Raw genomic sequence first — 70,806 nt, 5'->3', positions numbered from 1 at the left:
GCACCTAAGCCCCTCAACATACTGGGCCTCACATTGAAATGGTCTTTTTGGTGGGCAGGGGTACTGGGGTCTCACTGAGTTGCCTAGCACCTCGCTGTTACTGAGGCTGACTTTGAACTCGTGATCCTCCTGCCTCAGCCTCCCGAGCTGCTGGCTTGTGCCACTGCCCTGGCTGAAATGGTCTTCTGACTCCCCTGTGCCCTATACTTCTTAGAGCACAGGGTGAGTTCATTCCCACCTGTGCTGGGAGTTTGGGGCTCCAGGGCCACACTGTCATCTCTGGTGTTCATTTCCCGAGCAACTAACAACTCCTGAGCCTGAATTTCTTAGGATTAATTTCTGAATTTTATATCTTGAACATCAGAGTCAGAAAGGATCTCTTGCTGACAACACACAACTCTGAAGGATCTTTTTATAAACTTACAAAAAAAGTCCTTCACTTTGTGTGAAGGTTGATATATTATCAAAAGCCTCTCACGACCAAGAGAGATTTCATGGTTTATAAAAGGCAACACATTTCATAAATACTTAATCGGAAATATAAAAACCCTTAGAGGAAATTAATTTTTAAATTTTTAAATGGGCCCGGGATTTTAGTTCAGTGATAGAGCGCTTGTCTTGCATGTGTGAGGCCCTGGGTTCCATCCTCAGCATCACATAAAAATAAATAAATAAAGTAAAGGTATTGTGTTCATCTACAACTAAAAAAAAATTGTTAAAAAAGATAAATTTCTTTAAAAAAATGCCAAAAAGTGGCCCAAAAAAGCATATAATATGTAGAGCATATATTTATATAGGCTGCCTCTATATTATATATTATACACGCACACACACACACACACACACACACACACACACACACACGAGACAGCTGAATGAATGCAAAAAACATTTAAAGAGGTCTGAATTTGAAGGAAACTGTTCACTGTGCAAATTGGCCAATAACCGAACTGATCAGGGCTAGGGATATAGCTCAGTTGGTAGAGTACTTGCCTTGTATGCACAAGGTTCTGGGTTCTAGTCCCCAGCACCACCAAAAAAAAAAAAAAAGAGAGAGAGAGAGAGAGAAAATTGGACACCAGGCAAACTAATCATTAGGATACATATGTGGTTCGGGTCAGAATAGTGGGGCAGAGCCAATATGGTAGCCATGGGTGGACTGGACATTTATAGGAAAGGAAAAATAATTATTTTTCCTCAACCCTCATAAGTTCTTAGTTGGAACGGACCCCAATAACAGAAGAAAGATTAACAAGAGAGAGACAAACACAAGTATCAACCTAGGGAGTTCACATACACATGGGAGGTACCCAGGAAATGGAATCATTCTTAAAGAAACGGCTTCGAATCCCACTTCAACAAAGAATAGGAAATTTCTAGAGAAGAGACTAAGGAAAAGGACTTAAAGGGTGGCAACTTGTGAGCAGGCAAATCAATAGCAAATGAAGGCTGAAAGGAAAGTGAGGAATCAGGAGACAGGAGAAAGAGAAATGAAAGACAGGCTTGGGGTTAGGGACTTTTATGGGGCAGGCTCAGGGATTAGAGCCGGTGGGTCCTAATGCAGGAGGTTGAGGGTGGGGTTTATATGAGGGGGTGATGAACCTTTCTCAGAAAGGTCCTTGGGCAGGAAAGTGAAATTTTTCTTAAAATGGCGACTGTCACTTAAGATGGCTGTCCAGATGCTAAGCAAGGACCTTACAAAGGGTACTAGGAGTGTGTAGTTTCCTCCAGTGTCATCTCTTGGCCTGGAAGAGTCTAAAGTTGATTTGAGTGTTAACTTTGTTGTCCCTCTTAGAAAAGGGGGACAGGTACCTTTTGACTTTATAAATTTATGTCATGCTTTCAGGCAAATGGGGTAAGGGCAAAGAACTTTCTTGTATCTGCTTCTTGTCAATTGTCTTCGGCTTCACAGATCTTATACCAAAGAGGGGTACTTGGGGGCGTCACATTCTGATCTCCACAGACATTACTGTAGTACTTGGTGGCTGGGTCCTATTGGCTGAATTTCAGTCACACTGCTGCTTCCAGGAGGTGGTGAGAGGGCTTTGGGGGCCTCTTGGGTATCATGACCCATGCAAACATGGAAGCCTCCAGCCAGACGCCTGCCTGTAATCCCAGCAGTTTGAGAGGCTGAGGCAGGAGGATCACAAGTTCAAAGCCAGCCTCAGCAATTTAGCAAGGCCCTAAGCAACTCAGTGAGATCTGACTCTAAATAAAATATAGAAAAGGGTTGGGGATGTGGCTCCGTGGTTAAGGGCCCTGGGTTCAATCCTCAGTACCAAAAAACAAACAAATAAAAATAACAACAAAACATGGAGCCCTTTAAATGGTAACCAACAGATAGATGTTCAGTATGGTGAATGAGTAGGCCAGACTCAAGGAACACGGACTCCAGTCACAGCTCAGTTTGAAGTTTGACTTCTCAGCAGTGTGACTGGACAAGGGCTCCCTAACGGCTTGCTCCGCAGCCTGTTTACTCCTGCAGAAAATGCCAGAGTGGACTGGATGGTAGCCACTGTCCCCACAGGTCTGAGATTTCACTGCTCCTCCCTGTTTCGACCTTTCTCATAGACTCCAGGCTACACTGGAGGTGAGAGGTACCATCTTCTCATTAGGCACTCCAAGGCAGCCCAGACTTGGCCTGTAACAAAGGTCAGCGTCTGTCATCTTGAAGATCCATTCCCCCAGGCTCTCGCTTGCTCGGAATGTAAATGTTAGGGTGATGAAAACACTGGAGTCTAGGTTCAGGTTCATTTGAGAACCGCTCAGCCCTCCTCCAGCTCCCCAGGAGCACGGGGCCTCCTATGTGGCCTGAAACTTCATAAACTTAGGTTTAGCCTGTCAGCACCGATTTAAAGAGATTTGCTTTGTTCCATTTGATTCTGGGGAGGAGCTGAGATTCACAGCAGGGTTGGGGGGGGGGCGATTAATAGTGAAATCTGAGCTGGCTTCTGTGTCCCCCGCCCCCCCCAACCCCTAGGGGCAGAGTGAGTCAGATGTTTGCACAAAAAGCTGTGGTGTCAAATCTACAAATTGCACAGGCTTTAGGCCTTCACCAGGGGTGCTTAACCACTGAGTCACATCCCCAGTCCCTTTTTAATATTTTATTTAGAGACAGGGTCTTGCTGAGTTGCTTAGGGCCTTGCTGAGTTGCTGAGGCTGGCTCTGAACTCACGATCCTCCTGCCTCAGCCTCCTGCCTCAGCCTCCCGGGCTGCTGAGATGACAGGTGTGCACCACCATGACTGGCTAGGCCTTCACCGCTTTAAACTAGAAAAGTGTAGCAGATTAACGGATTTAATTGCTAAACCCTAGCTACAAACTCAAATCTCTGGATTTAATAAGAGTTGGTTGTGCACGGCTGTGAACATGGTAGTTTTCTGCCAGGTGGGTCTGTCTGTTCCTTCGCTCCCTCATTTCTTCCTTGTTTGTGCCCAAGCCCCCACCAGAAGCATCTTGGGCCATGCTGCCAGGCGCTCTCCTCCTGTCCAAGGACCTATGGTCTCGCCAGTAGTTTACCTGCTTTCCTGCTCCTTGCTGGATCTATGGGATACAACATGGCAGTCTCTTGGGAATTTTTCACACCAGCTGGAACTGGTCCAGATGCCAGTGCACAGTTCTAGTGGACAAGAAATAAAGCTTTATTTTCTAGAACTCAACCTTGAGCCCAGGCCTCGGTCATGCTGGCCTCATGCAAAACCTCTACCTACAGCTTTTGCTGGGCATGTACCCCTCCCTAGCAGCACATGCAGATGGGGTTCTTCACAGTCCTGGGGGCTGAGGCAAGGCCAAGGTAAGGAAGAGGTGAGTCCCCTCTGGTCCATGAGTCTACTGGTGGAGGGATGTGTGGGTCCTGGGACATGACCCCCTTAGTTCCAGGTGCTACCGCGGCTTTCCGGCCACCCTGGGAGCCCAGTGGCTAGGTTGCAACACTTTCCAGGGCCTTCCACAATCTGGACAGTATCTCCAGAGTTGGCTCCCTTGTTGATGGGGATGGAGAAAGAAAGGAAAACACAGGAAGAGCTTAGAGTGTGGATTAACATCCTCCAGCACGATCCAGGCCGGATGCCAGCCCTGCTATTTATGCCAGCTCTGTTTCTAGATGGGAGATTGCAGAGCTCTACTTTTTTCAAAAGGAATAATAAAATGATAAAATCTGTAATATCGGTGGAGTTCAGACTGGACCTGGCCCAGGAGTCTTTCAAATGAAGTACTATCATTATTTGCATTTTACAGATCAGGAAACAGGCTGAGAGAGAGACAGAAATGAAGTCAAGGTCACACAGCAGGTGGTGAGAGATGGGGCTGGAATCCCAGGCTTCCTGACCCTATAGTCCCAAGTCCTTAGTTCTAAGCAGTCTTCATTGCATCTTTGATACTTTAAAAATCCCAGAGCTGGCTGGGCATGGTGGCACAGGCCTGTAATCTTAGCGGCTTGGGAGGCTGAGGCAGGAGGATCAGAAGTTCAGAGTTAGCCTCAGCAACTTAGTGAGGCTCTAAGCAACTCTTCCCTGTCTCTGAATAAAATACAAATAAGGGCTGGGGATGTGGTTAGGCACCCCTAGGTTCAATCTCTGGTACCAAAAAAATAAATAAATAAAAAGCATTATGAGCCTGCTAGGATATTTTTGAATTATATCTTTACAGTTATTCTTATTTTTGTCCTGGAGTTTGGACTATAATCCTTCTGTCAGTGAGACTAGAAACCACAGCACCGGGGTGGCATTTACCCCAGCTGCCAAGCCTGTGTTACAAGCTCAGGAAATGCTTGTTAAATGACTGAAAAATCTCACAGAAATTTTGAATTTTCAAATATTATTGTGTGTGGATCAAACGTAGCAGAAAAAGTAAGAGGCTGCTAATGGCATTGTCTTCTCTGAAAAGTAGGAAAAATTCTAATTCTGCTTTTTAATTTTTTCTTTAATTGCCTGCTGGGCTTCTTTCAACCCTCCATTCTGACTTACCATACCCTTCCTAGCCTAATTCCCTCAAGACAATCAGGCTTGAGTTTTACTTTATTTTTTTAATTAATTAATTAATTAATTAATTAGTTAATTAATTTTTGTGGTACTGGGGATTGAAACCAGGGGTGTTTACCACTGAGCTATATTCTAAGCCATTTAAAAAAATTGTTTTTTTGTTTTTTGTTTTTGTTTTTTGTTTTTTTGTTTTTTTTGAGACAGGTCCTCACTAAGTTGCCCAAGTTGGCCTGGAACTTGGGATCCTCCTTCTTCAGCCTCCCAAGTCATTGGGATTACAGGCCTGTAGTACCATGCCAGCCAGACTTGGGTTTTAAATCCTGGCTCTGACGTTTGCTGTCTGTGTGACCTGAACTGGTCACCTCTTCTGGGCCTGTTTCCTCCTCTATAAAACAGGAGCAATAATAGGACCCACCTCAGGGGTATTATACATGTACACAGTAGGCATTCCATGTCTTGTTCTGGTCTCTGTTAATTAAATCAACCTCACCAGAAATTTTATCTGTTTGAACTTTAAACTTAGGTCATTTTGTAAATTTTGTAAATTCTTTAAGAATGCCATCCCTTTGGATGCAGTTAGGGAATCCATGCTTACCAATATAGTTTAAAGCTAATAGATCTACAGGATGTTTTCACTTGGAAGGAGGAGAAAATTCTGACCCCAAATGGCATAAACAATAAGAAAACATGATTTGGTGTGTGGGTTGATTCAGTGGCTCAGTGGCTGCAGTAAAGACCTAGATATTTTTCCAACTCTTTTTCAGTTGCCTTTAGAGCTATATCTGCTCATAGCCACAGGTTAACTGGAGCACCAGGTGAAAGTAACATGACGAGTCTCCCTTACTCCTGGGGACTGTGTTCCAAGATCCCCATCGGATGCCTAAAACCACAGATAGTACTGAATCCTATATACATGGTTTCCCCTCTATATATGTACCTATGAAAAGTCTAATTCATAAATTGGACACAGTAAGAGATTAACAATAATAGATAATGAAATAGAACCAGTGTAACAATGTCTTATAATAAAAATTATGTGAATGTGATCTTTCTCTTTCAAAAGATCTTATTGCACTGGAGATCTGAGTAACTCAGCAGTTGGTCTTTTTTTTTTTTTTTTTCCTGTAGTTGAGCAACTTTCATGTTTTCATTTAAAGGTTTGTGGTTTTCTTTAGCATATCTGAATTGCCCACATCACTCACTACCCCTGTGCTTTGGAGTCATTGTTCAATAAAATAAGGGTTACTTTGATCACTAGCACTTTGATGCCCTGACAGTCAATCTGATAACAGAAATGGCTATTAGATGACCACTGGGAAAGTGGCATATATACTGGATAATGGTATTATGGTTTGGTTTATTATGGTTTATTATGGATTTTGAGATGTTTCCCTAGAGCTCTTGTGTTAATGTAGGAGTGTTCAGAGGTGAAATGATTAAATATTGATAGCTGTGACCTTATCAGTCCATCCACGTTTAAATGGACTAGGCTGTAGCTGTAGTTAGGTAGGGTGTGGCTGGAGCAGGTGGGTCCCTGGGAGTATGCCCTGCAAGGGCTCATCTTCCCTACCTTTCCCCCTCTCTGTTTCCTGGCTGCCATAAAAGGAGCAGCACTCCTCCATCATGCCCTTCTGCCATGGTATTCTGCCTCACCTTGGGCCCAGCTCACCATGGACTACACCTCTGAAACCATGAGCCAAAATAAACTTTTCCTCCTCTAAATTGTTCTTGTCAGGTACTGGTCACAGTGATGTAAAACTGACTAATACAAACGGGGTGATTCATGACCCAGGCAGGTTGGAGGAAGATTTTATCATACTACTCAAAATGGTGGCAATTTAAAGCTATGAGGTATTTACTTCTGCAGTTTTTCCATTTCTTTCTTTTTCTTTTCTTTTCCTTGTCCCCCTCTTCAGAGCCAGAAGTCTTTTCCAGAAGACCTCCCTCCAGATCCTTGCATTTTAATGAGTCACATGCTAGAGTTTAATGGGATCAGTTAGATGGAATTAAACCAATTAGGATTTATCTCTGAGGCAGAGATGATGTGACCATTTCCTGAGTCATGCCGGGGAAGGTGGCGCCTTGAACAGAACCCGGGTTCTGGTAGCCAAGAAAAACGGGGAGGATTATTTTGATTTGTGTCCTCTTCGCCTCATTCGTGAGGGAGGGATTCTAACCTAGGGTTTTTGGGATGACCAAACACACCACACCTGAAACTGGAGAGGTGCAATTAGATGGACATTGACAGTCACACACACTCCAAAGCCACATGGGAATTAGGCTCAGGAATGGAGTAGACAACCAGGGTCAGTGGGAGGCAGGTTTGGTAGTATCAAGAGGAAGTGATTGGCTTGCTGGAATAATTCTGTGGGATTCATCTTGGAGGAGCATAGCCCACTACTCAGGGATAAACAGGAATCATGCCTGCTCCCTGTGACGAGAAGGATCAACAAAGGACCGTAAGTGAGGGGCACAGTAGGAAGGAAGGGGTCTTGTAATTAGGTCAGGTGACACCCTCCTGATTCAAGGCTGCACATAATACTGAGTTTTGATTTTAGGCATTACAACTCAGGGATGGATGTGGGATACATACGAACTCCCTTCCTGCTATCTATCCATCCATCCATCCATCCACCCATCCATCCATCTATCCGTCCATTCGTCCAGTGTCCCTCAATCCACCATCCATTCATCTGCCCACCCCAACATCCATCTGCCTGTCCCTCCCTCCCTCCGTCATCCATCCTTCTGTCCATCCATCCATCCACTCTTTTATCTTTTATACATCCTGCAAAGAATTGAGGCCACCTCGGTATTCTGGCTCCATCTCTTGTTTTTAATGGTGTTTAGTTCATAGTTGTTTTTGAGTCATCAACATTGGAATCAGTCCTTCCTGCTCTGTCACCAACTTACCCTTTTCAATTCTGCACTAGTTAGTAGGTCAACTCATTGACCCTGGAATGTGCTTTCCTCTGTTCTGCTTCTGATTCTAGAACCATCTGCCCCTTCTTTGCCTGTCTGTATTCAGTTTTCCCCTGAGCCAAATCTTTCATCATCCAAATACACTCTCTCTCACCTCCCTGAACTCTGCCTTCTCTTGTGAGCCCAAAGCCTTTGTGGCAGCTGCTGCATGCCACGTGGATCCATGCTCTCCTGGGTTTCACTGTGTGCCCTGGGAACTGTTCTTTCATGTTTACTGTTAACTGCTCTTCTTGTTTTGTATCTTTTCTCACCAAACACATCCTTCAACAGGGATAACCTTGAACAAGGGAACTTTTTTGGAGCTATTAAGGATTCTAAAACTGGAGGGGTAATGATGGTGGCAAAATTGTATACATTTAGATAAAAACAATGAAACTGTATTGTGTTAGTCTGCTTTCCATCACTATAACATACACCTGAGGTAATCAGGTTATAAAGAGAAAAGGTTTTATTTGGGGATCATGGTTTTGTAGGTTTCAGTTAATGACTGATGGGCCTCATTGCTTTTGGGCCTCGGGCAGCATATCAAGGCAGGGCAAAACTGTCCACCTTCTGGCCAGGATGCAAAGGGGAGGACAAGGAAGGGGATGGGGTTCCAATGTCCTCTTCAAGGGACCAATGACTTTTTCTTTTTGGAACCAGGGATTGAACCCAGGGACTCTTAACCACCGAGCCCCATCCCAGCCCTTTTTAGTATTTTTGGTTGGAAACAGGGACTTGCTGAGTTGCTTAGGCCTCACTAAGTTGCTGAGGCTGGCTTCACTCACGATCCTCCTGCCCCAGCCTCCTGAGCTACTGGGATTACAAATGTGCACCACTGTGCCTGGCGCCAATGACCTTTATAAAGTCTGTCCACTCATCCCCTCCTCTTAAAGTTTCCCCCACCTCCTGATAAGACAGAGCCTCTAACATCTGGGCCTTTGGGAGACATCCCAGATTTAAAGGATAGCATATTTATAATTGATATGTTTTATGACTTGTAAATTATATCCCAAAAAGGAAGGAAGAGAAGGAGAAGAAAAAGGAAAAGAATGAAAGTAAAGGGAAAATTAGCCAGGAAGGGGCAGAAGGGGGCTTCTAGAATACTGGGGATATTTGGTTTCGTGACCTGCATGTTGGTTGCAAGGGTACGGTCACTTTGTAAAAATTCATCAAGCTGGCTGGCCGCAGTGGCACATGTCTGTAATCCCTGCAGCTTAGGAGGCTGAGGCAGGAGGATCATGAGTTCAAAGCCAGCCTCAGCAACTTGACAAGGCCCCAAGCAACTTAGCAAGACCCTGTCTCTAAATAAAATATAAAAATGGGCTGTGGATGTGGCTCATTGGGTAAACACTTCTGGGTTCAATCCCAGGTACCCCAAAATAAATAAATAAACAAACAAATAAATAAATAAATTCATCAAGCTGTTCTCATGTATGCTTTGGGCATATTTCTATACGAACACCACACCCCAGTAACAACATTTACTAAAAAAAAAAAACAACTATTAAAAAAAGGTATATTTAGCTAATCACGCAAGTGCCATAGAACATCAGTAGAGCCATGGTTCCTTAATTATTCCTAGTGGTAATCAACATGGACAATATGCAACCAAAATAAATGGATGTCTTAAGAGGTCTTGTTGGAACAATCAAATATCATCAGCCTCAAAGAGTTCCCTGGGCTCAGCCCAGTTCTCCTGCTGCCTGAGAGTTTCCATTCTATATTTATCTTTTCAAATCAGCGGTGCAGCAATTAGTTATTATAATAAGGGCTACCAATTTATTGTTTTGCGACTTCATGCCAGGCGCTGCATTATCAGAGTCGTCCAGATTTTCATTGTCTCCTTTCACTGTTGAAACAACCTTGAGAAGGAGTTGCTTCTCCCATTTTGCAGTTGGGGAAGCTGAGGCCGAGAGGTGCTAGTGACAGAGTCAGAGAGCAAGCTGGGGGTCCCACCCTGTCATCTCAGACCTGATGTCAGTTATCAGGAAATAAATGACATGTGTGAGATGATTGAGCCAACACAGGGCTCTTGATGCAGTTACTATAGTAACCACACTACGTGATGCTGTCTTTTATTTTGCGAAGATGTCAATGGACCCATGGAGGTCTTGGGCCCCCATTACCATCACCAATCCTGAGGGACATTTTAATAGGTTTAAAATAGCCTTCTGGCCTTGTAATCATAGCTTTTATTTCATAAGCTCTTGGAAGATTTAGAGAACCCCCCGACTATGGCAGCTTCACAAATATTACCAATGGCACCTGGTGTAAAACTCAGGAGCTCTATGAGGTAACTGTAAGAGGATGTAGTCTCTTTCCTTCCATTGGCAAAAGACACATTAACACGAGAAAAATACACAAATGTGGTTCATGTAAGGATTACGTGAAGGAGAAGCCATCCTGAGGATGCTGGAAAAAACAACAGTTAAATCTGGGTGTTTTTACACTGAGTTTGATGAAGAGTGGGGAGTTGTGGGAAAGTGTGAGGACAGAAGGGTGTGAAGGTCAAGTGGGAGAAGGTCACCAGCGCCCAAGGCCAGCTCCTTCAGATTCCTCTCAGCCTCCCTCCATCTTTGGGTGTGGTCAGGGCCTCTCTTCTCGTGTCCAAGGGCTTGCGACCTGCTACAGGGGAAAGCCAGAGAGTCCCCTCCTACACCTGCTGTCTCTCCAATGCCTTCAGTTGAAAACATTCAACATCCAAGGTGCCATGTTTTGGGGTAGCCTGCCCTGAACCCCAGTCTTAACCTAATTGTGTTTCAGGCAGTCACGCTCCTGACAAAGCAATGCATTGGAGGTGACATGGGGCAGTTCCTGGGTCCCTTCACTGGGTTGAGGAAGGGGATGGGCATCCAGACAGGAAGAAGTGGGCGAAGGTAGGCCCTGGGACCCCGAGAGATGCAGCTTGGGAGGGGCTGGACAGAACGGGCAGGGGCAGGGCTTTGAGCTCTGGCTGAGCGGGGCCAGTGGTCTGGGTTAAAGAATGGGGCAGGAGGCCAACCCAAGCTTGAAATACCTTATCTTTAAAAAAAATTGATTTATTTTTGATACTGGGAGCTTAATCACTAAACCACACCCCTCCCTTTTTTAAAAATATTTTTAGAGATAAGGTCTTACTAAGTTGCTTAGGGCCTCCCAAGGTTGCTGAGACTGGCTTTGAACTCGCAATCCTCCTGCCTCTGTCTCCTGAGGTCCTGGGATTACCGGCTTGCGCCACTGTGCCAGCATTGAAACACCTTATTGACAAGTGGGGGGTGGGGGTGGGTGCTGAGTAGTCAGGGAAGATGAGAATTCAGAATCTGAGTTGGTACCAGCCTTTGCAGGCCAGCTGGCCACGCTATAGCCAGGCAGCTTTATTCCCAGGTAACAGGTAAACTTTTCCAAGGTGACAGACACCTGGAGATACTCTTGGGACGAAGGACGGAAGTCAGGGCTTCTGAGTCATGGGCGGATGAAAGATCCAGTCTCTATAATTACAGGGAGTCATAATGGGGAAGAGGATGGTGACGTCCAAGGACAACACAGGCCTTTCTCTCCAGGCTGGTGAGAACCAGACTCCTTCCCCTGGTTCCTTAGCTTCCAGCAGAGTTCTGGAAGCTGATTAAAGAGGACGTCAGAAACAGCAGGTAATTAGGGATCTTATAAAAAAAACACCTCTTGTCCAACTAACTTGAGCACCTCCACAGTTGGAAGTGGGGGAAGGGTTGGAAACTGCTGGCTGAAAGGGTCGCTTCTGCCGGAGAGGTGGCCAGGAGGCTGGGGCAAGTGTGATGAGGGACAGGGCTCTCTCAGGAACAGGGATGGGGAAGGGGAGGATTAGGAATTTAATTCCAAGTTGGGCAGCTGGTAAATACAAATGTTAGGGGAGGCCATTTACAACCCCCAAGGAAACCTCAGCTGATGAAACTAGTGGCACAGAAACCAAAGGGGACTTAGAGAGGGACAGTACACATACACACACAGCACACACACACACACACACACACACACACACAAAAAAAAAAAAAAAAAAACCACAAAAAAAGGGGCAGAATGGAGTGGATTTTCCCACTATTTCCTTGACTGCTTTCCTTAAAGGGTTAGTTGGAAGGAACTCAGCAAAGTCTTGGGTCCGAATAACCCATGCAGCTGGGCACAGTGGCACATGCCTGGAATCCCAGCTGCTCAGGAGGCTCAGGACGACCACCAGTTCAAAGCCAGCTTCAGCAATATAGCAGGGCCCTGAGCAACTCAGTGAGACCCTGTCTCTAAATAAAATATAAAAAAGGGCTGGGGATGTGGCTCAGTGGTTAAGATCCCCTGGTACCCAAAACAAACAAACAGACAAAACTGAATAACCCACACAATTGACAGCTTTAGGGTCCTAACCTCCTGGGGTATTTCCAGGGACAGCTCCAGCTTGGGGGGTTGTGTGGGTTGCATGCAGGATGGACTTTCAACTCAGCTAAGCCCCAAACCCCAATCTTTGGGGTCACGTCTCTCCCTGGGGCATTCTCATCCTTCAGTCTCTGGCCCAACACAGACTCCCCCATTGAAATGCTCAAGTAGCTGTTTTTTTTTTTTTTTTTTTGGTTCCAGGGATTAAACCCAGGGGCACTTAACCACTGAGTCACATCCCCAGCCCTTTTTATATATTTTATTTAGAGACAAGTTCTCACTGAGTTGCTCAGGGCCCTGCTATATTGCTGAAGCTGGCTTTGAACTTGTGATTCTCCTGCTTTAGCTCCCGGATCAGCTGAAATGACAGGTAAGCACCACCACACCTGGCTTCAAGTGGCTGTTTCCAAAAACCCCCCAAAGGATCCGGAGAGTTTTCTTTAGCATTCGTGTTCCACAGTATCCTAATGCTCCTGTGGCTGCGGTGGGGAGAGGAGACCTAGGTGTGGGGCGTGCTGGGACTGACAGGCAAAGCCGCTAGAGTGGAGGGGGCGGGAAGGGAGCTGCCCAGGGCAGGCAGTCGCCCGGGACTCTCATCCCTGTCTCACTTTCCTGGTGGTGTTTCATTTACCAGCTCCTTTTCCCATCTTGTTGCTTTTTTCCTCTTCAGTGCTCTTCCATTTCTCTGCTCTGTAAACAGGACCATCTCCCATGTGCCAAGGTCATTCCAGGTGAAAGAGGCTCCGGATGAAGACAGAGACACAGTCCTCTCTGTCAGATCACAGTCTAGTTGGTGACGAACCCTTTCAAACCAGAGTGAATGTTGTGCTCAGTGGGGGCAAGCAGGGGGCTGAATTGGGAGTGTAGAGACGGGGTGAGTAGGGTTAGGGGGTGGGGGTGGATGCCAGGATCCATCTCTCCCCTCCCTTCCCCTCGGCTACCATTGTGCTGGGTGGATTCACCTACTTGGGGGTGATGGTTCCTGATGGATTACCAGATGAAATGCAAGACGCTTGTATTTATTTATTTTTGGTACGAGGGATGGAACCCAGGGGTGCTTAACCACAGAGTCACATCCCCAGCCTCCTTTTACATTTTATTTAGAGACAAGGTCTTGCTAAATTGCTGAAGCTGGTCTTGAACCTGCCATCCTCCTGCCTCAGCCTCCCAAGCTGCTGAGATTATAGACATGCACCACTGTGCCCAGCTAGAAGCTTGCACTCAGTACAATATTTGGGACATACCTATCTTGAGAGCATTATTCGTTGTTTAACTGAACTCCTCATTTAATTGAGCATCCTGTCTTCGTTTGCTAAATCTGGCAGCTACAGCTGCCGATGAATGAACCGGAGTTAGCTGAGTGAACACAGGGAAGGGCGTGTCTGCAGAGAGAACAGCATGTTCCAAGACCTGGAGGTGGGAGGGGGTCCCGGAGTTCATCTCAGGAACTGAACCTTGTCCCTTTGGCTTGAGTGTGGAGTGCCAGGGGGAAGGGAGGTGGTGGAGAAGAGGCACCAAACTGTCATGTAGTTGTTGAGTGTTGCCGGGTGCAATAACACATGCCTGTAATCCCAGCAGCTCAGGAGGCTGAAGCAGGAGGATCATGAGTTCAAACCAGCCTCAGCAATTTAGCCAGGCCCTAAGCAATTTAGCAAGACCCTATCTCTTATTAAAATGTAAAATAAAATATTTTAAAAAGGGCTGGGAATGTGGCTCAGTGTTTAAGCACCTCTGGGTTCAATCCCCAGTACCAAAAATAATAATAATAAGAAAAAAATAGTTGTTGAGCATGTGATAACTGTCAAGCACTGTGGAATTCTGTTCTTACTTCAGGGTGCTGTTCCAAGCCATAGATGCAGCCTATGCCTTCAGGGAGCTCACAGTGCCGCTGAGAGGCAAGGAGGTAAAGAGAGGGAAGGGCAGACCCCGTATAAGTTATAGCTGGGGGACCTCAGTCTCTCTGGGAGGTTGGCAAAGGCCTCCCTGAGGAGGTGACCATATGCTGAAGAAAGAACAAAGAGACAGGCATCTAAGAGCTGGTGGAAGAGAATTCTAGGCCCAGGGAATGGAATAATGGAAGGCCCTGAAATAAAAGAGAGAGGGGGGGAGGGAGGGGGGAGGGAGAGAGAGAGAGAGAGAGAGAATATGAACGAGCCCTAGAAAGAGGTGAGGGAGGAGGCTGGACAATTGGGCTGAGCAGAGCACACACACCACAGCGAGTTTGAATTTGATCCTGAAGGTAAGGGGAGCCACTGCAGGGGTGTAAGGCGGGCAGGGTGACACAACCCAATTTGTGTTCTTGAAGGTGACTCAGGCTGGAGAGAGAAAGATGGACAGGAGGCGTGGGGGGCAGAGAGAATGAGGAAGACCAGTGAGGGAGCTACTGCAGATGTCCAGAATGGACGCCTTGGTGGCTTGGCCTGGCGCAGTGGTGGTGGAGATACAGAGGGGGAAGGAGAAATGGATCCAGGCTGCGCTGAGGGGGAAGGCTTGGCAGGCTGGGTGCTCTGGCACTGGGAAGTGAGGGGGAGGCAGGAGCAGGCATGACTCAAAACTTCTGGTTTGGGCAGATGGAAGGACGGTGGCACCATTTGCTGAGCTGAGCTGAAGACTTGGGAGTTTCGGGGGTGGTGGAAGAGAGTTGTGGTTTGCGTATGTGATAGAAGAGGAGGCCGGTGGTGGACCATGGTACTGTGGACTGTGAGGGAGGAGGAAGCCATGTGGAACAGGTGGAGCTGGGTTCCAACCTCCCCTCTCACATGGCTGTGTGGCCTTGACCAATGACTTCACCTCTCCTTGCTTAGTTTTCTCATCTGTACCGCGGGATGGAGAGGCTTCTCTGCCCGCAGAGTTGTAGCAAGGGTGTGTGATGGCAGCCTCTAAAATAAGTCCTGATGACCTCAGCCCCCCAGTGTTCACGCCATCCCACACTAGGAGGGCTGGTGTGCAACACCAACATGATTCGGGTATGGTACTTTCGAGGCTGAGTTATAAATAAGACATGGTGGCTTCTGTCTTTTTCTCACTTAGATCACTTGCTCTGGGGATATCAGCTGCCATTTGTCAGGGGAGGCTCATGTGACAAAGAAATAATGCCTTCTGCTAGAAGCCACATGAGTGATATTGGAAACCAGTTCTCTAGGTGGCTGATGATGGTAGTCCTTGGTAACAGGTGGATTGCAAGCTCTTGACAGACCGTGCTACTTCCAAATTCTTGACCCATAGAAACTGAGATGATAAATGTCTTTGGTTGTAAACTTCTACATTTGGGGATGATGTGTTACAGGCAATAGGTAACTGACCAGAGGGTGAAAGCACTTAGCCCAGGGCTTGGCACATGTTTGAGGCCATAGCATATTCTGGATCTGCAGCTTTGGAGTTCAGGCGACGGGGCTGGGCTGGAGATGCGGGTCTGGGAACCTTTGGCTTAGTGGTAGTAATGAAATCCATGGAGGTGACTGAGCCAGTGCATCAGGGAGCAGCAGACAAAGAGGAAAGGATGGTCTTAAACACAAACCCAGACATAGCTGGGCCTGGTGGCCCACGTCTATAATCACAGTGACTTGAGAAACTGAGGTGGGAGGATTACAAATTTGAGGCCAGAACAGGCAATTTAGTAAGACTCTGTCTCAATATTTTAAAAAAGAGCTGGGGATAAGGCTCAGTGGTAGAGTGCCCCTGGGTTCAATCCCCAGTACTTTGGGGCGGGGGCATTACAGGGGAGGAAAGAAAGAAAGAAATTTGGGCATAAAAGCCAAGCACAGATAGCATACACTCCTGTAATACCAGCTGCTTGGGAGGCAGAGGCAGGAGAATATCAAGTTCAAAGCCAGCCTCCGCAGCTTAGTGGGGCCTTAAGCAACTCAGGGAGACCCTGTCTCTAAATAAAAAATGTTGCTCAGTGGTTAGTGCCCCTAGGTTCAATCCCTGGTACCAAAATAATAAATAAATAAATAAATGGAATTATCAAATGGAACCCAGCATCATATTGAAGAAACTATATGTCACAAATGTATCCCAGGAATGAATGAATGGTTTCATGAAATCCATGATAATAATTTGTTTTATTAGGCGGAAAATTTTAATTTGATAAAATTCAGCACTCATTCATAGTAAAGCAGAATAGTGCTTCCTTACACTAAAAAAAGGTTTATCAAAATCTATGACAAACACTATTGTTAATGGTGGCACATTAGAAGCAGTGGAGAACTACTATCATTACTGCTATACTGTGTGAGGGAATTTAGCACAGAAAAAGCAAGGAAAAGGAAATAAAATAAAGCCAGGACAGGAGATGCAAACTATCTTTACTTGCAGACTCTATGATGTTGAGGATGACGATGATGATTTTTGGGTATTGGGGATTAAACTTAGGGGCACTCAACCCATGAGCCAATCCCCAGCCCTATTTTGAATTTTATTTAGAGACAGGGTCTCACTGAGTTGCTTAGCACTTCAATTTTGCTGAGGCTGGCTTTGAACTCGAAATCCCCCTGCCTCAGCCTCCCTAGTTGTTGGGATTACAGGTACGTGCCACCGCACCCGGCTCTATGATTATTCACACAGAAAATTCAAGAGAATTTACAGACTTATTAGAACAAAAAAAGTTCATTAAGTTTGTTGAATAAAAAATGATTTAACAACCAATTTTATCTCAATATCCATAAGCAAATGATGAAATATAAATATATGTGATAATATAATTTACAATAACTATCAAGCCTTTAAGAAATTGATCAGACAAAAAAAAAAAAAAGAAAAGAAAAGAAAAGAAAAAGAAAAAACCCAAAACAAAACCACTGACAAAGTTAATCCTCGTCAGTCTTTATTTTGGGGAAACAAAACACTTGAAAGAGAGATGACTTTTTCAAGGACACTGTTAAATTGGAAGCAATTCTGAATTTTCAGTGGCACTGAATCCTAGAAATCTAAGTCTTGGGTAATTTCTGTTTTGTCCTCTTGTAAAAAATAAAACTCATTGTTGGGCTGTGGGTATAGCTCAGTGGTAGAGTAGGTATTGCTTGCAAAGCCTTGGGTTTTATCTTCAGCACCACAAAAACAAACACAGTGTTACAGTTTAAATGTGAGGTATCCCACCCAAAAGCTCATGTATGAGACAATACAAGAATATTCAGATGTGAACTAATTGGGTCATGAGAGCCTTAACCCACTCAGCAAATTAATACCTTGATGGAGATTAACCAAGTGGTAACTGAAGGCAGGTAGGGGGTGGCTGGAGAAGGTGGGCATTGGGGTGTATATTTTGTATCTGTCAAGTAGAGTCTCTCTTTCTGCTTTCTGGAGCCCTTCTCCCAGCTGCTTTCCTCCACCATACACTTCCGCCATGTTCTGCCTCACCTCCAGCCCCAAGGAATGGAACCAGCTGTCTTTGACAGACATATGAAACCACGAGCTCCACATAAACTTTTCCTCCTCTAAAACTGTCAGGCCTTTTAGTCACAGCATTGAAAAAGCTGACTAAAACACACCCCTACCACAAAACTCATTGTATTTTTCTGATTATAAATTCAATATCCATATAGTCTAGACAATAAGTAAAATTCAGAAGAACACTAAGAGGTAATAAGTCTTGAGCTGGGGATATAGTTCAGTTGATAACAGTGCTTCCCTCATATGCACATAGGCCCTGGGGTCAATCCCCAGCACCACAAAAATAAATAAATAAATAAATAAATAAAAAATAAAAGTAATAAGTCTCTAACATTTACATCTTATTACCTGCAACACTAAGATTAAGGGTGGGGTGTTTTTCCTTTGAAATTAATATATTTATTTATTTATTTTTGGTACTGGGAATTGAATCCAGAGATGCTTTACCACTGAGCTGCAATCCCAGTGCTTTTTATTTTTTATTTTGAGGCAGGGTTTCAGAAAGTTACTTAGGGCCTAGCTAAATTGCTGAGGGTGCTTTTGAACTGGTGATCTTCCTGCCTCAGGTTCCCAAGTGGCTGGGATCACAGGTGTTTTCCATGGTGCCCAGCATACATATGTTTTTAAAAACAAAATTAGGATTATACCATGTATACTATTTTGTGTACTTATTATTTTCACAAACACTTCCCTGTATCCTCACCTAGTTTTTGTGAATATGTTAATGTACTCAGTGACGTTGATGAAGCATGTTATTTACTTAGCCTATCCATTGGAGTGTGTGGAGAAAATCCAAATATCAGATATGACTGTGATGATCATATTGATTAAGAGTTCAACTTTGAGCTGGGCAGGGTGGTGCATTCCTTAATCTCAGCTGCTCAGAAGGCTGAGGCAGGATGATTGCAAGTTCAAAACCAGCCTTAGTGACTTAGGGGGGCCCTAAGCAACTTAGTGAGATCCTGTCTTTAAACAAATAGGCCTGGGGATGTGACTCAGTGCAGTGAGTTTAATCTAGGTTCAATCTCTGGTACCAAAAAAAGAAAAAAGTTCAACTTTGAGAAGCACCTCTCTCCCGTGCAGACATGAAATCCAGCTGAGGCAAGTGGTTCTCCTGGAGAAGGGAAACGGGCAAAATCAATGTCAAATAACTGGGAAAAGCATTTGGAAGGAGTCCAATTAGCTTTAAGGCTTTAGGTATTCTGCACCTTGACCTTTTGGCGTGGCAACCACCATCAGCCTTAACTAGGGCAGAGCTTCTAGCCTCCAAGTCTTTGCACGACGTCATTTAGGCTGTTGCAGTTGGCTCTGTCCTCTCATCTGCCTGCCCTTGGCTGCTCTACCCACCGGGCCGATAGGTGGCCCCAGGGGGTTCCTTAAAGTCCTTTTTATAGGGCGTGCTTCCTAACACAGGACAAGGCCAGGAGGGGGTCTGGTCACATGCCGGGAGTTCGGGTCTTCCTTGCCGACAGCATCTGAGGCAGGCAGGGGTCCCCTTCCCTTATTTCCACCGAAGTCTTCTAATTATGCCCCTCTCAACACTTAACATCTTATTTTGTCAACTAGCTGTTTCCTTGAGTCTTGGAGCCCGCCGCGATTTTGGTGGCCGCTGTACTCCCCAGGCTTGGCACGCAGTGGGTAGGGTCCATACAAGTTTGTGAAATGAATGAGGAGAAACACCTGTGGATACACCAGCTCAGATCACACAGCTAAGAGAGGGCGCAGACTTTGTGGACACGGGAGTGGGAGGACCCGGGACTGCAGGCGGAGGCGGGGAGCGGGGACGTATCCTGGGCGGGGCTTAGATAGCCGGGGCGGAGCCTTGGGGCGGGACTGGCGCTTTGGGGCGGGGCTTCGGAGCTGCGGTACAGCCTGCCAGACCGCTCAACTCCGGCTGCGCTTGCTGAATTCCCCCGACTGCCGGGCTCTCTGGCTTCCGTGGCCTTCCGCCCGCGCCGCCGTTAGGGGGCGCCCGCGCTCGAGGCGCCGTAGCTCTGCTGGGAAGGCGCCGCCCGCGCTGGGCAGCTGGAGCCGCAACTCTGGGCGCCAGCTCAGTCGTCCCTTCTGCCGCCGCCGCCGCCACCGCCTCCGGGCGCGGGCTCGCTCGTCCCCGCGCTCGCGCCCTCCGGCCGCCGGCATCTCCCGGCCGGGCCGCCGCCGCTGTCGCGCAGTGAGTGGGGCGGGCGCAGGGCTTACGGGGCCCGGGCACAGGAGGGCCGGGGATGAGGAGAAGCCGGCGCCCGGTGGCTAGGGGAGCGGAGCTGAGAGGATTGGGCAGGGACGCCTGGAGCCGGGAGGTGGCGGGCCGCGCTGAGGGGACCGCGGGGGAGCTCGGGCCGCGCGTCCCGGGGCTGGCACGAGCCTGCGGCGAGGCTGCCCTCGGCCGGGCCTGGGCGGGGATTCCGGGGCCCGCCCGGCAGGGACGCGCGGCCCCGCGGGCCGAGGTTCGGGGCTCCGGTGCGCGCCCCTCGCCCGGGCGGGGAGCATCGCCGCTCCGCGCCGGGGCCGGGTCGGGCTGCGGGCTTGGCTCCCGGGGCGACGGCGAATCGGGGGCCCAGACGGGACCCCTCTGGGTTTGCTCGGAAGCGCTGTGTTTTGGGGGTGGCGCTTATTAGCTAGCGCTTGCCCTAGTTTAAAGCGTGAGGAAGGGGGAGGCTTCTGAGCCCTGCCTTTGGGATTTTCTGGTCTGAAGAGACACACCGATTGCAGCCGAGTTCGTGGCTCAGGTGCTCAGATTTGTGGAGGTCGTGGCATTTCTCGTGCTTGATGTCAGAGGGGGTCCGTGACCGTGATCGTGGGGAGCCCCTGCAGCACCTGCTGGGCTGACGGTGTCGTGGAGGCTGTGTCTGGGGGTGGGACCGGGAAATGAAACGTGACAGAGATCCTGTTTGGATATTCTGCTGAAGTTATCAGGTTTCTTGGGTTCGAGTATACCAGTTCTAGAACAAGTTGATAAATCCAGTTTTGAGACTTTGTGAGAGAAGAGATTTGGGTGGCAAATAGATTTGGGATCACCCCAAAGGCTAAGAATGTGTTTGGGGTAGCCCAAGTATCTTCTCGTTCCCATATCCTCCTGGCATGTTCATTTTCTTCGCTGCCACAAATGCCCTAGTACGAGAAGGATCCTGGAATAAGAAGCTGAGCTAGCACAGGCCCGAACCCCAGATTGAGATGTTTTCAAGTGAACAAACGTGTAGCTAGGAAAAGAATATTTTTATGAGCAGGGGTTGTTGGTAAGTTGAGAGAACTTGCTCTTTAATTGAACACCATCGGTCAATATGGGTACTTGATTTTTTTTTTTTTTTTTTGCAGTGTCAAGTATCAAGGATCGTGTGGTCAAGATAGTCATAGATGCCATTGCTAAATTTTGTGATTCAAATAGTTATAAATCATATTTTAACCAAAGCATTTACTACTTAAAGGAGTCCCAGGTGAATCCTGTGAATCCCTCCTGTGTCTTGGATTTTGATAGTTGAGGGCTCTTTAAATTGAAATTCACATATTTATTTGCATTTGGCTTTACCTGGGAGATAATCCTGAGTCATGCTTTAGAGAAGTTCCTTCTCAGATCAGACATTCAGATATCTGTGCTCTGTAAACACTGGACTCTGCCCTTTACCTGTAGCGGACCTGTCTGGAACTCTGGGAAAATGTAGTCTTAAGGACATTGGAAGCACATTGAGGCCATCACCACTTTTTTGCCCTCTCTGCATGCCTATGCTCTAAATTACTTGTGTTCACATTCTCAAATTTCTTTACCATAGAAAAAAATTTTTTAAAGAGAGAGAGAGAGAGAGAGAGAGAATTTTTTTTAATATTTATTTTTTAGTTCTCGGCAGACACAACATCTTTGTTTGTATGTGGTGCTAAGGATCGAACCCGGGCTGCACGCATGCCAGGCGAGCGTGCTACCGCTTGAGCCACATCCCCAGCCCTACCATAGAAATTTTGTTTACGCTACTGCCACAAGTATTTTCACATTGGTATAATACTTGTTTTATATTCATGATCTTGTTTATTTTCTCCATTTCCGCAAAGAAGAAGCTGGGTGTATGGGTGGTTTACTCAGGGTCTCATAATAATGAAGCAGTTGGAATTCTGGTCCTTCCCTTCTGGTAGTCAGTTCTCTTTCCTTTGCACTGCCTGCATGTGACTTCAGAACCCTACTCCTGGACTATTGCACTATAGGCCAGTTTTTACTTTCATGTAGGGTTTAAATGGTCTAATTACTTTTGGGAGAAGTGATATTATCTTATTTTATCTCATGGAAACTGAGGATAAGAGGAATTTTATGATTTTGTGACTCTTTGACAGTTCTTTAGCAATCAGTCACTTTTTAACCTAGAGTTCCTCTCTTCTAGACCACATGGTTGAGAGAGGAGAAAAAAGAATTACTTAAGAAAAGATGCAGGTTAGGTTATTATCCAGGGCTGGGGCAGTGGCTCAGTGGTAGAGTGCTTACCTAGCATTTGTGAGGCACTAGGTTCGATTCTCAGCACCACATATAAATAAATGAATAAAATAAAGGTCAACCAACAACTAATTTTATATATATATATATATATATATATATATATATATATATATATATATATGAGAAAAGATCCATTTCTGCATTGGTTGAGTTAGGGCTAATCTAACACCATAATTGCATTATCCTGTATGTCTGGCTACTTGTGCTGGCTTGTATGTGGATGTTAACCCAAAAGACTCCTTTTAGATGTCGCTGAACTAGTTACTATAAAAAGTATTTCACTTTCAAACTCCCACGTTTCAAGAACAGAAACTCAGTACAAAGGCAATTTTGAAGGTAAGTATAGATGGAGAGACTTTATTGAGTCCTGCCTTCGGAATGCCAGACACAAAGGTTTCAGTAGAAAAGCATTTTAAAGGGCTACCTGGAAACTCTGGGAAGGTAGTAGTTAGAGATTTTTCTTATTACTTGTTCAAATTTGGAGGTTTATATTGCAGTGTATAGAGTAATATATAGGAGTAGGACTTTTGGCCCTGCGGGATTCTTAAGTCTGTAGCAGAAAAGATCAACCAGAATTTTGGGTTAAATTTAGTTCATTATAACTCATAATCCTGTAAATGCAGTTTTATTGTGGTAAGGAAGGTGGCATTTAGGGGTTAGTTTTTTTTTTTTTAAAGTTGTGTATGGACATAATACCTTTATTTTGTTTATTTAGTTTTTTTATGTGTGCTGGAAATTGAACCCAGTGCTTCACACATGCTAGGCAAGGCCTCTACCACTGAGCCACAACCCCAGCCCGTGTTGGGTTATTTTTTTAAGCTAATAACTTATTATTGGATTGTGTGTTCTCCAGATTTTCTACCTTGAAAAATCTGTAATTTCTTTTTAAAAAATATTTTAGTTGTAGAAGGACATAATACCTTTATTTTTATTTATTTATTTTTATGTGGTGCTGAGAATTGAATCCAATGCCTCCTGCATGCTAGGCAAGCACTCTACCACTGAGCTACAACCCCAGCCCTCTGATTTCTTTTAAACTTTTGAAAGTTCTTCAGTATGTTTTCCTTAACTGAACTACTGCAAACATTATACTGTCTAACCTTTTAAGAATAAACATAGGCAAATTTTTGGTGATGATTTATAGACTTTGGGACAAGAATTTAATTTTATCAAAGGTCAGATCTTTTCAGATGAACTGATTTTTACCAGGTCAGGAAGTGTTGCGTTTTGAATTTTATAATTGTGCTTGGTTGCTTTTACTGTCTTTTAAAACAATCTTTAGTAAGGAAAATCACCAAAAAGAGAAATTTGTTGTTGTTGTTGTTACCCTTAGAATCTCCGTTCCTCACAAATTATCTGACATATAAGATTTTTCTTTACCTTCATCAAATGAAACAGGCCCATTTGATGCCCATTTCAAGGTCTGTCTTCTACTGCCTGTCTTGTGGTCACTTCTCATTAATCCTCCAAAGACTGTGCAGAAGAGAGAAAAGATGAAAAGCAAATGAATCATTTTCTAATTGTTAGCAGCTCTGGAAAATGATTTGGTAGAAGAGATTGAAGCTATTCTGGAAATTCTTTTGGATTTTGTTTTATTTCATCCATCTGTATTGCCTCTGATATGTTCTGAATAATAGCCATTAATTCAAAATCCAACTATTGGGTAAGCAGTAATCTTCCTGGCTTTTTTTTTTTTTTTTTTTTTTTTTTTGGTTTCTTGCTTTATCAGAGCATCTCTACTTAGGACATTTAGAAACAAGGAGTAGAGGTAAAATTTAATATTTTTTCCCCTTTGAACTCTTTAATGAGCAATTTGATTTTTTTAGAATTTAGTTATTGTTATTGGAAGTGACTAACCATGACTGTGCTTCAGTTTGTTTTGATGAATCTTATACACAAGTATAGGAAGACTTTTGGATGCTTTTTAAGAAACATGGGCTTATGTAGATTTCCATAATTGCTTTCCTAAATTATTAAGTTTGAAGTTTCTTTACATCTTTGTACAGATTCTGGGCTTTTGCTGTGGAACAGATTTATGGGTATCATCAAATTTTCTTTTATGACTGCTCAAGAAATTACCCTGTTTTGATTTAGAAGTAAAAAAGAAAAAAGAAGGAAAGAACTAGAAATAGACCTTGCCTAACAGTATAACATCAGTGTCTGTTAGTATTCCATTTCTCATTTAACAATTAGGATATTGATGGATTGGATTCTTTATGTCACTTAAGTTCTTTATGTCATTCCATTTCTCATTTAACAATTAGGATACTTAACAATTAGGATTGGAGTTCTTTATGTCACTTATTCACACTAGTGAGTAGGTTTCTGCCTTTAAAAAAATTTTTTTTTTTTTAGTTGTAAATGTGACTTTAATATTATTTATTTATATGCGGTGCTGAGGATTGAACCTAGGGCCTCAGACATGCTAGGCAAGTGCTCTACCACTGAGCCACAACTCCAGCCCCAGGTTTCTGCCTTTTTAAAACTTAGGTTCAGAGGAATTTTTACAGACCCTTTATGACTGGTTAGGCTGAGTTATGTACAATTGTAAATAAATCCCTAGTAGGTGGATAGGTTTAATAGGTAGTTATAGAGAGTCTAAAATTAATCTTTTTCAATTTCTTGGTTTTGGGGGTTCTCTTTTTTGAATATCTGTTCAAGGAGGGTATTTATGGAAAGATCTAGACAAGGGGCCAGAAAACCCAATACTTATTCAGTTATTTCCCAGCTGTGGGCCTTGAACAAGCCACTTAGTCTACTTGGTTTCTCTATTTTGCATCTCTAAATGGGGACAGTAATCTGTGCTTGGATTATTATATCAGCAGTATTGGGGGATGGGAAGATGTACATATCATTGTCTATTTAAATTGCTTCTTCTTTCTGGAATCCCTTCTCAGGTTGTGCAAATTTTCTTTGTTCCACTGAGTGAGCTTTCTTTATTTTCTGATTTGGAATCTTGGACTTTCCTCCTGCAGGTTCTGCCAGTCCATCTCTGTAGCACTTTGGAATTCTGTACTTCAGTTGCTTGTTGCCTTCTTTTGTAGATTGAAGGCTCCATGAGAGCAAGGGTTGCCCTTTTCCTGTTTCTGTATATCTACATTTGCACATATGCTCCCTCCCCCTAGTTGATTCAAAATAAATGTTGATTGAATGATCAATTATTGAGGTATTAGGAAATAATACTTTGAGTGACAGGGAATGCCAAAGATGAGCAGAACTTACCAGAACTTCCGAAGGACAGGCCTTTTCAGTTGCACAGTTACTGATTTGTTGTTATCAGTATCAGCATGAGATGCTGGCAAGACAAGTTGGTAAAGTTCACTTCTTGGTTCTGTTTACTTCAGACACCATTTATGAAGCAAGTCAGAGGAATCCAGATTTGTCACAGCAGCCCTGAATTTGACATTTGTTCCATTTCTCACTCAGTAGCATGTCTATATCCAACTGCTGAGTGTAAAGAGTAAAAGCTGCGCATCCTCTGGTCTACATTTTAGCTTGTTTGCTTTGAAGAATTTGCAAGGTGGAGAAATAGATGCTTCAGGCTCTGATTTCAGCCCATGCTGTGCTATGCAAATGTTCTCTACATGCCTGAGTGACCTTTTGAGAAAGAGCCTTTGTGATCTTTTGTAGCCAGAGCTTGTTCTGGGAATTGTGTACCAGATTCCTCTAAAAGTGGGAAAAGTGGATCTGTTCAAAGACTGCATTAAAAAAAGCCGATGCTTTTCCTGGATGAATACGGAGAAGTCCGTGTTTCTTACCATCTCTTGCCAGCGCTTTTGAAATTTGCTCTACAGTTTGCTTTGCAGGTTGATTTGGGGAATGGAGTGTGTGAGAGGGAACTGACTAAGGCTAGGAAGTGTTTAAGTGCTCTTGAATTGTAGATAAAAATAAATTGAAACTGGCATCATTAGCATATGGGTGTTTATTAGTGTCCTAAGGCTGGCTCTCTAGGAGTGCTGGCTAACAACTCTGACCCCAATCAGAAAGGTTCTTTTTGTCCCAAATAGGGCTCTACCAATTTGTCATTTAAATTGCTTTCTTTTTGTTTTGATTATTCATGAAGATAAATACCTCATTATTAAAAGTATAACTTGTTTTTTATATTATACAATAAATACTATTCTGATATATTTCCTTAGAAAGTGATACTTGTATCTTGGGAAATTTATTATGTTTAATGTGTTTACTGAGATGTTTAATTTATGCTGATGAATAGAATTTCCTTTTTGTTTTCATACTGGGGATTGAACTCAGGGGCATTTTACCACTGAATTGCATCCCAGCTCTTTTTATTTTTTTATCCTGAGACCGGGGTCTGGCTAAATTGCTCAGAGTGACCTTAAACTTGGAATCTTCCTTCCTCAGCCTCTGGAGTTGCTAGAACCACAGGCATGGCCACTGTGTCTGGCTTTCCTTTCTCTCTCTCTCTCTCTCTCTCTCTCTCTCTGATACTGAGGATTGAACCTAGGGGTGCTGTTGACCACTGAGCTACATTCCCAGCCCTTTTAAAGTATTTTTGATTTTTGAGGCAGGGTCTTGCTCAATTGCCCAGGCTGGCCTCTAACTTGTGATCCTCCTGCCTTTCTCTTAAATGACCTTTCTGAGAAAGACCATCATAGGTTTGTACCAAGATAAGGTTGACTAGTTAACCATAATATTCTTTTATAGACATTCTAAAAACTGACTTTTAGAGAAGAGAGAGAATTTGAATGGCTGATTTATTTCTATGCTTCTCCTTTTACTCCAAGTATAGGATAGTTCTCTGTTCTGGACAGGCTCTCAAGATGCCCATAGAACGTCCTGCCTGGTCTTTGCCCTGTAGTAGGCTTTAGTTGAACAAAGACAAGTAGTTTTTCTGGTGTTTGGCCTGCTCTGTTAGGTGAGAGAAGCTTTTTTTTTTTTTTTTCTTTTCTGTTTTCATAACTGCTTATTCTATCGTATGTCCTTTTTTCTCTTTCCAAAGTTTTCCTGGAAGCTGGGCTCCTGAAAACGCAGCACTGGAACAGATGGATAATGGAGACTGGGGCTATATGGTGAGTAGTTCTTGCAACTGCACTTTGAAGGCTGGAAAATTATTTTTGTACCTTTTTTCCCCCTTATGTAGCCTTAGATATAACATATCTTACAAGAATGCAAATTAGGAACTTGTGCAACTCCTTCCCCCTTCAATTTGTTTAGATGTATTTTTTTTGGAGGGGGGTGTTGTTTTGTTTGGTGTTTTAATGGAAGCAGACTTAGTATGGACTCTTAAAGCAACTTTTAATGATCATTTATTTGAGAGACATCCCTTTTTGATCTTTAAAGTATGTTACTCTTAAACTTTACTGAGATGTTTGTGGAGGACATTTTCTTGTGGCTAGGGAGATGACAGTTGAGAATGTGCCTCTTCCCCTTTTTGTGTGTTCCTGTGTCTCCCTCTTTTTCTCCTCTTCTGGTAATATTTTACTTTCCTAGTATCTGAACATTACCTGCATCTTTACTTTTTCTTAAATATTATTTCTAAAAGAAAGATATGTGTTATTTTAAGGGTTTTGTTTCTCACATTAAAGGTCAGATTATAATATTAATGTTACAAATGTGAATACACTATCAAGTACTCTTCCAGTATGTGTTGGTTTAGTGGCTAGGTTGTGTTGACCCAGGTGTGTGTGTGTGTATGTGTGTGTGTGTGTGTGTGTGTGTATTTAAATATTCATTTTCTTTTTAGTTATAGGTGGACACAATATTTTTTTTTTTTTTTTTAATTTGGTGCTGAGGATCGAACCCAGTGCCTCAAGCATGCTAGGCAAGTGCTTTACCTCTGAGCCACAACCCCAGCCCACCCAGCAGTATATTTCAACTTAGTGTTTGATACTCTTATTTCCATAAAAAAGTTATCAAGATTAGGTATGCACAAAGTTTTGTTTTTAAAGTTGATTTTATGATTTGTTCTTTTTTGAGTGGGGAAACCTCAAAGAAATATTAAAAGTAGATATCTTTACATTATCAGATAATTTTATCTATGTTATGTTAAATTGAGCTAAGAAAACTGAAGATCTTTAAAAAAAAAAAAAAGCCTGAAAAAAAAATTAGTGTATTTTAGTTTTTCTTTTGATTTCCTGTGACCCAAACACTTAGATACTGGTCCTGAAACTGTATGGCTCTGAAGTCATGCCCTTGATTATTAAGTCTTTGAAGAACTGAATGTATCCTTCTTTCTTCCCCTCATCCCTGCCCTCCACCAGGGATTGAACCGAGGGGACCTTTACCACTGAGCTCCATTCCAAGCCTTTTTACATTTTATTTTGAGACAGAGTCTCATGAAATTACTAGTGCTAGCCTTGAACTTGGGATCCTCATCTCAACCTCCCAAGTCTCTGGGATCACAGGCATATGCTACTATGCCCAGTTCCTTCTTTCTTTTCTATTGAAGTAAATGTTAGATCCCTTAATCTGTGTGGGCTTGTCATTGAAAGTAAAGCCATTTGCATTATAGGTTTGTCAAATATGTTATAGTTTAAAGGAATTTTAGTACTAGCTTTTCTTGTTACTTTTAATTTTCTTAATTTGTCAGTTAGGATTTACAAAATTTCAGGTGACTGATTATCTTTTAAAAAATTTCAGATGACTGACCCAGTCACGTTAAATGTAGGTGGACACTTGTATACGACGTCTCTCACCACATTGACACGTTATCCAGATTCCATGCTTGGAGCTATGTTTGGGGGGGACTTCCCCACAGCTCGAGACCCTCAAGGCAATTACTTCATTGATCGAGATGGACCTCTTTTCCGATACGTCCTCAACTTCTTAAGAACTTCAGAATTGACCTTACCCCTGGATTTTAAGGAATTTGATCTGCTTCGGAAAGAAGCAGATTTTTATCAGATCGAGCCCTTGATTCAATGTCTCAACGACCCAAAGCCTTTGTATCCTATGGATACTTTTGAAGAGGTTGTGGAGCTCTCTAGTACCCGGAAGCTTTCTAAGTACTCCAATCCAGTGGCTGTTATCATAACTCAATTAACCATCACCACCAAGGTCCATTCCTTACTAGAAGGCATCTCAAATTATTTTACCAAGTGGAATAAGCACATGATGGACACCAGAGACTGCCAGGTTTCCTTTACTTTTGGACCCTGTGATTATCACCAGGAAGTTTCTCTGCGGGTCCACCTCATGGAATACATTACAAAACAAGGTTTCACGATCCGCAACACTCGCGTGCATCACATGAGTGAGCGGGCCAATGAGAACACAGTGGAGCACAACTGGACTTTCTGTAGACTAGCCCGGAAGACGGATGACTGATCCCCAGCGCTGGAGAAGAAGTTCCTGGAAACTGACTCTCCGGGAAATGGAAGAGACTTTTTTTTTTTTTTTTTTAATCACAATGTGGGCTTTTTTTTTTTTTAAATATTTGTATTTATTTGAAGGCACTGAGAACTGAGAAGGAAGTTTTATGCTTTAGCAGACTCTTCCATGTTTTGTTTCCTTTACCCTGAGTATGCATGTGCCTGTTCTGAGTCTCCAGATACCTTTTTTATAAAAAGAAGTCTGAAAATCATTATGGTATATAATCTATCCTTAACAGAGCTTTTTTTTTTTTTTTTTTTTATTACAGTGCTAAAATGATTTCTGATAAAATGGCCCCAAATAACTAGAAGGCTAAAAATACAGGAATGAAAGAAAAAGCAGAATACTCATGATGCCTTTGAAAAAAAATCAAATATCATGTAGGGTGACCTAGTTTCCAAACCAATAAGCAGTATTATAATATTAAAGGAAAACTGTTCCAATCATTTAAAGGTACTTATTAAGTACTGCTTTTCACAGTTATGACAACTGTTACTTTCTATGCATATAAATCAAGCAACCAAATATCTGTAGCCATGGAAATATCTGACTAGAAATATTTATATTGGATTCTGAATACAAAATGTCCCTGTGGTAGAAATCTTACTTCTTATGCCTGGTGCAGTATAATTCCCAAGTGTTCTGTCTACCAGGAAAAAAAAAAAAAACTAATAAAAAATGAAATAAGAAAATTAGATCTGTATTTTTTGTTTGTTGTTATTACTTAAAGGAGAAAAATCATATTCATTGTCTGAAGTATGCATTGTTTATGTCCTACTCTTTGAGAGGACTCAATGGAACCTTAGATTGTAGTTTATAAGAACTCTATTGTGTCATTGAAGCAGGGATGGACAGAATTTGTCTCAATGTCTAAAAGAGTGCATATTTGAATGGTGAACGTGCTGTTTGACGAAGTTTCCATTGGCACTTATATTAAAGATTACAGATTTTTCTTCAGTTGTCATAGTGCTGAATATGACTCATTATTTCAGTTTTGTCCTAAGCACGGGGACAAGAGTGACTATTTTATCCTCATATATTGTGGTTACCCACAATTGCATGTTATTATCAAAGCTAAGTTTATTTCTAAAAAGAAGAAATAAACTGTTGTAAATGAAGAAGAATCTGGAATAGTTGAGGAAATGTATGTAATTTTGTTTATTTCATTGTAGTCTCTGCGCCCCCCCTCCCCCTGCCCCCCCACTGGAGATTGAATCCAGGCCTCATGCATCCTCAAAGCTATATTCCCATTCCCATCCCCTTTTTTTTTTTAGAGAGAGAGAGAGAGAATTTTAATATTTATTTTTTTAGTTATCGGCGGACACAACATCTTTGCCTGTATGTGGTGCTGAGGATCGAACCCAGGCCCCACGCATGCCAGGCGAGTGCGCCACCACTTGAGCCACATCCGCAGCCCCTTATCCCTTTTTATATTACTTTGAAACAGGGTCCTGCCAAGTTGCCCAAGGTAGCCTTGAATTGGGATCCTGTTGCCTCAGCCTCCCAGGTAGTTGGGATTACAGGGATGTATCATGCCACTGGCCTGGCCTGGTTCTGGTCTTATTTTGCATTTGATTCTATTTCTTGAAAGTTACTCACAGGAAGGATTGTGTTAATTATAGTGAGACTTCCTGGTTTGCTAGCACACCTTATAAAAAAGGAAGGCATGTAACTTCTGCCCTGTTTTCTAAGGGAAGAGTGGAACACTTGAGACTCTGTGCCCTGGAGCAGGCAGGTCACTCTTTTTCTCCTCCTCTCTGTGAGAATATTCCAAGATTCTCTCTATGAAAAGATAAGAACATTTGCTTTGTTAACTTTTCCCCATGTCTTCCTGAAAATTTATTTTAAGATTTGATAAATTCCCAGAAACCTGTAATCAACTCATTTTCACCGTCTTCAGACTAAGATTCCTTAATGTTGTTGACAGGTTGCTCTGGTTTTGGTAAATTGATGTACTAGTTCAAGGCTGCCACTTTAGAAGGTTGGCTCTCATTTCAAATTGATTGGTGGTTGCAAAAAAAAAAAAAAAAAAAAAAAATCCCCAACTGTTTAGTTGATTACTGTTGGTTATTTCATAACTTGGATCTCCAACTTTGTAATAGTGGTCGAATGTATTTCTCATTGGCAGGGTTCTCCTGTTTTTAGAAAGAGATCAATATGAAGTAAAATGATTGTAATTAAAAATAGTTGGGGAAATAGGAATATACTAGTTGCTCTAGTTGCCCAACTTACTGGAGATATTTGCTTTGGTAAATTTTCTCAGGTTTACTAATTATTAATAACTAAATGATTGTTTATATGAGTACATTGGGAAAAGCAGCTGCTGAAATTTTTATTCAATTTAATTTGTTAGTTGATAATTTGAGTGTTTTATCTAGTTGGATAATTGGAAATGGTATGAAAAAATGTCCCTTGATTATGTTCGGGTAATTTTAAACTATTGTGTCTGTTTCTATGAAGTTTTTGATCATTCTCACTGCAGAAGAGATTGTTTTTTTTTTTTTTTTTTTTCCTGTGCTGGGGATTGAACCCAGGACCTCTACAACTCATGCTAGGCAGGTAAGCTACATTCTCAGCCCAGAAGAGTTGATTTTTAAAAGCTGATACTTCAGTGCATTCTTAGGGCTTTGTATTTTATTTAGGTTACACCAAGCATAGGCATTTCTGGAGGACAGTGTGTTGGAATGTTTGTGTCCTTTTAAACCTGAGGATAAATGCTAAGTGTAGCTCAGTAGTGAAGTACTTGCTTAACATACATTCATGATGCCTTGGGTTTAATCCCCAGCCAAAAGAGAGAGAGAGAAAAACTGATTTGGCTTTGCTATATCTGAAACAAAGGTCTAGTACAAATGCTACAAGTGGATAGTGGTCCCCCACCCCCCCGCTTTTTTTTCTTTTCTTTTTTTTATTGTGGGAAATTTCAAATATCCAACGAACGGTAGAGAGAGTAGTGTAGTGAACACCAAAATACCTACCCAGTGACCAAATTTAATAGCTCTTCACGCCCCCTTTTTATATACTATTTTGAAGCAAATCACAGATTATATCTCATAGATACTACTTCAGACTATATCTAAAAGATGACTCACACACATATATGTATATCAGTTTTAATTTTGCTAATATATGCTATAGAACCATTGTAGTGCTGCTTGCTCCTTGATTACTGTTGATTATTTCATAGCTTGGATCTCCAACTTTGTAATAGTGGTCGGATGTATTTTTCATAGGCAGGGTTCTCCTGTTTTTAGAAAGAAATGCATTATTAAGCCAAAATATTTCTGCCAGGATTAATGATTTTTTTTTACTTTCAAATTTAATGTTTAGCTTCAGAAAAGTAACATTCCATGAGATTCTTAATTTCTCTAATTATTTTTTAAATTCATTTTGTGTGAGCATATGGAAAAACATTTTTCCAAAGGGCACCCTTCCTTTCTCATTGCAGCTTTTAAATTGTGAATGCAGGTGGCCAATTTAAAAAAAAAAAAAAAAGAAAAAGAAAAACCTAAACCAAACAAAACAGCTTATCTTTGCTTTTGGAATTTAATACAAATAAAAGGCCTGACTCTTTGAGGCTCTTTGAAATTGAACATGAACCACAAAATAAGAAAACCAGAAAGCAGAATCAAGTAAGCAGTATTCTGTGTCTGAATAGGTTTTCCCATTGTTCTCTAATGCAATGTCTAGATTCTTTCCTTTATAGAGTTCTAGCCTCATCTTTTATAATATTTACTTGGTTTTGCCTGTTTATGCGAAAACTGTAAGCTCCAGGGTCTGTGATTCTTGTTCTCCACTAGTTTTTGTTTGTTTGTTTGTTTGTTTGTTTTTGGTGCTAGGGATTGAACTCAGGGGCACTTAACCATTGAGTCACATCTCCAGCCCTTTTTATTTATTTTGAGACAGGGTCTTGCTAAATTGCTTAGGACCTCAATAAGTTGCTGAGGCTGGCTTTGAACTTGCAATCCTCCTGCCTGAGCCACTGGGATTATTGGCATGCGCTGGTGTACACACCTCCACTGTATTTTTAATACCTGGAAGTTTCTGGCACCATAGTATAAGCTCAATAGACACTTCCTGGATGCAGGAATGACTAAGTCAATAGATGTGTTTAACAAACCTAACTACTACTAGGGCAGATTTTTACAATAGAACGATTGGGGGATAATAGGATTCATGATTTGAAATTGTCCCCAGTGGCTCCTTCACTCCTTGCCTCCATAGGGAATCTCTTAGATGTGAGTTCATATAGGGAGGGGGAACTCTTTGTAGTTTTCTTTGGGGAAGCTGGATTGAAATAGCATCCAGGTTGGGCAGAAAATCAAAAAAGCAGAAACCATGGCTAGACTAAACCAAGAGAGAGCACACCATCCTGTCTAGGGAGAAAGCTCACCATAGCCTGCCCCAGACAGAAGAGACTCTTCTGTGATTTTAAGACATTCAATTTAGCACAGCACTTTACTTTCAGTAGAAAAGCCACTGAAATACACTCCCATTTGTACTTGTGTATCTACATGGCATATTTCAACATAGCTGCTGTTTTAATTTATTTAAAATACTTGTAATGTGCCTTTTTTTACTGTGCAAATGAGGGAAAATGTCTCTTTACTGCAGCTTCAAAATTATCTATATTAGGTCAGAAAAATACACTTTAAAAGTTCTGGTGGTTTCTATAGGAACCAGAAATGTATTGTAAAATCATGTGGCAATATATTAGTGGTCAAGTGATTGTCATTTTGATTAACTGGAAACAAGGTCATTTGTAACCACACATTCCTAAATTGCTATGCATGAAAGAGTCATATTGCTGTTCCTGTCACCTTTTTAGCAAGGCAATGTATAGTAGGATATGAGAGTCTGCTGCATTTGTTTGCAGTGGGCTCCTTTGTCTGTGTAGGTTATAAAGCCATGTTCATTTATCCCATAAATGTGGCGTGTCTACTCCATGACAGGTTCTGGAGTTAGGCAGGGGAAGGCTCCACCCTTACTTGCCATCAGGCCGAAGAAAAGTGAATGGGATGAAGTGCATCAGTATTTTACCACATCTGTTTAATGCCGTGAGTCAGTCATACCTCATTTAGAAAAGGCTGCTCTCATGTGGTATCCAGATTGAAGTCTTTAAAGGTGAAAAACAAGAACGCCCCCACCATTCTTCAGTGACCATGAGAAATCTGGAGAACTGGAATGTTTCCTGTGTTTTCAGTAAAACTGGACTGAGCTCTGCGTGTCAGCATTTCCTGTCAGGTATACAGCAGGGCAGGTTCTTTGGAGCATCAAAGGGCATATGTATATCTTTGGACCATAAGAACTAGGCTGGGCTAGGCAGACTACTTTATTTTTATGTCAGGATTTAAATGTTAGAAAGGAGAGATGACTATAAAAGAAACACTCTGGAAGTAGGCAAACTGTATTAAGTAAGCAGTAAATATATTTTTCTTCAGTAAATTGTTTATATTTCCTTGTAGATTTCAAAGAATGCCTTTCTGGGGATGGGGATTGACCGAACAGATTGGCCACCTGAGAGCTGTTCTGGGGTAACTGGTTGTGTTATAACTTCAGAGGATCATGTTAAATTAAGCTATGAGGTATGACAGTACAAATTGTTAAGAGCAAGTCTAACACTGTGCCAAGTGTGAATGAAAGCCTGGGAACTGCCAATTTGATGAGCTGTTAAGACACCTTTTTTTTTCTGAAATTGGACTGAAGAGATAGAAAAGCAAGTGTTACCATGTGAACAACATATTTGCATTATACATCTCTCTCTCTTTTTTTTTCTTGGTACTTGGGATTGAACCCAGGTGTGCTCTACCACTTAGCTACATCCTCAGCCCTTAAAGATTTTTTTTTTTTTTTTAATTTTAAGACACAGTCTTACTAAGTTTGCCCAGGTTGGCCTTGAATTTGCAGTCCCCCTTCCTCAGCCTCAGAGTCTGGGACTGATATAATAGGCGTGTTCCACCATACCTAGCTTTACATGATAAATTTTTAAAAATCCAGCACTACAAAAACAAACAAACAAAAGATTTGTGTACCTATAGACTTTTTGTTTTGACCATCTGTCAGGTTTGATGTTAAACATTGGTTCCCCACATTCTTAACTACAGAATTTATTTCCTTGTTCCAGTTAATGCATTCATTGACATTTGCAACTTATCCCTGTGAGGCTAGGCACAGTCTAGGACCCTCACCTTAAAATAGTTGGGATTTTATGAGTCCTCCCTCTCTTCTTGCTGTTAAATATGTAGAGTGTTCTGGTATTCTCTCCCAGGAGAGCTGGGGATCTTGTTGCCGTAACCTTTGTAATTGTCATTTTTGTGCCTCTGCTGGCTACCATGGCTTTGAAGCAGCCTTCTATGCTCCTGAGATTGCCAAGAAGAGGCATCTCTAGCAGGCAGTCAGGTCTGAGTGAGACACCCCCTAAAGCTTCCTGTCACCTCTGAATGCCCACTTTCATCTACAGAACACTGAGAGTTTAAAGAGTGAATATAAGATAGTTAAGTCACTGCTGTGATTTATCTTCTTATTTTTGTTACTTAAAAGCCTGTTTACCACTGTGTATATATGCTCTTGGGTACGTCAAGGCATGATTTAGAGCTTCGGCTTCCCTCCTAATTCCCTTTACTAAGTTCTGAGCAGTGCATCTGCTGATTACAGTTCCTGCCAGGCCACACTCCTACTGCTGGTGTCTTTAATGTATTCTCTAAAAATATTTTAAACAGACATTCTGTATCAAGTGATTTTCAACTTAATGGAAATCAATGAAAATGGGAAAACAGAGGTGTATTTACTGCTTGTTCTCTCCTCTCTTACATAATTTATAATGTGTTCCACTCCACTACCTGAGCATTGCTTGGTGACTCCCGAGCCCACTGGAACAGACGTCCATAGACATTTCCATCATAACAGCCAAGTGCTGAATTCAAACACTGGTCGGTGAAGTCAAATGCATCAGTTAACAAGATAGCATCCTTCCTGAGACAGGAAACAAGACTGTGAGTATTTTGGATCTGCTTACAAATCTAATTAATCTAGAGTGACAGATAGCAACACCTAATTAGAACTTGCATCAGTATTCACTTTTTGAACAATTCAGCTTTTTTTTTTTTTTTCATCAGTTATACATGCACAGTATAAAGAGTCAAAAGAGTTCTTTAAGGCTTGCTATTTAAAAAACAGCATATCCTTGTCTCTCTCCTAGAGGCAGTTTCAAGAGGCTGATATTTTGGTGTTTTACTAAATACCTGGTTTGTATTGCTAGCAACTTTAAAATAATTTTTTTATTTGTTCTTTTTAGTTATACATGACAGTAGAGTGTATTTTGATATATCACACATACATGGAGTATAACTTCCCATTCTTGTGGTAGGACATGATGTGGAGTTTCACTGGTCATGTGAACATAGGAAAGTTATGTCCGATTCATTCTACTGTCTTTCCTGTTCCCATCCCCCCCTCCCTGCTAGCAACTTCTTGATGGTTCAAGTGTGGATGTTATATGTTGACTTCCCATTACAGAAGATAAGGATTTACTTTGAGCATCTTTCTCTTCACCCCTTCCTCCCCTCTCCCATACTCCCTTCCCTTAGCTTTCCTGCCTCCTAATAAAGTTGTAATTTTGGCCAGAACAGATTCAGTGTTGACATTCTGTTGACTGTACGGCATTCAAGCATTGGAGGTAGCTGGGTACTGTCCTTAATCTGTCTTGGATGATTCCTCATTGTTATGACCTCCCCACCCCCACCTATTTAATGTCTCTCATGCCCCTAGTGGTCTCATTTCCCTCCTTAGGCAGCTGAAATTCCATTGTCCATTATATTTACCCTCTCAAAAATAGATTCATCAGTTTTTCTTGCTTTATCATATTAGTTTAGCAAAGCCCATCCCTTGTTATCTCCAGTTTTCCACCAACTTCCTGCCACCACTTTTGTAGTTACATATGGCTGCGAGAACCAGCCTAAGGGTTCAAAGGTTCAAGTGGGCCTGGTGGCTGTTTTGCAATCATATTACATTGTTCTAGTTCTTTCTCTTTTACTTCTTTGTTCTCATAATTGTCTTTCGTCCTCAAATTTACACTACTCACCTCCCCATCTTTCTTTGTTTTCTTTTTTTTTTTTTTTTTTGGTACCAGGGATTGAACCAAGGGATGCTTAACCACTGAGCCCCATCCCCAGCCCTTTTTAAAATTTTGAGACAGGGTCTCACTAAGTTGCTAAGTTGCTGAGGCTGGCTTTGAACTCACGATCCTTCTGCCTCCTAAACTGCTGGGATTACAGGTGTGCACCACTGTGCCTGCTCACTTCCCCATCTTTCTTACACAAATGACTTGGCATCTTATTTCACTGATAAAGTGGAAGGAGTAAGAGACTTTCCACAGTTCCCACCCCTACGTTTATACACAGTGCCCCCAGTCTTAGTGAAGGTCACCTGTCCAGGATCCCAGCTCAGGCCAGTCAGTCCCTTCTGTGTACTAGCTGCCTTCTGCCCTTGTCTACTGGAAAACGATATTCCAGAAATTATCTTGCCTTACTCCTACAGTGTCAAAATTCCCCTTTCTGCTGGATCATTTCCATTAATATACAGACATGCTGTCATCTCTCTAATCTTAAAAAACAAGCTTTCGACTCAGTTTTCCTTTCTATCTTAACCCCATTTGTTGGCTCCCTTTTATGACAGTACTTGCAAGTATTTTGCTGTCTCTGCTGGGTATATTATATCTCCAGTGTTCCTGTTCCTCCAGAGAGAACTGGATTCATTCATGTTCTCATCTCCACCACTCCACTGACAAGGTCACCTCTTAATATCTTTGTAGGATCCTGAGACTCAGTACGTGGACCTCTCTCTTCATGTTGTCACTTCCTGTGGTATCATCTCTCTCATGGCTTTAAATATCAACCATATGCCAGTGACTTCCAAATTTATCCCTCTGTGTCACATCTGTATTTGGATTTCAAATAGGCTTTTCCAACATAACATGTCTAAAACCAAACTTCTAATCTTTTTCTGTCCATCCTGCTCAAACCTGGCTCTCCTGTAGTCCTCCCCATTTGATTCTTCTGTCTCACCCCACATCTATCTAATCTCTCAGCACATCCTGTTCTACTTTCAAAATATAAAACTTTGATCACTTCCCACCACTCCAGTGCTCCCACTCTGGTCCAGGCCAGGATCCTCTCTCCCTGCTGCTTTCTATTCCCCTCTCACCAGGTGGGGATTGAACCCAGGGCTTCACATATGCTAAGCAAGTGACCAGGTGCTCTCAGCCCTGCTTTTCTTTTTATGTTTTGGTACCCAGGATAGAACCCAGGGGCTCTCAACCACTGAGCCACATCCCCAGCCCATTTTTTATATTTTATTTAGAGACAGGGTCTCACTGAGTTGCTTCAGCCCCTTCTTTTTATTCGAAATTCTTAGTATGGTAGCTGGAGTGATCCTTTAAAAATAGACATCGGATTATTTCCGATTGTGACTGTCCTGTGCTCAAGCCCTCCTAGGCTCATACAGAGTAAAAGCATTGACCTCCAACATTAGTACCTGTCCATACCTGGAAACCTTCCCCCAACCACCATGTGGCAGCCATGTGACACTCCTCAGGACTTTCCTCAAATGTCGCCTTCCCACAGACCTCCCTGCTCCCTCACCTCCATATTCCTATCCCCTTTCCCTGGTACCGTTTCCTTTCTGGCACTGATTAACACTTCACAGGGTGTATTGACAATGTGTGCACATGCATGTGTGTGCATGTCTCTCTCCTCTTTGTAGGCACTGTGCCCTTTTCAATCTGAAACACTTCTCATGAGGGATATTCTTGAATTATTTTATTAATAAATTACTCCCCCCCCAAAATAAAATAAGTTGCCCCTTTCCCTTTTTTCTGTCTTTCTCTTTCTTTTTTTCCCCCTAGACCTGCTTTTTAGAAGATGAATAGCTAGGATAGGTCCTCTTATTTTTTAAAGATCTTTCCTCTCGTTTTTTTGTCCTTTTCTGCTTTCTTTCTGTGAGGTCTCTGCAACTGTATCTTCTAGTCCTTAAATTGAGTTTTTCATTTCTACTACCTTTTTGTTAAATTTCAAAGAGCTCTTTTTTTTCTTTCTTCTCTGAATATTATGTTTTAAATAATTACATTCTGGTTCTTATTTCATAGTTGGGGTATCTCTTATTAATTCTTCGAGGATATTACTATGTTTTTTTCTTTTTAAAGCTTTCTACTCACTACATATTCTCTTTGTGTCCTCTGAGTTGCCTTGTTCTTGTTCCTTCTTTTATGTTAGCAGCATTCAGTGCATCTGGTGATCCTAGAGTGTCTGGTCATAGCTAAGAATGGGGCATGAACTAGCTCAGTACAAGTGTGTATGTTGATTGTTAGCGGGGCTCACTGTGGACTGTGCCCCTGCTTCCTTGGATGGTCAAATTCTTCAGAGAAGGATTATCTTGCTATTCTCCTACAGGATACCCGCCTGGCTGTCACTCTCTTAGTACCAAGAGGTTAATGAGCACTGGAGGAGGAAGTGTTAATATTTGGCTTGTGAAATCCCTGCTTTCTGTAGGGTAGCCTCATCCTCCACTATGCCTAATGTTCCCCATTCCCCTTGGCCCTATCAGAGTAGGGCTGGGAAAGTCACAGGGGAGGAGGGGAACCGAGGTTTCAGATCTCTCTGAGCTGAACTTCCACCATCCTGTCAGTCTCATCTCACTCTCATCCCCATTGCCTGAGGTACACAGTGCTTCTCCTTGGGGTTCTCTGCTGTGACTTGTCTAAGTCATTGTATGCCTATTTATCCAACTTTCATTTTCCTCTCCTGTTCTTTTTGTAGGCTCATGCCTTTAAAAATTTTTTAATTCTCTTGCTGTTGTTTAAAGAGTGCTTCCTAGCATGTGCAATGCCATGGGCTCAATTGCTAGTGCCAGATAAAAACAAAACAAAATGCTGTCAAAAATATATCTGGAACAATTATGCCTGGGGTATTAAACTTTCCCTAGTCTAGGGAATCCAGTGGCAGACACCATTAAGAGCATAATTAAGTACAGCACAATTCAAGCCCAAATGTGTCTTTAGGAAGGAACAAAATTAAGTGCATTTGTGCAGTCTGCCTTACCTGAGATTTACCCCAGTCTGCCATCTTTACCCCAGCTGAGATTTTACTAACACATTTTTAAACAAGTAAAAATAAATAAACAAAATAAAGGTAAAACCCCTTTGGGTCAATTCATTAATGTGACACAGAGAGCTGGTTTTAGTGTCACTTAGAATAGTGTGCTGCCTTTCATTTGTCATCTCAGAAGTCTGAGAGAGATAATGACTAATCAAGGCAGGGAACTGTGACAAAGAACCGTTAAGCATGGATTCTGTTACATACCTAATTACCCTGCAGTAGTAAGGTTACTTAGGAACCATAATGTAAGTAAATCATTTTGTGGGTTTGATGCTTGCGTGAGTTGGCAGCTTGCGTCAGCGCTGTCTTGTCTTGATTTGTAAGTCTCTGGAGCAACGAAAGCACTTAGAAATGCTGTTTGCAGATAAAAATGAAACCCCCAAAACTCCATACTTAAAGATGTTAAGGTGATCTTTTGTATTTTATCATCACTACCAAGCAGGACCAGAATATTATTTTTATCATGTGCTTTTAAAATGCCAAGTGTTTCAGAAAGACACATTTGGGCTTGAATTGTGCTATACTTAATATGCTCTTTTTTTTTTTTAAATTTGTTCTAATTAGTTACATATGTCAGTGGAATGCATTTTGACAAATTATACATTAATGGAGTATAACTTCTCATTCGTCTGATTGTACATAATAGAGAGTTGCACAGGTCATGTAATCATATTATGCATATAGGGTAATAATTTAACACGCTCTTAATGGTTTCCACCAGTGGTTTGCCTAGATTAGGGAAAGTTTAATACCTGGGCCATCATTGTATCAGATATAGATAGATATTTTTTGGTACCAGGGATTGAACTCAGGGACCCTTAATCATTGAGCCACATCCCCAGCCCTTTTTTGTATTTTATTTAGAGTCAGCATCTCACTGAGTTGCTTAGGGCCTTGCTAAGTTGCTGAGGCTGGCTTTGAACTTGTGATCCTCCAGTCTCAGCCTCCTTAGCCACTGGGATTACAAGTGTGTTCCACTGTGCCCAGCAGTCAGATTATATATATAAATGGACATAATACCTTTATTTTGTTTATTTATTTTTACTTGGTGCTAGGGATTGAACCCAGCGCCTTGCACGTATAAGGCAAATGTTCCACCGCTGAGCCACAACTCCAACTAGGCAAGCACTCTACTGCAGAGCTACATCCCGAGCCCTGTGCATATTTTTTTAAAACTTTTATTTAATTAAAAAAAATATATTTATTTTTTAGTTGTAGTTGGACACAATGCCTTTATTTCACTTATTTATTTTTATGTGATGCTGAGGATCGAACCCAGGGTTCTGCACATGCCAGGCGAGCGCTCTACCTCTGAGCCACAATCCCAGCCTATTTAATTTTTTTAATAATTATTTTTTAAAAGTCTTTTTAATATTTTTATTTATTTGTATTTATATGGTGCTGAGGATCGAACCCAGGGCCTTGCACATGTGAGGCGAGTGCTCTACCGCTGAGCCATAACCCCAACCCCCTTTATTTAATTTTTTAAAAAAATTTTTATGTGGTGCTGAGTTTAAAACTCAGTGCCTCACACATTTTATTTAATTAAGACAAAATTTATGTGGTACTGAGTTTTAAACTCAGTGTCTCAAACATGCTAGGCAAGCACTCTACACTGAGGTATAGCCCCAGCCTCTGTGCATATTTTTTTAAAACCAAGTTCATAATCTTACTGTTTGTGTGTGTGTGTATGTATGTTATGTTTATTTATTTTATTTAGATTTATTCCTAACAGTATAAAATAACCTCACAGTATAAGATTCTTTCAAATTATTAAATATTTTTCATGGACCCCAATTTTGTTTTCAGTACTGAACCCAGGGTCACTGCTACTGGGCTATATCCCCAGCCCTTTTTTGACAATTTGTGATGATTTAATTGAACAAACATTTACTAGCTACCATCTATCTAAGTGCCTATGTTTTGTAATAAATAGCACGTAAAATACTGTATATTGTTAGAAATAAAAAGAATTTGTTTTATTTTCTTTAACTCTGTCACGGAAATTTTATTTTACAACAATTTAAAGTTTATAAAATTTTTTAGTGATGCTGATAATGAGAACTATCAGAGGATGTAGGGGAAAGGCCATACCTCCCAATGTACAATACGTGTCATATTTTCTGCCCCATGGGGTCTCAAAAGGGTGTATTCTCAAGTTATCCTATTTTTTTAAAAAAAATATTATTGGACAATGGAAATAATCCATATTTTTAAAATTTGTTTTCTAGAACCCTGATCAGGTTGGCCTGTGGTTTTGATGTTTTTCAAGTAATTATTTAGATTATGTGAAATGACCGGATGAAAGAAAGCATTTGATTAGTATTTCATGACTCCAGATTGTACTGCATTAATTCTACATATAAAAACTATTTGTATTATTGTTCTATGAATCAATATATAAATTACCTAAAATAGTACTTTGACCTTCACCCACAGGTTAAGGGTGCATGCTCAGGCGTCAGAGAGGCCTGAGATTGTACCAACTCCTACTCTGGCTAATTATGTGATATTGAGCAGGTTAACTCCCATAAGCCTGAATTTCCTCTCCAGTAAAATACAGAGATTAAGTCCATTTCAAAGGGCTCTAAGGATTAACTGAGATGATGTTTGTAAAAGCTTTTGGCACAGTGCCTGGGCACATAAGTACTCCTTAAGTGTTAGCTATGATTCAGACTATTAACACATATTCACATGTGGCATGCTTTATTTTATTCATATGCCTGTGACATTGTTCCTGTTTCCTTGACGATGTTGAAGAGGTCAATTGAGGTTGCTAACTTATTTTTAAGCATTTTTATTTCTAATTATTCTTCACTTGTTTCTTTCACTAAGCCTTAATACTTCATGTTGGCATAATAATGCTGGGATACGAACCTCCCCAGGGCCCTTGCTGGTTTTGCCAGACGTACCCCAGTTAGCAAGATCTTGGAGTTTGAGGTGACCTGTGAACTAACCTGTGAACTAGAGTAGAGGGCTTTTCTCCGAAGGCTAATATCATGGTTTGAGGGCCTGCCACTCACCTGATCAGGAGGAGCAGGTCCAGGTAAGCTTTTCTTGCCATGTCTACTTGGGCCCCAGACAGAAAGCCATCATGGAGAAAGTCACCTGAGTTTGTCAAGATACCATGTAAAGCAAAGAGGTCACAGAGGCGTTGGAGCACTTGCTGAATTGCTGGTTCCTTGTCTAGTTTCTCCAGAGCGTCTGTGAAACTCTTCACAGTGATATAGTAGCAGTGTGCCTACAAAGACAAAGGTGTGTCAGACACTGATAGATGGTTTCCAACTCCAGAAGTCACCCTGGAATCTTGGCAAGACAGACGAACTCGCTGCCATAGCTGTATGCTTGCCAAAGGGCTGACAACAGGCCCCCTCCCCTCCAGCTCGCTCAGGGTCTCCTTGAGCCTTTTTGGTACAGTGTGTATCTGTATACATGCACACGTGTGTGTCTGGCCCGTGGGCTCTAGAAGTTGGCCTTTGGTATCCTCATTTTGCTTGGGGCAGCTTCAAGTAGAGTTGAAAGTAGAGAGAGTGTCAGATGTGCTGGTGGCTGGCTCCGGGGACTTGGAGGGAAGCACGTGTGTGTATCGTGTGGTGGGAAAGTGAGGGTACAAGATGTAAAGGCAATTTATCCTAGCCATCAACCTAATGAGAGCGCCCTCTGCCAGATGGACTCCTTCCCTGGACCCCCTTCTCCCCATAGCCCAGCAACTAAAGGATTAATGCCTGTCTCAGCAGGAACCTTTAGGACCTTTTATCTCCTGCCTTTTTGGTTATTAAATATTTTTAATATCCCCCCTTTACCCAAGACAAGTGCACATCAGTATTTTATCAGTTAGGATACGAGTTGCTTGAGGAAGAGGGGCTAAACAGTTTGAGGCTTTCAAATTTGTATGTGTGCAGGGCACCTGGATGTTTTTTCAGAATGCAGATTCTAGCTGGGTGTGGTGGCGCACACCTGTAATCCCAGCTGCTCAGAAGGCTGAGGCAGGAGGATCACAAGTTCAAAGTCAGCCAGCCTCAGCAAGTTATCGAAACTCTAAGCAATTTAATGAGACCCTGTCTCAAAATAAAAAGTAAAAAGGGCCGGAGATGTGGCTCAGTGGTTAAATGCCCTTGGATTCAATCCCTGGTATAAAAAAGAAAAAAAGAATGCAGAGTGAGAGTAGATCTCTAACTGTCTTGTGATGTCCATGCTGCTGCTAGTAACTTGAAATAGCAAGGTTTAAAGTGTCTTGGGGTTCAAAAGAATTCCCCCTGCAGGACAAGGGATAGGGCAAGGCCATCTGAGGCAAGGGGAACTTTATGAGCAAAGGCTATACTTTCAGGAGGTAATTTCCTGAGGCCGATGCACTGGAATTTAATGAGGCAAGGATGGGCACTTTGTAAGTTTGGATGGACCCACACCTGGACCCACATTAGTGAAGAGCTATGAATGACATGGCCGGGGTTTTATTCTGTAGGGGCCAAGGAGTCACCAGAGCTTTCAGCGGGGCAGCGAGTGGTCAGGTTTCTCATTTGGAAAGAACCTGCCTTCCTCACACAGGTGCTGATAGCTCCGCTTAGGCAGCCAGCCCTGCTCCTCACTGCTGTGCTGGGTGTGCAGCGTTTGGAGGTGGACGGTGATCAGATGGGTCCTGCCGCCCAGCAGCCTTCTGCGCTCAATCTGCATTGAGGGACAAAACTGGAGACACCTGTACTTTTGTCACTGAAGCCCCGCTTTCCCTTGTCTAGCCCATGGACCACACCCGAAGGTTCTCCAGGCTCTGCTTGAGGAGTGAAGTGATGGTGAGCTGCCCCAGGGCCCAGTTCTGTCTTGGAAAGCAGGATGAAGACCAGAAAGAGAAGGTGGCCTTTAGGCCATAGGGATAAAGTATGTCCTTATCGCTGGGTATCTCTTAAATTTTTACACATGTCAGCTCAGTCTTCATAATAATCCTGTAAAGTAGGTGCTGGTAAGAGCTCTGTGTTGCATGAAGAGACAGGCTCTGAGACTTAAGTTCCTTGCCCAAGGTCATATGGCTGGTAAGTGGTGGCAACAAGAGCCAAACCAGGGCTGTACTCCTAACTGCTACCTGTGCTGCCAAAGCCACCAGGGCCTGAAGCTGGGTTATACCAAGCACCAGCATTAGCTCCAGGATCCTGGGAACTGACATCTCTCATGGGCAGAGCCTGACATTAGAGGACCAAAGCCTATCAGAGCACCTTTGTTGTACAGACTGGAAAGAGGGGAGGGAGTGCTTGAGATCAGATGGCATGTCACACACACAGCTGGGAGACCAGAAGTTAGCTCATGGTTTTTCCTTGTCTATCCACCTACCAGTTTTGTCCCCTGCCCCAAGTTGTAGTAAAGTCATTCTCTACCTGCACATTTCCAGTTTCCAGATGAGGCCTGGTTGGGCGCTTGAGGTTTCCTTGGAGTAGCGAATCCCACAAAGCACAGGAAGTATAGAACCCCTTTCCACTGTGACCTCGGAGACAGCTTGGCCACCATTCCCCCAGGAAGCCTTTTGGACTCACTCTTCTCTCACAAGCTGACTGAGCTTCCCACCTTTGGTGCCCCTGAGCTTGAGAAGCCCTGAGGACACAGCTTGCCTGTGGTGTGTGGCGCAGGAAGCCATCTTGACTCAGCCATTTTCTACTTCTTGGACTTCATGCCTATGAGATCTCTTCCTTCATCCTTAGAGGAGAGATTCTGCTGGTCTCCTGCACAGGCTCACATGTGCTAAATGAAGGAAACTGGCGAGCAGCATCTGGCCTGTTCGAAGGCAGGGCTTAGGTTTGGAAAATGAATAATGGGGGATTGTGGTTCCTTTTTTGGTCATCTGGTGAGAGTGCCGCCTGGGCTCACTCCGTGTTGACAGGGCATTTAGCACGACAGGGAGTGCCCCTGTGGTGGGCTGTGGAGCTGAGAGTTGTGGCTACTGCCAGTGTGTGTGGTGTGGTGCAGGTGTTAGGTCACCAGGTGGTGCTCATGCACAGCCTGCCAGCCAGTCCTGCCCTCCCAGGGCCTCTGCAGACCTTCAGGCCTCTCCTGCTTGGCAACCATTTTGGGGGGTCCGAAGCCTGATGATTGGAGTGGCCGCTTCAGTTTTCATTTGTTGGCACGGCCAGCGTTCCAGTTGCCTAAGCTCAAGAGGCATTCTTACCTCTTTCCCACCCCATGACTCTTGAGGCCTGTTCCTTCCTCTACCCCTTTACTATCTCTGCATTTCCCCACTTCTCTCTGTGGCCTCTGCCAAGTTCATGGTGGGGGCTGGTCCAGGCTGCAGCAGCTTCCTTCTGATTAACTTCCAGTCTCCAGTCCCATTCCTCCCTCTGCAGCTTGCATGATCCTTCTGGAAGGAAACTCTGCTCCCTTCATTTTTGCCTGATGCAAACTCAGCCATGGCTTCCCGTCACAATGGAGACAAGACGCAGGCTTCTCACACTGCAGAAGGTCTCTCCTGTCTCCCCTGCCTGTTACCCTCCTCTCCTTGATTCTTCCACCTTTGGCTCCTCCTGAAAGGTCTGCATTTCCTCCCAAGCACCAGGACTTTTCCTGTCTCCTCTTCTTGTATCTGCAGCTCCCTTTGCTTGGAAACCTTTCTTTGCAAAGCTGCCATCTGTGCCCCCCCAGCCCCCTCATCCCCCACCATCCCCAGCATGCTAATTTCAGCTTATCCTCGAAGCCTCAGCCTGTGTGCCACCCTTTCTGGGAAGCCTCAAGGTGAGTAGACATGCACCTGCCCCAGAATCCCACAGCAGCCTATATTCCCCTGCCCAGTGCTTCCTTGATAGGTTTGGGCAGCAGCTTCACCGTTTGAGCACCGAGCCCAGGGCTGCTGCAGAGTGGGTGCTCAAATATTTGCCGACTGACTGTGAATTATGCACAAACACAAACTATAGTGGAAATTGAATCAGACATCCAAGGATTGCCTGTGGGGCTAAGGGGAAGCTTGACCTGCTTTTCTATCTGGAAGGAAATATTTGAACAACCTGAAGCAAATCCAATAACACTGCCTCATTACCTTTCCCCCCAAGAGCTGCCAGCAAGATTGCTTTAGAGTTAAGTCCTTTAATTAAAATACCCTGGACTAAAGCCTTAGAAATGAAATGAGGGCAGCCGCTGAGGCGCAGGCTTGGCGAATAATGGCACAGCCTGGGTTTTCCCAGCAGGGTAGCCAGCTTGGAAAGACAAACGGGTCCCTTGCAGCTTTGGCTGATAGGCAGCTCACCTTAGCAGCCTGGAGGTGCATGACAGAAGTCTGATTCCAAGCCTCCTGCTGGTCAGCCCCAGATTGTGTGAGGGTCTGTAGATGATGCACCGAGTCCTCTATGAGCCTGAAAACCAGAAAAGGGTCAGCTTCTTGACTGACTGGGAAAGATAACCGGTAGCTATGGGGGGCCCTCAGAAATACAAATTCAGTTTAGGACTTCTTGTGTGTCATAAAGCTAAATGCTTGATAAACATTCTCTCTCAAAGAATGCATTTCCTATTTACAGTGGGGAAAACCTGAGTGTCAGAGAGGTTAACCAAATTGTCCAGGGTAACAGAGCTAGTAAGTAAGGAGTGGAGCCAGAATTTATTTTTGTTCCTTTTGGAACCCAGGGGTGCTTAACCACTGAGCCACATCCCCAGCCCTTTTTAATATTTTATTAGAGACAGGGTCTAGCTAAGTTGCTGAGGCTGGCTTTGAACTTTAGATTCTCCTGCCTCAGCCTCCCGAGCCATTGGGATTATAGGCATGCACCACCATGTTCAGCTTGGATTTTTTCTTAACCACCACATTTTAAAGCCTCAGGGATTTGGGCCAGGAGCATTCCCCTCTTTTTCATGCACATCCCACCCAATACCAATGTTTTTAGGCCATTCCGTTATTTGGCTTCCTATGATCCAAGGAAGAAAACAAAACAAAACAAAATTTGTTAAATGTTAGTGAGGCCTATTGGTCACCCAGCCTGCTGCAAGGAACCTAAAAACAAAACCAGAAAACTAACTATTGTCCTCCAAGACACTAAATTAGTCATTTGCCATTATATTAACCTTTAATCCCCTTTTATTGTTTGTTTCCTGCATGACCATCCATAACCCTTGAAACTTGTGTGTAAAGCAAACTGTTAAGCAATATTTATTTTGCTTTGTCAGGGAGTACATAAGCAGATGTCACTCTGAGTTCCAAGCAAAGAGAAACTCAATGGCATCTTAATTACCCAGCAGTCTTCTTCTCCCGAGCAAGTTCCCCCAAGTGAAAATCAGTTCTTTGAGGCCTGAAGGTTTTATTAGTGTATCGATAGATCCCTACATCTTAGAACAGTGCCTGGCATATTGTAGGCACTGAATAAACATTTGTGGAATGAATGAATGTCTCAAGTTCCTTGTGATCTCAAAATAACTATCAATCATTCCTGGGACCACAGGTTGGGATATAAGACCACCTATATACTAAAAGTATATATTTTTTCCAGTTTATTACTTTTGGCATTTTAGTGTTGGGCAGGGTGAGAAGCTTTTTCTTTATAGGTCATTAATTCTTTCCATCTCTCTGTGAAGGTGTCTGTGCTTGGCTAGGCCTTCTCTTTATTCCAAGCTTGTAGCATATTTAGTCATTCCTGACTGGTGGGTACCTAACAATATTGGTTGAGTGACAGAATGGATGACCCCTTGGTTTTGTCTATGTTCTCTGGAGTCTATCAGATGCTGGAATTAAAACAGAGTACAACCTCTGCTAGAGTCATATTTTAGAAAATTATTTTTAGATTATGGACTATTTTCCAACTTAGAAGGGTTGCTGTATTTATCGTTATTGGTTTGCATATCAGTATACATTGGTAGTATTTTCATATGGGTACATTTGTTGGATTGTGAGTTATTCCAGGAATCTAAGGACTTTTAAAATTTCTCTCATGACAATAGGAGCTGCTTCGAGGCCTGGGGAGGCTAGGGGTGGGACTGGTTCTAGAGGCTCTCCATGAACATGCACTGAAGGCCCTCAGAGAGGAGGAGCCTACCCCCCCTCCCCGTGTGGTGTGCTGACTTCTCAGCGCTTCTCACCTGGCGGCTGCGTGTGCCCAGGCTGCAGTGTATAACTCTGGGCAGAGGAAGTCGGCTGCCTTCTGGGCTGGGCACCGGGCCAGGACAGGCCTGGCAAGATATTCGACAGACTGAGGTAGAGGCTTCTGTGGTGCAGAGTCTGGGGACATCTTGGCTTGCAGGTAGCTCTTTACCAGAAATCTGGAGGGTGGAAGGGGGGTGGGGACAGGGGAGACAATGGGGCTCTGTGGGGCACCCGCCACCTCAGCTCCCAGAGACACACATCACACATTCTTAGCCTGGGCTCCACCCTTCCTGTGGAAGGACCTGGGCCCGACCTCCACCCAGCTGCCCTCTGAAGGGTTACTCCTCACCCCAGAGTCCTCTCCTGCCATCCTGCTGGGAGGCCCTCTGTGGGGCACACCCCAGGCTTTAACAACGAAATGGGGCTGCAGGACTGGGGCAGACCTCTTCAGGTCCAGAACATAAACTCTTCTGAGATTCTATGCAAACTGAATCTTTTTGTGGGAATCTTGTGATTTTAGGATTTGTGGTGACTTATACAGTGACTGTGGGAATTAAATTTTCTAAGTTGAAAGAAGGAGGATAGGTACTGACGTGAGTGGGAAGATTATAGGTGACTCTTAGCTGCTGCGTTCGTCAATCCAGTGGTTACAGGTTCTGGCCTCAGGCAGCCCTGGACTCTCAGCCGAGGCCTTCGTGATGCTCTAGGATTGATTCACCTCCCTAAGTTCTCCATCTCTAGATGGGGATGATCATACTCACCTGATTGGGAGCTGGTTTGTGAAACTGAAAGATAATATTTGTGAAGTGCTTGACACAGAGCTAGGCACAGAATGCCTAATGCACACTATCATGTTCCTTTCATAATTTGAAAAAGTAAACCTGCAAATGTTATGTATTAAAAGTATATCATGTCACATTTGCCAGTGAACTTCTTTCTCCACGCGTACAAAAGTATTTGCCCCCTTCAGTTATCTGAGAATAAGTGAGTGTGAGAGGCTTTGTCAGCCTCAAAGAGGGTTGAAAAGAAACCACTTGGAGCTGGGCATGGTGGTGCAGGTCTGTCATCCCAGCAGCTTTGGAGGCTGAGGCAGGAGGATCACAAGTTCAAAGCCAGCCTCAGCAAAAGCAAGGCACTAAGGAACTCAGTGAGACCCTGTCTCTAAATAAAACACAAAATAGGGCTGGGGATATGGTTCAGTAGTCAGGTATCCCTGAGTTCAATCCCTGCTACCTTCCTCCCCAAAAAAGAAACCACTTGGAGGAGGCTGACTTGGCCATTCGCTCCTGCCTCTCAAGTTGGGGTCTCCTGTGTAAGATCTTCACTAAGCCTGGGATCCTGCATTGAGCAAAGCAGATATAGTCCCTGCCCTTGAGAAACTCCCAGTTGATCTGAGGACCAGAACTAAAAAGTAAACAACACAAAAATGTAGACAATTATAGATTGTGTTCCAAAAGACAGCCGTGTGCCACTGTACCTGGCTGAGTGGACAATTTTAAGCAAGAGAAAGATATGATGTTCTGTAGGCTTTGAAAGATCCCTCTTGAATGCCTGTGGTGAAGTGGGACCTGGTGGAAGCACGGGACCCTAGGTGAGAGATGGTGGCAGCCTGGCTAGGAACAGTGGATGTGCGGACGGGTGGATTTGAGACCTGTCATGGGATTTGGACAGCCTCCAAATGGTGCTTGCCAAAGCCTGTCCCTCCCTCTGTGGGCATCAAATAGAAACCTCAACCTGAGCAGAAGCCTGGACAGGGGCCTGGGCCAGTCTGGTCCTTACCTGGCCACTTGCAGGTAGAGCACTGTATTCTCACCCTCATAGGTGCAGGAGGCTGTCACTTGGGTGACCAATGATGGCAAACCACTCAGCTTTGAGTAGCCATGTCCCCCGCAGGCCCTGCGACACAGCTCGGCCCCCTGGGTACACAATTCAGACATCATGGCCTTCATGCCTGTGCTCAGTGCGTGGAGCTATAAGAACAGGAAGAGGTGTCAGGTGGTGTAAGGGGATCCCACGCCTCCCACTTACCGAACATTTCCAGCGTGCTGAACACAACCCTCTGAGGTAAGGAGTGTTTCCTTACCTCACAGCTTTATGAATGAGAAGGCTGAGCCCCAGGCTGGTTCTCACCCTGGGTCACACAGGCACTGTAGCTATGGGGCAATCAGAACTAAAGAAAGGCTTCCCAGACAGCGTCTCCAGGATCTTTGGAGAGGGTGCTGCCTGGATTGGGCTCACCTCCCTTCAGGAGGTGTACAGTTTGGGAAACTGATCTATGAGGGTGAGTGGGGTGCAGTGGTCTGAATGTGTCTGCCCCAAATTCATATGTTGAAATCCTAACCTCCAAGGTGATGGTATTAGGAGGTGGGGCCTCTGGGCAATGATTAGGTCATGAGGGTAAAACTTTCATGAATAGGATTAATGCCTGCTGAGGTTTGCATTGCCCCTCCAAAACCCATGTCGAAATGTAGTTGTCATTTTAAAAGTATTGGAGGTGGGACCTTTAAGAAGTGATTAGGTCATGAGTGCCCCACCCTTATGAATGGATGAATGCTGTTGTCATGGGTGTGGCTTGGTTATAAAAGAGAGCTCTGCCCCCAACACTCTCACAGGATCCTCTGCCATTGGTGCCCTCTGCCGTGGCACAGCACAGTAAGAAGGCCCTCAATAGATAGATGGAGGCAACTTGGTGGAAGCTAGGAAGTCTCCAGAACTATGAGAAATAAATTTATAAGCTGCATAGTTTATGGTGTTTTGTTACAGCAGCCAAATAGCCTGAGGGGTTGCCAGACAGCAAGCCTGGTTAGAGTTTTTGATTCTTGAAAGGCCCAAGCCATCTTTCAAACATTCAAGTCCTTCGGAGGAAAGTCATGTCCTACCTTTCTTTGTGTTTCCTCATCTGTAAAATGTGGATATAAATCGTGTCTACTACACAGTTGGAAAAATTAATGAAGCAATGCTTATAGAGCACACACATGGGTAGCCTGAATCTTAAGAACATGTAAGTCCACAGTGATTTAGCTGAGACCTATGGGCCAGATGTGCTTTAGAATCAGAGTAATTTTTGGATTTTAGAAAAGCAAAGCAGGGTGTTTAAGGTAAATTACTTGTTTAAGGTGTATCCAGCCGGCTGTGGGAAAGCCTTTCATAACTGAATACATTAATATTTTTGCTTATTCATGTTCAGTAGAATAAATCGAGTCTGTTCAGGTCAAATTGTGGTATCAAATGAGTTCCAGTTTTTTGTTTTCAGAGCTTTGTGGGATTCAAAAGCTCATCAGGGATTGTGACCTGTGTTCTTTCTACTGTGTGTGAGTATTTCATTTAACATTTTTGAGCTCTCTGGGGGCCAGGTGTGGGTGGATTTATATGTCAGGGCACAGTGCACCCCAATACCCTGGGATGCTGGAAGGCTGTGGGAGTGGAGGAGGGCCTGCAGGAGCCGGGCTGAGACTGCTTCTCAGTGGGTGGGATAGCCTTTGCCACCCTCCGGCAGCCATTCCACAGCAGACAGCAGGTACCTCAGGAAGGAGGCTGAAATCTTTGCGCAGAATCTCATCGTAGGAGCGGTGGAAGAATTCCAAGAGGCTGACCGCTGTGAAGTGGAAGGCGTAACTCGTGGCCAGCTGAGGAAGGAGTTTCTGCTGCTGTGTCTGGTAGTCCAGAATTTTTGCCTCTGGGTCACTGGGGGGAAAAGAAGCCAAAGATTTGGATGATACTTACATGCCATGTCCACCTCCCTCAACACCACATCCCCAACACCATGTAAGCCTTAAAAACGGACAGTTCTTCATATTCATTGCAAAACTAACACCAGACTATCATTAATCTTCTAAGGTCTCACCTAACATGAACATTCACATATTTCCCTGTAGATATATTGACACTCTTGCTTGTAGGGTCTGCCTCTTGTGGAGTGAGGGTCACACAATTCTTGCATGCACACCGACCATCTCATCCTAAAATGTGAAAAGTTCTGAACTCTGACATATCTGATCCCAGTGGTTGGGTGAAGGATTGTGGCCCTGCACCGCTGATGATTTGAACCTGTGATCTTTCACTGCCCATGTGCACTTGCTGTGTGCTAGGAAATGTGTTAAACCTAAACAATAGCTCTTTGGATGTGAACCTGGGCCCACTGAAACCTTGGGGCTGCCTTGTCCATTGCTATGTCCTCAGTGCACAGGACACAAAGCTGAGAGAAACCTGAGGCCTCTCAGGGGAATAGCTCCTCACCCAACAAGAAGTTCTTATCATCCTTGGGACATCTCTACAACTCAGGTACATGGGCTGCAGGCAGGACAAGCAGTGTGCTGTCTTCTAGTGCAGATACCCTCAGCCTGGGATTCTGGTGCCCAGGCCACCGAGGGTGCTGTGGGTTTGCCAGAAGACCCTGGGTCAAGGCCCACCATGCTTTCCTGCATGTTACCCACAACACCATGCCAAAACATGACTCCTGTCCACCTGGCATACAATCCTCAGTCCGTTTTGAGTCAGACTATCATGGAGCCCATAGCATAAAAAAACACCAGCCCCAAAGGCTGAGAGTCCTCAAATTCCAGTCCTGGAGATTTCACTCTTTTTATGCTTTTTTTTTTTTTTTTTTTTGAGATGAGGTCTCTCAAGTAACCCTCTAGGCACCCACCAATATGCCTGGCTAGTGATCTGACTCTTTTTTTTTTTTTTGAGGGGGAGGACTAAAAATTGAACCAAGCAGTGCTTAACCACTGCACCACATCCCCAGCCATTTTTATATTTTATTTAGAGACAGGATCTCACTAAGGCTGGCTTTGAACTTGTAATCCTCCTGCCTCAGCCTCCTGAGCTGCTGGGATTACAGGCAAGCACCACTGTGCCTAGCTGTGATCTTATTCTTGATAGGTAGAAAAGAGACCTAGAGAGGTTCAAGGATTTGCCCAGGGTCAGTCAGCAGAGCTGGGAGGAACATTGTTTCTTGAGTACCATGGATTTGGTTTTGCTGTAACCAACTCTACTCCGTATTCCTCTTCTCACTCAATTTTGCCACATCCTGGGCATGTGTGCCTCCATTTGGGACAAATTTATCTTAAAAAAAAATCATTTGCTGTTTACCTAAAATTCAAATGTGTGTCCTGTATCTCAAGACAGAGTGTGTGTCTGGGTGCACGCATGTATGTACGAGCAGATGCATATGTACCTGCACACAGGTTAAAGCAGTATGGAGTAGACTTTGGCATTCTGTGCCACAGAGTATTGGGAATAGTAGCCAGACACAACCAGGCATAATGAAAGGTATTCAGACCTAGACATACCACAGTCAGATGCTGACAGTCACAGCCAGACAGAACACGTTCATCCACACAGTCTGAAAAGACAGCTGGGCTTTGCTAGAGAGAACAGCCAGCCACGGTGAGATGCAACCTGATAACTGGCCAACCCAGACTCACTAACCAGTCACAGGTGTATAGGACACAATGGGATCTGGACAGACACAGACTGACATCAGATGCTGATAGATAGAAACTGGGCCAGAGAGACCCCGTCAACATGGCCAGACTTGTATGTGTGTATGGGGGGGGGGGGAGAGAGAGAGAGAGAGAGAGACGGAGGGGGGGGGGGGAGGTCTGCTCCAGCACCCCAGCTCTGGCAGAGAGATACTGCCCAGGAGCAGGCACTGTGGGACTGAATGTCAGCCCTGTCTACCGCAGTCGGTCTCCGGGCTCCCTCCCCTTGCCTGGGCCGGAGCCGGGATTGGCGGCGGACGACTGAGTAGCGCACAGCGATGACACAAGCCTTCTGCAGTAAGGGTAGGATGGAAGTCAACAGCAAGCGCACTCGCGTCACCACCATGCCAAGATAGTTGCTCTGTGCCGTCCCAAACTTGACGTAGGTGCCATCTGGCAAGACCTGCGTGAAACAAGGATAGACATTGGGCCATAATGAAGGCACTCCAGCCAGCTGACTCCCACAATCATGGGCCTCCACCCCGCTTGGGTACCATGGCGCTCTTGCCCATCTGGAGACGACCGCTGGTGTGGCCACAACAATCAGTAAGATACACAAATGGGGGCAGGAGTTGTGGCTCAGGTATTGTGCTCACCTTGCGTGTGCAAGGCCCTGGGTTCGATCCTCAGCACGACATAAAAATAAAAAAATAAAACAAAGGCATCGTGTCCAACTACAACTAAAAAATAAATATTAAAAAAAAAAAAGATGCAGAAATGTAGCGGGGCACAGTGATGCACACATGTAATCTCACCAGCCTGGGAGGCTGAGGCAGGAGGATTGCAAGTTCAAAGCCAGCCTCAGCAAAAGCAAGGTGCTAAACAATTCAGAGAGATTCTGTCTCCAAGTAAAATACAAAAAAGGGCTGGGGATGAGGCTCAGTGGTCGAGTGCCCCTGAGTTCAATCCCTGGCAGCCCTTCCCCCCCAACAAAAAATACAGAATGTTTCCCTGCTTGTTGCTAACTAGCCACCTCCCCAGGTGCCCTGTTTACATTCCCTCTGTGGGAACACCCCAGGCTTTCCTTTGATCCACAACTAACAGGGCACAGCCTGGTGCAAAATGAGAACCTCCAGGTCTCTGCCAGCACTCGGGTTAGCGTCTGTTCAGTGGCTGCTTGTGTCCAGGCCTCACTGTGGGAAAATGTTAGTACATGACTCTCAGCCCCCTTTCTTCTTTCCCTGGGGTTGCTTGGCCTTCCAAGGTGGACAGTCATGAGAAGTCTGAGGCTCATTGAGGCAAAGCAACTTGCCAAGATCACACTGTCTCTAAGCTGGGGCTTTCCTCCAGTTGGTGGGACCGAGTCCTTCTCCCTAAAACTGCTCAGCGCAGAGTCTCTCTGGGGAATTGTGGCCTAAGCGGTTTTAGGGAGAAGGACCCAGACCCAGTGTCAGCCTGTGCAAGATGCAGGTCCCCTGCCCAGGCAGTAATAGCTTCCCTGGCCTCCAACCTGTGCAAAGCGACTCAGCATGTTCTCCCTGGGGACCCGCACGTGGTCTAGAAGCAGGAAGCCATTGTCTACATTTTCCAAGTCCATCTTGGGCCCAATATCCCCAACAGTGATTCCTAGAGGGGGATGGAGAGGAGAAGGACTGTCATTTGAATGACATATTTGCTGTGCCAGTTACCACATACCCATTCCAGCTCCCAGCAGCCTGTGACACTGGGGTTATTGCTGAGGTCAGACAGATGCTGACTCTTGCTCAGGGTTACCCAGTCAGTCAATTCCAGGACATTCAACAGAACCCCTCCTGGACCTGGGACAGCAGTCCCAACTTCTCCCATAGATTCCTTGGGCCCTGAGGACAAGGGAAGCTTGGTGGGACCTTCTCCTGGAAGGGGTCCCTGAGGGAACAGCATGGGCTTACCTGGCAGTGGGGTGTGGTCCTGGAGGCTCCGGATGGGCACGATAAAAGCATGCATTCCCTGCCTGGCTCCCGAACAGATCAGCTGGGCCAAGACCAGGGCATGGGTGGCCGACCGGCCCACTGAGGGCAGAAAGATAAGAGGCACATCGTGGGGAGACCTGTGTATTGCTGTTCCCCAGCTTAGGCTCCTGGGGTTGGGGTTGCTCAAGGACATCTCTGAGGCCTCCAAAAGTTATTGATGATAGAGGAGATTTGTCCGCAGAGAGCCAAACAAAACTAGCAGTGACTTGACCAAGGAACTGAAAAGAGTGAGCTCTTGAAAGTTCTGCTGTCCCCCCAAAACAAAAGCAAAAGCAAAAAACTATTAATGGATCACTCTGTCATCAACCTCATAATAATGAATACAGATATTTATCAAAATCCAGTTGTCATCTGACCCTATACTGACGTTTTCTAGTTCTTACAGGGCAGGTATCATGAGTCTCATTTTCCAAGATAAGGAAAAGGAGACTCGGAGAGCAGAGTGACATGCCGGAGGTCACTGGCCTGGTGGGGGGCAGAGCTGGGATTGGAACCCTGGTCTGCTTGATTTTTTTTTTTAAAGGATAAAGGACGGAGTTCCTTTTCTTAAAAAAAAAAAAATTTAATTGTATCTTTGTTTTTAATTTATTAATTAATTTATTTATTTTTATTTTATTATTTTTATGTGGTGCTGAGGATTGAACCCAGTGCCTCACAAGTACTCAACCACTGAGCTACAACCCTAGCCCCTCTTTTTTTTTTTTTTTTTTTTTTTAGTACCGGGGATTGAACTCAGAGGCACTTAACCCCTGAGCCACATTGCCAGCTTCATTTTGTATTTTATTTAGAGACAGGGTCTCACTGAGTTGTTTAATGCCTCACTTTTGCTGAGGCTGGCTTTGAACTCATGATCCTCCTGCCTCAGCCTCCGGAGCCACTGGGATTACAGGTGGGCACCACCACGCCCAGCGGTCTGCCTAATTTCAAAGGCATTTTTCTCTCTGTGGTTTTGGTCTTGTTCATTCTCTGTCTCCCTTCTTCTGATTTTCTCTCTCACCTCTACTTTTCTGCTTTAGTTGAACTCCAGGCATTTGTTTTATTTATTTTCCACACGAGGCCTGGGTCCCCAAATGCTGCAGATCCATCCGCAGAGCTGAATTCTCAAACCCAAGGGAGGAGGCCTTGGTGGGTATGGCACCCACCTGGTGGCCATCTGATTAGAGCTGATGGTGGTACGGGATTTTCTGGGTATCTGGGGCAGGGGCAGGGAGTTGTTTTTCTACTCACTGTCGTCACAGGGCCTCTGCCCTGGCTGGGGACAAGCTTAATCATCGACTCAGGACAACTGGGACTAGGCCAAGTGTGCACATGTGTCATGTGCATGCACACACACAGGGGTTGGGAGGCAGTGTGTGCGTGTGTGGCCTTGTCTCTTATCCTTGTCAAAGCCCCCATCCCAGGAACCTGCCAGCTGTTCATTAATGAAAGTCTTAGTAGCCCCACTATTTCCAGATGACCAGCCTAGGAGAGGAAATTAGCCCGCAGCCTCTTGGACAACAAATCCAGTGCTGCTCTGCCCTCTGATGTTGTCATCCTTGGGCAGGGACAGGGCAAGGGAGGACGGATACTCACTGTCCCCAGGCCACCACTTGGCGGAGGTCATGGTGGGGCTGTGTATCACAAACTCCTGGGTGGCTGCGTCATAGATGGCTTCAGTCTCCAGGCCTTGAAGATATGACCCTGGCAACCAAGGAGGGGAGTGAGACATTCAGCCAAGGCGGGGTTCGGAGCAGCTTCCGGGTGGGTCTGGACTGTGAGCTACCAGCCAGTAAGGAGTAGGGCCAGCTCCCCTCTGTACTTGGCAGGTATTTCTCCCCTTTGATCTCTGGTTTTGTGGGGATGTACAGAGTGGGGTGCTGATGCTTCTAGAAGGAATGAGTTATCCGGCTGGTAGTTCATATAGTACAGTTGTGAAAATTAGAAAAAGCCACCCCTTCCTCAAGACCCTTGACTGCCATCTGCTGGAGAGTTTTCAAATCAGATATGCAATCTATGAGACGCAATGGGCCCTCTGGGGTTGTACAGTGCTCAACCCCAACACTGTATGCAGCAGCCCTGGCTCACCGTGTCCCAGCTCTGTCTGGGCATACGTTGTGATGATCTGGAAGTTTTCACAGAGTGGTATCCATTTAGCAATCTGTTCCTCTGAGCCAAGGCTCCTGAGTGCATTCATGAAGACACCATTTAAAGTTAAGGCCACGTCTCCAGAAAGGGCCCTATCGAGGAGAGATGCCATGATTCAGTAGCCTATTAAGACAGGGGTCGTACCCTCAGCTAGGGTGCAAGAGGGAAGGGACACCTGGAATCCTGGTTTCCCAGTAAGTAATGGTTTTGTTGGAGAAATGGCTCATGGGACTGGGAGGTTTATAAGTGATCCCAGGTAGATCCCTCTCTGGCAGGGCCGCACCAGGAGTAAGTACCTGAAAGCATAGGCCAATTCGCAACCATCTGCCAGCCAGCCCAGGCGCTGTGCTATCATCTGTATGTGGTATCTCTTCTGCAGGGCAGTCTCATAATGCTCATTCTGGGTCATGAAATGATTGTTCTTAAGGCTAAACACTGGGTCATTGTGGATGATGCTTTCTGCAAGGGGTGGAGAAAAGAGGGCATAGGCACTTGGTTTGAGGTTTCTGGCATCAGATCTTCCCACACACTTGCCTCATGAATCTGCAAAGGAAGTCACTCATTATTTTACAGATGAGAAAACAGAGGCCCAGAGGTGAGAAATGTGATCTGTCCAAGGTTACAAAAGCAAGGCAGTGGCAGAATTAGGACCAGCATTCAGGTGTCCTACTGCCTGGGACCCTTCTGTCACTCAGATGGGCTCGGGGAATACTGGCATGTTAGTAGTGCCTTCATAGTCCAAAGGAATGACTCTGACAATGGTGTTTCAAGGGCAAATTTGACCTTTTTTGGGGGGCGGTGGGTACAGGGGATTGAATCCAGGTGCACATCCCCAGCCCTTTTTGTATTTTATTTTGAGTCAGGGCCTCGCAGAGTTGTTTAGGGCCTTGATAAATTGCTAAGATGGCTTTGAACTTACGATCCTCCTGCCTCAGCCCCTGAGCTGCTGGGATTACAGTTGTGCACCACCAGACCCAGCTGCAAATGTGCTATTTGAAGATGGGACTGTGACTACTCTCCCATCATCTAAGGAAAGCACATAGCCATAAATATAATGCATTAATTTAAAAAAAAAGAGAGAAATTCTGATATATCAGAAAGAAAGAAAGAGAGAGAGAGAAAAAAGAAAAGCAGGGTACTCTGTGTCTCAGCCTCCTCTTACCGACTTTCCTCCGGATTGCAGTGTTCTGGGCACCTCTGTCAAGGATGTTGGTGAGTCGTTCCACGTTGAAGGACGGCACACGCCTCTCACTTTTTATGTCAGGGTGCTCTTGCCTGCTCCACTTGTCTCCCAAGGACACGCGGTGCACTGGGCTACCCATCCTACTCTGCTGTTCAAGGAGAGACACTTCCAGCCCAGCTGCTCTGAAGACCTCTTTAGGGCACGGGGGAGGGGGGTGGTGTCCAGGAACCTGTGTGCACAAGGAATTACCTGAGGCTGTGTCAGCAGGCCCCAGGCCCCACTTCCCTCTGAGCTTTGGACAGGATTGCACTACAAAGCTCATGCTCCAGCCTCTGTGGCTTGGGTAATGAGCAACATCCTCATAAAGAGCCAGAGACAGTCACTCAAACAAAATGATCTTAGGGTAGGTGAATGACCCTAGTGACACTGCTGGAGGTGGCCAGGACTGGAGGGGATCTGACCACAAAGCACATGCATTGTCCATACGGTGCCCCACCCTAGGGACTCATGTGGCACTCAACCCCATTTCTTGAGCTCTGAAGGATACTGTGATGCTGAGGGGAGGAACCTTGCCCACCGCCTGGGAAGTGGCCCCCTGGGACCCCAGCATGTCTCCCATACCCAGGGTGGGCCCTGCCTCCTCCATGCCAAACCCTTGGGCTCTTAGAAACTCTCATTCCTCTACAGTGAGGCAACCACCAGGTACAATCCATCCTACTTCTCAAGTCACTTGAATCTAACTGCTCCTTGCCATCTTCTTGGCTACCACCTAGCCACCATCACTTCTTACCTGGCTTTTGTGTCTCTTTTGTCTGTTTTCATTTTTTGGTAGCTGAGACTAAACCTAGGGACGCTTAAACACTGAGCCACATCCCCAGCCCATTTTAATATTTTATTTAGAGACAGGATCTCAGTGAGTTGCTTAGGGCCTTGCCTAGTTGCTGAGGCTGGTTTTGAACTTGCCATCCTCCCACCTCGGCCTCCCAAGTCCCTGGGATCACCTGCGTGCGCCACCACACCTGGCCCAGGTAAGCTCTTAAGTGAAAGTCACCTTGTGTTTCTCCCTGCTTGGAATTGGCTCCTCAGTGTCCACCACTTTGGGAATGGAGTAACTGCCATGTCCCTCTCCTGCATTAAGCTTCTTCCCCATCCTGGGCCTCCTCTCACTTCCTCCTGCCCTTTGCCCCTGTTGGCCCAAGGCTTAGCTCCCTGGTGTTCCTGGTGAGTCCCAGCTTTCAGGAACCCAGCTCTAGGAAGCCCTCCTGCAGGCAGCACCCCTGGGAGAACTGGATCCCCACTAGCAGTTATTGGTACTGGGGACAAGTTCCCGTTTACTCACATATCCCGTCCCCAAGGCAGGGAGAGGTGTGTTGGGTCCCCAGAGCCTGGCTCACAGGAGGCAGGCTGTAAGCCTTTCACTCAGATGACCACACCTTTGGATTCCTTTATCCTTCACCTCAAACCTGGAATGTGCTGCAGTTATTACCATTTTGTAGAGAAGGCAGGGGCTTGGAAAGAAGCCACTTGGTCAGCTCACAGCCACAGGTAGCAAGTGGGATTCTTTTTTTTTTTTTTTTTTAATTTAAGTTTTTTGGTACTGGAGATTGAACCCAGGGGCACTTTACCACTGAGCTACATCTGCAGTCCTATCTATCTATCTATCTATTTATTTATTTTGAGACAGGATCTCACTGAGACTGACTTTGAACTTGTGATCCTCCTGCCTCAGCCTTCCAAGTTGCTGGTATTACAGGTGTGCGTTTCTACACCTGGCAAAATGCACTATTATTATTTAGCAAGGCTGGGAATGGAACGCAGGGCTTGGCGCACATTCTACCGCTGAGTTACATCCCCAGCCCAGCAAGTGGGATTCTTATGCGAGGCCCCTGGAGCAGGGCTGTGGGTGCTGAGAAGAAGCCGAGCTTCTCTATCAGCTGCCTCTGGGATTCCTGGGAAGCCACTTAGCCCAACTCCTCTTTTTGTCCCCTGCTCCCTCATTCCAAATTCCCCTGCCTCCTGGCTGTCCCCAACCTCCCAAGAGTCTCCCTCCCACAGCCTTTGCCAGGGCTATGCCTGTGGCCAGAACACCCTGTCCTCATATATCACCATAGCTCCCTCCATCTCATCTTAATGTCATCTCTCAGGGAGACCCGCCTGACTACTTTAACATCCCAAGTCCCCTGGCATGTGATCCTGTCCCCGCTCTGCTTTGTGTATTTTCTGTTTACATACACGCAAGGTCATTAAACTGCTCTGTTCCTGGTTGTTTTCGTTTATTGCTGACTGTGGCTGCCCTACCCCCACTAAAATGCCAACTGCAAGTGGGCAGGGACCTTTGCCAAGCGCCTGCTCTAACAGGGCAGAGCCTGCAGGCAAGAGTGCCTGCTGAATAGTTGTGAAAGAAAGAAGGCACTGCGCACTGCCACTGGGAGCTGCCCAGGCTCAGCCCTGGGGTGTCATGTCCTCAGGGTCTCCCAGTTCTTCCCTGCCCTGCCCTGGCTCCCTGACTCACCTCTGTCCTGTGCCCACACTTTAGGTCTGGGCTGGCCTCTTCCTGGTGCAGATCTGAGCCTTCCAAAGATAAAGGTGAGTGGCTAAGCCCTTTTCTCCTCCCCCTGAGGGGTTGGGTGCCTAAAGGGTTCTCCGCGTGATCTCATACTTCTGAGTCCCCGCCCCCAAGCCACTGAGTGGGTGTGACATGCATATAAGCTGGGTGCCAGGCACTGGGGCTGCCTGGGTGCTTGTAGCTCCCACACATATCACACATACATGGTGTAACTTCCCATTCTTGTGGTTGTACCTGAGGTGGAGTTTCACTGATTCTGTGTTCATATATGAACATAGGAAAGTTCTGTCCTGTTCAAAGCTGGGGATTGCTTTGAAAGTACTTGTACTTGTGTACCCCAGCTGTGTTTCCAGAGTGACACCCCTGATTTGTCCTGATGGCAAATCAGGGGTGTCCTCTAAATTGCCACCAGGAACTCAAGCTGATCACATCACAGGGGCTTAACGGGCTCCCTGCAGGTGATCCCCATGAGAAAGGCTTGCTCTGTGAGAGGACTGTTTTTGTCCCCTCTCCCCTGTCTGCTGTAGAATTTGGCCTGTTTCATGGTTAACATTAATATTCACGTGCCCTTTCCAGGTTCCCTGGATAGATGTTTGTGGAATGCTCCAGAGCTACAGGAGTGGGGTGGGATACTCCGAAGGCACCTCAGTTCCACTCTTAAAACCCCAGAAGGAACTCATAATAAGCAGGGTGGGGGGCAGTGGAGGGGGGGGGTGGGTAGAAGTTCACTGGATGAGACAAAGAGGAATGAAGGGAAGGGAGGGGGATGGGAATGGGAAAGACAGTGGAATGAATAGGAAACCTAATGGCTAACACAAACATGTGAAAAGATAAATAAACTACAATATCAATTAGAAAATGCAATTTCAAGTCAGATCCCCACATATCAGCAAAAAAAAAAAAAAAAAAAATTAAGCTTTGATAATCCTGAGTATGAGTGAGGAGCAGAAGAGGTATAATTTTCATATACTTCTCATGGAATGTTAAATTGGTACAAGTCCTTGGAAAAGAATGCGGCACTATCTGGTAAATTAAAAAATGTTGGGCCTTGAACTTCAACAATTCTGCTTGTGCTTATTTATGGGCCCTAGAATGCAAAACTTAAGATAATCTCTAACATACACCAAGAAATAGAAACACTTAAATATGCTGGATATTGCCAGATTTTCCACCAAAACCAATGTACTGATATACTACCAAAAACATTTGATTTTTCCAGTTTCCCCATGACCTTTTATGCCCATCCACAATGGATAGAAAACAAATCCATTTTTATTTCAATCATATTTATTTAAGTTATGAGTGAGGGTGAACCTCTTTTCAAACTTTTATTGGACATTTGTACTCCTTTATTCTGGAAAGGGCCTATTTATACCCTTTGCCCTATTTTCTGTTTTGTTCTTTGTTGAGGTTTGGATATAAGATGTGCCCCAAAAGCTCTTGTGTTAATGCACAAATGTTTGGAGGTAAAGTTCTGAGATTGTGAGAGCTGTAACCTAATCGGTCTATCCTAGTGTGAATGGACAGACTGGATGGTAACTGTAGGCAGGTGGGACAAGGCTGGATGAGGTGGGTCAAGGGGACATGCCCTGCAAGGATGCATCTTCCCTGTAGCCCTTTCCCCCTCCCTTTCTCTGCTTCCTGACCCCACCATCAGGTGAGCAGCTTTCCTTTGCTGGGACCTTCTGCCATGATGTTTGCCTTGGGCCCAGAGCAATGGACCTGGCCATTTATGGACTGAGACCTGTGAAATCAGGAGCCAAAATAATTTTTTTCCTTCTCTAAAATAAATAAATAGATAGATAGATAGAATAGATAGATAAATAGATAGATAAATCCATCCTGGAAGGTAGCCAGCAGCTCCCCATTTTGCTGGTAAAGACCAATCTCAGACATGATATTGTCCGCCCCAGTTTGGACAATAGCTAGATTCCTGATAGAGCTGGAATTTGAACCAGGTCTCTGAGGAAAAGGATTAATTATTGACCCATTAGTGCAAAAGTGGGAAAGAAAGAGAGTGGGACTCTTGTCCTGGCAGGACATCGGACATTTGGCACTCTGGGCAGTTTCTTCCCCTCCTGGGCCTGGGCCTCTCCTGTGTGTGATATGGGGGTGTCTGTGCACTTAGGGGCTCACAGTTCTCCACTATATTCCCAAGGTGGCATCTAGCTTGTGTCTGCTGGAGGAGGCAGGCCCTGTGACCCAGGCTTTGAGGTCACAGGTTCTGCCTGTAGGACCGTGCCAGCCCCAATTCCTGTTGGCAGTGGGTATACACAGGGTGATGGCTTCAGGTTAGGTAGCCTTGATCCCAGTCCTTGGAGATGAAAGTTCTGGTTTCCAATCTGGCCTTTGCCAAGGATTTGTGCACTCCCTCACCTCGGCAGATTGCTTCATTTGTCTTTCTTATGTGTTCCACGTCTTAGTGAATGCCCTTCTCTTAAATTATTTCTTCATCAGTTTGGGAACCGTCCCTGCTCTGTAGGACTTGGATGGGATAATTTTGATTTGTTGTACCAGTCTATTGAATTCTCTAGGGTAAAAAAAGTTGTAGTTCTTTTTTTTATGAAAAATTTTAAATCCATAGAAAAGTGGGTAGAAGAATACAAGGAGCCTACATGCACCTGTCACCTAGCTTTAATGATGATCCTCTAATGTCTTCTTCTCCTTCTCCCCCTCCCCCTCCCCTTCCCCTCCCCCTCCATCCCTCCCTCTCCTTCCTCCCTCTCCTCCCTCTTCCTCTTCCTCCTCCTCCTCCTCCTCCTCCTCCTCCTCCTCCTCCTCTTCCTCCTTCTTTTGGTTCTGGGAATTGAACTCAGGGGCACTTGACCACTGAGCCACATCCCAGCCCTTTCTTTGTATTTTTTTTAGAGGCACCACCACACCTGGCTTTTAATTCTTAATCTTGAAATAACTCTAGATGTTGAGAAATTTGCCAAAAATATACCCTCACCCATCTTCCTCAAACTTTAACCATGTTATTGTTAAGGGACCAAGAAATTAACACTGATGCAACTAACTGATCTTCAAAAAAAATTTTTTTTGAGGTTTTCAGAGGGGTCCCTAAGATCAACCTCAGGTATAGCAATGTGTTGGAAAGAACTCAGGAACTATTATACTTATGGTTTATTAGTGAAAGGATACAGCCCTGATTCCTGTTGGCAGTGGGTATACACAGGGTGATGGCTTCAGGTTAGGTAGCCTTAAAAGGTGCTTGGTGGAAGAGTATGGCAGAGGAAGGCAACTCAGGATAGGACAGCCAGGAGTATTGGTTGTTTATCCTCATGATTATGTGGCTGATTGGGAGCTGTGGCTAGCTATTATCTGTCCATATGTTGCTAGCCTTGGAAAAGATCAAGATTCAAATTTTGAAGTATAGCTTATACTGAATGCATATTACTTTGTCACAATCCTAAAATTAAAAATTGTAAGTCAAAACTTTATAATTGGGGAACTATTTGTATTGTGTATCCATTAAAAGTTATTATAGTTATAATCATTTTTAATAGTTTTGCCTTTAAACCTTCAGACTATAACATAAGTGATTTCCATACCACCATAACAGAATTATAACATTGTGAATTTGATTGTTTTATTTTTACCAGTGAGTTTTCTATTTTCATGTTACTAATAAACAGTCTTGTCTTTGAGCTTGAAGTCCTTTTCTCACTTCTTGTAGATCTAGTGGTGATGAACTCCTTCAGCTTCAGTTTCTCAGGGAAAGTCCTCCTCCTCCTCCTCCTTCTTTGGTATTGGAGATTGAATACTGGGATGCTTTACAACTGAGCTACATCCCCAGTGTCGGGGTTTTTAGCACCCCCTCTCCTTTTCCTGCAGACCTGAGGGAGAGATTGAGGGAGCACGCCCCGACCAGGACAGGCCAAGAAAGGTAAAGGTCGACTGGCCACCCACACCCAGCCCTCCCTCCCCAGGACAATCAAGTGGGCCAGGGAGAACTGTCAAACTAGGATCTCGTTTAATGAGAAAACATACACAGCTAATATAATGTACAGGAGCCAATCAGGGAAAAGTCAGCAGGGTGAGGAGAATTTATATCTACACCCATCCTACAGGCAGTAATGGGAGACATGAGCTGTCTTTGAGGGCAGAAGGGTTCTGAGCCGATTCTTCATCACAACCCATGGCAATGACTTCTGGCTAATTGCTAGGTGCTCTCTTAGCCACCTATGGCCCCAGGACTGGGAAGCGAGTAGCAGCCAGTAAGTTAAGTTTCCTCTTTTCTGATGCAACAAGCCCCACGTTACATTATGCCCTACACCCCAGTTCTTTTAATTATTTTTAACTTTTGAGACAGGGTCTTGCCAAGTTGTCCAGATTGGTCTTGTACTTGTGGTCCTTCTGCCTCAGCCTCCTGAGTGACTGGGATTACAGGTGAAGTGAGTCTCTTGCAAGCAGCATATAGTTAGGTCTTGTTTTTTAAATTCTGTTCAGCTATTCATTGTCTTTTTATTGCAGAATTAAATTCGCTTACAAAGAGCCACCACACCTGGATCTTGACTTCATTTCTGAAGGACAGTTCTACCAGGTGATGTATTCTTGGTTGGAAGTTTTCCCTTCAGCACTTTGAATATATCATCCTGGTCTCTTCAATATAAGGGTCCTGCTAAGAAATCTGCAGATAGCTGGATTGGAGTTCTCTTCTATGTGATTGGCTTCTTTTCTTTCGCTGCTCTTAGGGTCCTGTCTTGTTGTTGTTGTTGTTGTTTTAATTATAATATGTCTGGCTATCATCTTGTTTAGATTGAGTCTTATTGGAGACCATTGAGATTCCTGCATTTGGATATTTATGTCTTTCCTCAAGTTTGAGAGTTTTTCTGTCATTTCTTTAAATCAATCTTGATTTTGTAATCTGTTTGAGTTGTGCTTCTCTCTTTTGTCACCAAATAGTCCTGACTGATACAGGTTCACTATTTGCCAGTCTTTGGATATCTTCTGGGGCCTTCAAATCTCCTTAGATTAATAGGATGACTTTATGATATCAGTTCATATTTCTGACCAAAAGGTTCCCCCCACCATCTTTTCGTAGAGCATCATTTATTCCTATTAATGTTTTTTAAAAACCACATATTTTGAGTTAAATTAGCATCCGTGTTATTTATTTACTTGCTTCAAGCATCATGTCAAACATTGCCCTTTTTTATGAGATGCACACCACGATAGGAATTCCATAGATTTTGGTGACTTTAGCTTGTACCCTGCTGCATTAGGCAGAATGGGCTAGACCAGGCTGCGGGAATGAAGTGCCCCCCCCTCCAAGATGAATTGCTAAACATAAGTTTATTTCTCCTTTATTCCACACCCACTGCTGTCCTGACTGACCAGGACAGCCTCCCTCTCTGTGGTGACCTGAGAGCCAGGCTGCTTTGATTTGAGGCTCTTCCATCTTATCTATAAGCCCTGCATATGCCACAATGGGAAGAGAAGGAATTGAGGGTCCCTGGGGCTCCTCATTGCTTCAGCCCAGAGGCGATCCTTGTCATGCTTTGATTCCATCAACCAGAATTAGTCACAAGGTCTGCATCAAGGTGTGGGAAAAATAATCCTTTTACTGCCCGGGAAGGAGAAGGGATCCAGGCAGGGAAGTCATGCCACGCCTCACTCTGGGTTCCCTGGGTTTGGGGTAGTGAATTAAAGCAGAAGATAAATTCTCAGTTGTTTTAAAACAACAGAAAAATGTTAGATAACATGGGGACCCTCAGAGATGGCATGAGAAGGTGTGGGGTAAAAACTCCCCCAAAACTGAGGACAGGGGGAAGAACACAGTGGGGTTCTTTTGTTTTGTTTTTGTTTTTTTGTTGTGGTGCTCAGGATCAAGCCCAGAGCCTCATGGGTGCCTGGCAAGCACTCCACCACGGAGCCACATCCCCAGCCTGGGCACGGTGTCTTGAAGTGGTCCAGCCACGCTGACGGGAGGGCGTGCTATGTGTGTGGGTGCTGGATCAGCTTATGGACTGAGAGAAAAGAATGAGTGGAAACAGTGAGAACCTCTATTTTAGCAAGAAATAGAGGAGTAAAATGAGTAGGGAAAAGGAAGGTGATAATAATTAACTTTTGTTGGGTACTAGCCGTGAACCTGGGGCTTGCAAATTCAGCCCTCTCCAAAACCCAGGAGGCAAATATATTGCAGTCCCCCACCTGACAGATGAAGGACTCAGAGTTATTAAGTAACTTGTTCAGGGGTCACTCAACTTGTGGGTGGTGGAGCTGGATCCTCTCATCTCCTCCCAGATGTCTGAAGTCCATCTCAGAGCCTGAAACCTGGGCTCTCAGTCACACTTACCACCTGTCAAGATATCCCAAAAGGGAAGGGAGGAAGGGAGCTCCTGCTGGGCTAGGTCTCAGGAACACAGAAGATGTCCAGTATGTTTTCTGCCCTCCTGCCCCTTCCCTGAGCTCCCCAGAATGAGACAGGAATGGGGGCCCTTGTGTTTCAGGTGGCCACTGACTTTTCTATCATCTGTGAGCAGGACTAAAGTGGGTGGCCACCGGCTGTTCGTGGAGGAGGAAGGCCACTGGGTCTCAGCATGCTCTTAGAATGTTCTAGAAGAGCTGGGAACACTCTCATATGGGTGCTTTGTAAAACACCCTCCTGGATCCTCCCCCAGTGGGTGCTGCCTGGGTTGGAAGTCAGGCAGATGCAGGCCCACCTAAAACAGGGGTAAGGATAGTCTTGGGGATTACAAGAGCTAATCCATAGAAAGTATTGAACAGGAACTGTGCACGGCCCCGGGCACACACACCGGACATTCAACCAGTGGAGCTCTTTATCACCCCTGTCACAGATGTGGAGAGTGGACAACGGGGCCCCAAAAGTTGTCCAGGCTTTTGACAAAAAGTGATAGCCACGCCCTAATCCCAGCAGGACAACTGTGAGTTCAAAGCCAGCCTCAGCAAAAATGAGGCCCTAAGCAACTCAGTGAGACCTGTCTTTAAATAAAATACAAAGTAAAGCTGGGAATGTGGCTCAGTGGTTGAGTGCCCCTGAGTTCAATCCCCAGTACCAAAAAAATAAATAAAAATAAAAAGTAAATGGCAGAGCTGGGACCTAAATCCAGAAGAAAGATAAAAATCTTCTCAACTAAATCCAGGTCTGAGCCACAGAATTAGCCCCTGCTTCCTGCAGACCTTGGGGGACCATAGCTAAGCAGTCCACCGGGGATTTTAGCCATCCAGAATTACAAGAGGAGAATTCCTGCCTTTTCCGTTAAAGTTCTGTTTTGAATATAGAATATTATACAATTAATGCTCCCTCTTTTGTCATATCTGAGTGCTGAATCCTCTCAGAATTTTGTATTAAAAAGGTTTTTCTGAGGGGCTGGGGCTCAGGCTCAGTGGTAGAGCACTCGCCTAGCACGTGGGAGGCCCTGGGTTTGATCCTCAGCACCACATAAAAATAAATAAATAAAATAAAGATATTGTGTCCACCTACAACTAAAGGTATTGTGTCCAACTACAACTAAATGTACATATGAAGGTTTTTCTGACAAACTGGCATGATTGTTAACAACACTGTAGGGAAGAAAATAAAAATTTTCTCAACTATCAGGAGTTATTGATTTTATTCTTGCTGTGCTGGGGATCCAATCCAGGGCCTCAGGCATGCTGGGCACATGCTGAGTCACACCTCCAGGCCTAATCTCTTTACTTCCTTCTTCCTTTTTGTGTGTGTTTTGGGGGTTGAGTGGGGGCAGTTGTGTGGTGCTGGGATCAAACCCAGGTCCTTGCACACACTAGGCAAGTGCTCTTCCACTGAGCTCCACCCCCAGCTAGCTGGCACTTG

The 70,806-nt window shown here is 44.4% G+C and overlaps 2 protein-coding genes across 6 annotated transcripts; one reads left to right on the top strand and one right to left on the bottom strand.

The window, feature by feature from the left end:
• Nucleotides 1–19,794: 19,794 nt before the first annotated feature.
• Kctd6 (potassium channel tetramerization domain containing 6) lies at nucleotides 19,795–30,521 on the top strand. 5 transcript variants are annotated; one of them, XM_076868012.1, is made up of 4 exons: nucleotides 20,167–20,943; nucleotides 21,023–22,520; nucleotides 27,148–27,217; nucleotides 28,788–30,521. In XM_076868012.1, exons 3-4 carry the CDS (start codon nucleotides 27,191–27,193, stop codon nucleotides 29,472–29,474), a joined length of 714 nt encoding a protein of 237 aa, XP_076724127.1. In that variant the 5' UTR covers nucleotides 20,167–20,943; nucleotides 21,023–22,520; nucleotides 27,148–27,190; the 3' UTR covers nucleotides 29,475–30,521. The 5 variants fall into 5 exon arrangements, with proteins under 5 accessions (XP_076724134.1, XP_076724127.1, XP_076724150.1 ...); XM_076868019.1 differs by lacking the exons at nucleotides 20,167–20,943; nucleotides 21,023–22,520 and adding an exon at nucleotides 19,795–19,880; XM_076868035.1 differs by lacking the exon at nucleotides 21,023–22,520 and having other exon boundaries at nucleotides 20,167–20,436.
• Nucleotides 30,522–32,615: 2,094 nt separating this feature from the next.
• Acox2 (acyl-CoA oxidase 2) lies at nucleotides 32,616–63,066 on the bottom strand. Its single transcript, XM_076870919.1, has 15 exons — nucleotides 62,955–63,066; nucleotides 60,422–60,671; nucleotides 59,556–59,718; nucleotides 59,200–59,351; nucleotides 58,708–58,815; nucleotides 57,055–57,174; nucleotides 56,637–56,752; nucleotides 55,417–55,589; nucleotides 53,225–53,387; nucleotides 51,483–51,673; nucleotides 49,700–49,879; nucleotides 47,883–47,988; nucleotides 43,690–43,907; nucleotides 36,356–36,488; nucleotides 32,616–32,760 (listed from the first exon to the last, which is right to left on the bottom strand). The coding sequence occupies exons 2-15, from the start codon at nucleotides 60,579–60,581 to the stop codon at nucleotides 32,698–32,700; spliced, it is 2,046 nt and encodes a 681-aa protein (XP_076727034.1). The 5' UTR covers nucleotides 60,582–60,671; nucleotides 62,955–63,066; the 3' UTR covers nucleotides 32,616–32,697.
• Nucleotides 63,067–70,806: the final 7,740 nt, after the last annotated feature.

Source organism: Callospermophilus lateralis, chromosome 1 (genome assembly GCF_048772815.1).
Source record: "Callospermophilus lateralis isolate mCalLat2 chromosome 1, mCalLat2.hap1, whole genome shotgun sequence".
Taxonomy (NCBI): domain Eukaryota; kingdom Metazoa; phylum Chordata; class Mammalia; order Rodentia; family Sciuridae; genus Callospermophilus; species Callospermophilus lateralis.
This window is presented reverse-complemented; position numbering and strand designations above follow the sequence as displayed.

Excerpts from the sequence above, each read along its gene's own strand:
- Kctd6 (XM_076868019.1), top strand. The coding sequence starts at position 27,191 with ATGGATAATGGAGACTGGGGCTATATG. Across the intron at positions 27,218-28,787 it reads ATGGAGACTGGGGCTATATG|ATGACTGACCCAGTCACGTT; the intron begins GTGAGTAGTTCT and ends AAAAAATTTCAG.
- Acox2 (XM_076870919.1), bottom strand. The coding sequence starts at position 60,581 with ATGGGTAGCCCAGTGCACCGCGTGTCCTTGGGAGACAAGTGGAGCAGG. Across the intron at positions 59,352-59,555 it reads GAATTGGCCTATGCTTTCAG|GGCCCTTTCTGGAGACGTGG; the intron begins GTACTTACTCCT and ends TCTCCTCGATAG. Across the intron at positions 58,816-59,199 it reads CCAGACAGAGCTGGGACACG|GGTCATATCTTCAAGGCCTG; the intron begins GTGAGCCAGGGC and ends CTTGGTTGCCAG.